The sequence below is a fragment of the Equus asinus genome, chromosome 22 (genome assembly GCF_041296235.1).
Source record: "Equus asinus isolate D_3611 breed Donkey chromosome 22, EquAss-T2T_v2, whole genome shotgun sequence".
Taxonomy (NCBI): Eukaryota; Metazoa; Chordata; class Mammalia; order Perissodactyla; family Equidae; genus Equus; species Equus asinus.
The window spans coordinates 36,568,610-36,623,834 of NC_091811.1; the positions used below are offsets into that span (position 1 = coordinate 36,568,610).

The following is a 55,225-nucleotide window of genomic DNA, read 5'->3' on the forward strand; positions in this document are numbered from 1 at the left end:
TAATCTAGTAACTTTCCTTCCAAGTCTGTGAAGTCATCTCCTTTATGCGTCTCTTTCAACAGAAACAGTAAACTCTTAGCAGGAAAAAAAAGTAACATTATCCAATTATCCAATATGGATAAATATAAATTTACACCAATTACCGGAAAACTGTGCTTTTCAATGGGCAACACACACAAAATAATTTAAAATACAATACGAAATAAACAAAAACATTCTTTTCTGGAAAAGCCCATATATGCTACAGATTAACAGACAAGATTTTATACTGAATATTGTCAATCTCACTTAAATTCTGATAAAATTTGAAAAAACTTTCTAAAAGTTGTCAGTCATTAAATGAATAATATCTTTTTCCTAAAGGAATACGCCAATATTTTACATTTCAGATATTTTAAGTTTTATTTGGCAAAGAGAAGCCTAAGAATTTTTTAAAAAACATTTCCAGAGGGAACACCCTTTACCATAAAATAAATTTGTGTGATTTGGGATGGCAAATCTCAAATGCATATTTTTGACATATGTGCCAATTTTACAATTAATACAAAAAAGATAGTTAGTTGAAATATTTTAAAAATGTAAAAACCAGTCCATGCAACATAACTATACAATCTTGCTGTAAAAGTACTTATATCAAATTCCACCCAAAATATTTATGCAATATACTAAATTTAGTTGCTCAAGTCACTCTTCACTGCCGGCTGGCTTTTCCATTTTCTGTTGTCTCCATTCTGAAAAACAGGAGGAAAAAATTAATTGGTAAAATAAAACATTATTAACTATCCATATTTTTTCTCCTTATCTAACTTTCACACGAAATTAAAATCTAATACATTCATAGAACAGAAGAATGACAGCATTTTAGAAAGAGACTAGAGTTAGAGTTCCTCTGGTTAGTCAGACTTCCTTGTTTTGCAGATGAGTAAAAATGAGGCCCAGAGAGATTAAGTGACTATCCCAAGGTTTCATTTCAAAGGCCACTGTTTTTTACTATACCTTTCCAAGCATAACTCAGGAAAAAAATTCTACCATTTAGTCAAAGATTTACTTCCTTTTCCACTAAAGAAATTCCTTTACCAATATATTTTTAAGATTTCTTCTAAAAGTGAGATTAAAATAATCAGACTTGAGATTTATTCAATTAAAATCAAGATTCTTAATAACATATTACTTAATAGGAAAATATTTCCCTCCTGTTATTTTATATAGATTCAGTGTGGTAGACTAAATTTTCTTTATGGTTTTTCCCTCTATGATGTTTACTGAGCATTGGAAAAAAATATTCTACAGAGTAAATACTTTCAAGGTTACAATCAATATAATCAGGTCATTTAAAATTGCCAAGAAACAAAGAAGTTATCTTTTTTCTCTTTATAGGTAACACGTATCAGTTCACAACATTAGTAATAAAAAACTGCTGAACACAACTAATAAGCAGTGTTTATTATTTTAAAGATTTATTATAATGCGGCAATTAACACCATCAATGTCTACAATAAATAATACAAACCCATTTTCCTCTTTAAGATGTTGATATAACTCAGCTCTGTTATTAACAGAGTTCAAACGTCCAGCAAACTCCTGATGTTTTCTGGAATTGGCAGTATTGATTCTATTACTCCAAAAAGATAATAAGGACACTGGCCCTGGTGTTATGTTAGAAAGAAGGGAAAAAAGAAAGAATAATTCATTCAACATCTACAAATTTAACAAATTTACCTTTAATTCTATTTGTTCATTTTATACAAATAAAGCAGTAGCATCTTCCTCTTATTCTAAAATTTATGTGTTCAGGGGTCCCCATGACCACCTACTAGTTTGGTGATTTTCTGGAAGGACTCAAATGACTAAACATAAAGTTACATTCATGGCTAAGAATCACTACAACACGGTAAGGATACACAGCTAGATCAGTAAGCGGGAAAAGACACATTAGGCAAAGACTGGAGGAATCCATGTGCAGGCTTTCCACGTTCTCTCCCTGCAGTGATGGTTCACACAGACTGCAGACTCCCTCTAGCAGCAAAAATGCAGCTATGTGCGTACAACATTTCTGCCAAGAAAGCCCATTTGAAACTCAAGAGTCCAGGGTTTTTATTGGAGGCAGCTTACATTGGCATTCTCTGCCAAACTACAACTACCAAAATTCCAGACTCCCAGAAGGAAAGCAGGTGTACAGTTCAGATGTAAGGCAAAATAACTTCATCACTTAGGGAATGCTTTAAAAGCCAAATTTCCAGATGCCAGCCAAGGGCCAAACTTGCAAGCAGGCTCTTCTAATGACAACAGCCTAGGGCCTGTGATGTTAACTCCTTTCTGTATAACATGAAAAGGCAAAAAATAGAATTGCCAAAACCATTTTGAAAAGTAGAAAAAGTTAGAAAACCCTCACTATCTGATTTTAAGACTCTACTTTTAGTGATCATGACAGTATGTATTGGCAAAAGGACAGACACATAGACCAATGGAACATAAAAGAAAACAAAGAAATAGATTCCCATATATAAAATCAATTGATTTCTGATAAAGGTACAAAGGCAATTCAATAAAGAAAAGATAGTCTTTTCAACAAATGCTGCTGCAACAATTAAGACGTTATGTGCAAAAATATAAACGTTGACCCATACCTTGCAACTTATTAAAAAAAAACCCAAAATGGATCATGGCCTAAACATAAAATCTAAAATTATAGAACTCTGAAAAGAATACACAGGAATAAATCTTTGTGACTTTGGGTAATGCAAAGATTTCTTATATATAACACCAAAAGCATAATCATAAAAGAAAAAAATTGCTACACTGGACTTTACCAAAATCACAAACTTCTGCTTTATGAAAGTCACTATTAGGAGGACAAGCCACAGACTGGGAGAAAATAGCTGCAAATCACATGGTCAACAAAGGACTTGTATCCAGAACAAAAAATTCTCAAAATTCAACAATAAAAAAACAAACGGCCCAATTGAAAAATGACCAAAATATCTGAATAAACCCTTCCATCAAAGAAGACATACAGATGGCAAGTGAGCAAATGAAAAATGGCTCACCATCATTAGTCATGAGAGAAATAGAAACTAAAATCACAGTGAAATACTACCACATACCCATTAGAAGAGGGGAAAAAAAAAATCCTGATGATAGCAAGTGCTGTTGAGGATTCAGACCAACCAGAACTCTCATTAATTGCTGGTGGGATGCACAATGGTACAGCCTCTTTGGAAAAATGAGCTGGTAGCTTCTAATAAAGTTACTCATATGCAATGGAATAGACAAACTACTGATAAACACACAACACAGACGACTCTCAAATGCCTTATGCTAGTGAAATAAGCCAACCTCAAAAGGCAGCACACTTTCTCATTTCACTTACACGGCATTCTGAAAAACGCAGTTATAGAGAGAGAAAACACACCAATGGTTATAATGGATTGGGGATGGGAGGAGTGTAGGATGATGACAAAGGGGCAGGACAAGAGAATCTTTTGGGATGATGGAACTGTTCTATACCTTGATTGTGGTGGTGGTTGTTACATAACTGTATATTGTTTAAACTCACAGAACTACACGACAAAATTACTGCATATAAATTTTTTTAAATAAATTAATAAAAGTGTTTTCTTTTCATTATTATAAAACTAATACATGTTCATTAGATAAAATTTAGAAAACAACAAAACATATAGAGGAAATAAAGTCACAATATACTGCTCTAACAACTATAAATATTTTGGTCTTTCATCAATGCCAATCTGTATCAATAAAATGACATTTTGGTTTTTCTGTTACTGCATCACACAAAGAGAGCTGAATAGATTTTCACGAAATCTAGATGGCATGTTTGTAGTAGCCCAACTTTACAGGCAGCCGGCACAAAATTCAGTTTGGAGAGTTCTGGGAAGTCATTTTCCAAAGCAGATGAAACTGAGGTAATAATAAAAGGCCCATATAAGTTTCTGATCAGAAGAGACATGCGACTCAGGTTGTAAAATAGAATGGAAGAAAAAAAATTTCAAGTACCAGCCTTGAATGGAAAGTTACAAGGGCAAACTTATTTGAAATCAAGTTGCTTCTCATACGGGCCACTCTGTGACGTGTTTCCAGTGTGAAAAGCATCAGGGATCTATTTAATTTAATTACAGTATTTCATCCAATGACAAGCCACAATGTATGTATAAAACTTTTTTTAAAACAAAATGGAGATCATTATATATATGGTTTTATAGACTGCTTTTTTTTTCACCTATTATATATTCATTCATTCAACAAATAATAAGTGAACTTCTACTGTGGGCCAGGGGCAGTGCTGGGTGGTAGCGATATAACAGCATATTTTAAAAAGCTCCTGCCTTTAAAGTGATTCAGACTAACAGCAGAGGCAAGATGTCAATAAGTGATGTCAATGCAGTACTCTCAGTGCTCCCACAGTGGTGATACTGGGATGCAGTGGAAGCAGAAGCAGCAGCACCTAACTTAACTGTGAAGGGAAGTCTTCCCTGAAAACGGAGTTGCTGAAGCCAAAGTCTGAATGACACACACTAGCAAGAGGGAAGAGTGGGCATTTGTGACAATAATTACTCTTGGGCTGTACAAATTCCACCCTAGGGACATACCATCATTTAGTCATTTTCTTACTAATAAGTGGTTTGGTAGCATTGAACTTTTTGCCACTGTAAATAATTTTTAGAGTTCTTTTTTCCAAGCAATGCTGAAGCACTGTTTAGATTAAACCTAAGTTTCTCATCCTAATCAACAGTGGCATATTTCGGCAGGTGAAAAACAGGATAATTTATCAACATTTATTTATTTTCCAGGTACCCTGGCAAATGCCTGAAAAGCAAATATGATAAGATGGTCCTGATCTCTGATTTCAAAGGAATCAGTGAACGGGAGAATATTAACATGCATCACAATATATAGACAACAGCAGAAGTACATAAAAAACAAACAAGCCTACCTTCTCCCTAGGATGAGCTGCCAATAATCATAATCTGGCCAGCTCTGGTCTTATTGCCTTAGGAGAGGCAGAGCGGCAAGAAATCAGACAGTTCTTTGTCACATCATTTCCCATTTATCCTAAAAGGACTAACTCTAGTTTACCTTCAAGATAACTAAAGCCTACATGATTTCAGGAGCTACTTAACTCAATCATATCTCCAATGCCTAGAATTGCTTCAAGAGGAAATTAAGCTTTTCAGCCTATAAATAAGAGACAAAAGGCTTTACAATGAAAGTATTGTTTATAATCCCTCTCCTGAAACTCATTCATACCACATCTTAATTTATGAGTAAATGGGTGACATTTGATCCTTCCCTGAGCTCAGAAAGAGTTTAGGGAAAAGAGTGCATCCTCAATAACCTAGGACGCAGCACACTGTCAGGAACATAAACAGATGCAAGTTTACATAATTAAAATTTCCTAAAATACAGAATTTACAGTCAAAGTGCTTATTTTCCAAGAGGCTTCATTAATGAAGGTATGACACTACTTTTTCTTTAATGCTGACAAATATATTTACTCCTTCTATTTTCCAAGGCTGTAAACAGAGAATCTCCTTAACGACATCCCGAAATGTTAGTACCTCTTCCTCATACACACAGCATCAAATGACTGAACGAAACAGAACTAAACCAGAAAACTTCACAAACAGGGCTACCACAGTTCCACCTCACCTTTCGACTTCTCTACTGGTGGAGTGTCATCCATTTCAACCAGAGGCTTTTTGTTCGGGGGTTCTGGGGAATCAGGCGAATCTTTTATAATCTCAGCTTCAGCTAACTCTTCTTTTCCACGTTCTAAGATTCCTTTTAATCTTTTAGAGAGACAAATAAAATTTGAAGTTTACATTTTTAGAAATATAAATGGTTCACCAATTAAACTGGACTTTGCGTATCAGTCTTAATAAAAGATAGCTGCTCTCACCAAGTAAACCTCGGAACTAATCCGAAGCTAAACCTCAACCTAAAACCAGGTGAGAGAGCAGAATGAACCAAACCCGTTTCCCTTTTCCCTCATCATAATGTAATAATTCAGTACTGTAGTTAGCTGTAAAACATGGAAAAAATAAAGGAAAATTTAAGCTAAAATTAAAAAGGTCAGAAATGTGATCTTTGGAAGAAACTTCATAATTTTAAAGACATGGACAAAATACCATTTCAAATTACAAATAAGATTAAGCAATCTACTACCATTTGTTCCCTAGTTTATAAATGTACTACGGAAATGTAGTTATATTCCACAAGTTAACTCTGAGCTTATTTTGAGTTTCATCAGGGAACAGACACACTTTCAAAATATACAGGGATATACTTAAAGATTAGTGGGCTCTGAATGAGAATACTTTTTTCTCTCTCTTCTTAAAGTAAACCAATTCTGTTTTAGAAGCTCAGTAGCCCTAAAGAAGTGAACTTCTAAGGTCAAAGAGAATAAAAGTGTTCTACTTATTTACGAATGAAATGATATGATTTCTAGAATTAGCTTCAAAATTTTCCCATAGGGGAGGTAGACGGGGGCGGTGGTGAAGGGATTAGATGCAGATATATGAAATGAGATTCAACTGCCATGAATTGATAACTGTTGAAAGTAGATGATTGGTAAGTATTTGTTCTACTGTTGTATATGTTTGAAATTTTCCATAGTAATCTGTTTTGTTTTTAAGGGACTTACTACATTGCCATTGTAATATTTACCTGGCTCTTTGCCTGATTTCTGGCAAGGAGGTAGAAGAAAAAGCCAGTTGATATGTCATGATACATTTATTTATAGGCCTTTACTACTTTTTGTTTTCTCAAATTTAATCTTGACATCACTATATAAACCACAAACTAAGGAAAAAGAGGGTACTATTGAGGAAGTTTTTCAGAATTAGGACTATGCTTTTCCTCTGTGTTCCCAAGGACACCCTGTGCCTATTTTTACAATAGCATCCTCCACACTTTGCTGTAATCATAGACTTCCTGGCCTATCACCACCACAACACTATGTTCTTCCAGAGCAGGGATCTCATGCCAAATGCCTTCACAGGCATTCAACAAATATTTACTAAACACAGATATAAAAACTATCTTTCTGATATTTATAACACATAAAGCAAACACTGACATCAAACATCATGTGTCATGATTTTCGAAAGTTAATTAGAAAAAAATGAAACACTAACAGTAAAAAAGTCATAACCTCATTAAACCCAAGCTCTTTAAGATTTTAAGAGTGATAAAATCACAGTTAGAAAATGAAATAAACAGCCATTAAATGAACTAATATTAAATGTGGTTTGAATGTTCGAAAGCACTACATGCAGAATGTGACATGCCAAAAGGAACCAAGGTACTACAATATTATCAACAAGTCACCTCTCTGAATCTTGCCAGGATTTCTCCTGTTCATAATCTTTCACTGTTTTCTCTGACTTGTCCTCTTTGTCCTCCCTCTTTCTGCCTCGTTTCTTTCGTTCTTCTTCTTCTGGAGGTTTGCTCCTACATGCCATCAGGCATTCCAAGACTCTTTGATGTTTCTCCGAGTTGTTGATATGGGCTCTGACAAGGGTTTCTAATTCATTCCACATGATACGATATTGTTCATCTCTGAAGTAAAGATTTAAAATAATGTTCTTAGAAATACTCTTTAAATTAAATCAAAGTGCCACTTGCTATCAGTAAATAAAAGGAAATAATTAAACATGGACTTTTTTCTTCCTCCATAGTTCATGTTACAACTGTAAGTTATAATGTATCCAATTCTGCTATTCTATATTCTTCATCATTTCATCTCAATCATATGTATGTATATATACATACCCCCAAACACATAATTTACATATGGAATAAATTAGCATAAAAAACAATATGTATCAAATAAATATGATATATAGAGAAAGTAAGGAAAAAACTACCTTTTAGGGCCTTTTCCTCTTGTACCAACTGTGGAAATAGGTAGGGGATCATTTTTTCTTTCCATATCAACTAAGTTGTATATCGTTTTTTGACAGTTTAGCACATCTTCTTCTGTCAAAGATTCTTTCACAATAACACTGGCTAATGGGACTACCTATTAGATTGTTTTTGAAAAAGAAAAATAAAATCTGTCTTGAAAAAAATATCAAAGCATCTTGGCAGAACTTCAACTGATTTGAAACATGACCTTGGCAAGATAATCTAACCATTATTAATATTAATAAGATAACCATTACTTCAATTTTCTATTACTAATTCTTTAACTGTAGCAAATTCATATATTTCATTCTTTGCTTGAGAAATGGTATCTATAAAGAATATATAACTAATCTAGCAGAAAGACAAACTATTTAACACTTACCGCTTGCATGTTAAAAATAGTGGTTTGTGAAATAATCATAGGCCAGTAGCGGGTGTGTTTTTCTAACTGATCTTTTGCTCGTTCCAAAGGGATCTCAAGACTTCCATCGATTTTATATCTGGGGTCTAGAAAAGGAGTTAATCTGTTTTCCCTCATAAATTCACCAAAATCCTAATGATAACCAAATAAGATAAAATTAGAAACTATTTTCTAATGTTTCAGTACGGATTACATGTAATAGTCTATTTCCCTGATGTCTTCTGTCCTGTGACATGTAACAAAGCATGTTCTCTAAAAAACTCCCCCTAATTTTTTTTTAACATGAAACCTATCAGCTTTTATACAATGGAGATGAAGAAAGCTTCAAATATAAAGGCATTCATGCTTCTTTCCACTTTTCTAAAAACCAAGGAAGCTCATTTTTCGTCATTTCTATAACAACTTTTTTATCATATACAGATAAAAGAATGAGTTAATCACATTACAATACCAATTTGCTTATTAAAACTACTTTGATATAACATCAAAACTTTAACAGTGGTTATCTTTGAATAATGGAATCATAGTTAAGTTATAGTCTCTGTTTTTTTTAAAGATATCTATATTCTCTAAATTTTCTACAATGAATACTTATTAGCTTTCTCCTTATTAAAAAAAGATCTAAAAACAAAAAAAAGGCTAACCAAAAATAATTACCTACAATAATAACACTCTGTGGTTGACAAAGTATATTCATGTACATCTATTACATTAAATTTTTGCAACCACCTCAAAAAAGTAGACAGACATGAAATATGTCATGAAATATCAAATATAAAAGAGAGGAGGGGAAATGAAAAGTTAAAATCAGAACAAGAGAATTTCTACCAAAAATAGACACAGTTTCCTTGTATGCACCTCTCAATAATACAACAATTCATAGTGTTATTTCAAGGTAGCGTCAATCCAAACACTCAAATGTTTATGTTTGCCATGAAGTTACTAGAAATAAAGTTCCACCGAAAATATTAATTCAAATTGATTTCCATTCTTTCTTATAATTCCAGGGTGTCAATGCTATCCAGATACTTCTCAGTATACAATGAATACATAAAGAAGACTACTAAATGATAAACAGCTCTTTTGAGCAAGTATTGCAAGAAATTCACCTAACTAAAATAATAAATAATTAACTTCTCCAAGTCTCTTTTTGTCACAGATCTTAGCATATAACAGGCACTCAAAAACTACTTGCTGAATGATATCAGACTCAAAACATAAAACATATAGATATCAGGGTCTTACTGTAATCCGGTAGTCCGTAACTCTTCCTCCACATCCTTCACTAATTGAAGGGGGATCTTCTAGAATGGATCGAGAACTGCTAAGGACGTGCAAAAAAATCTCTCCTCCATGGCTACTAAGCATATGACTAATGACTTTGGAACCTGACTTTCGTGGTTGTTCCAATAAAACAGAACGACCTGTCAAAGGCAAGATTATGCTATCAGTAATGAAATTCAAATGGGCTCTTATTTTTCCCCTTTAAGACGTATGATAGATTTTGCATTTTATAGTTGATCATCATACTTTAACCAGCATTGCTAATTTGGATATCTGTGTTTCAAGTCTAAAAGGCTGAATTGTAGCCTTATTTTCTCTTGGTTACTCCAAGCTTACATAGTTACACAGACAGTTTTCCAAAACAAGTATAGTGATCGCTGGTAGAATGTTGAGCTATATATTGTTCATTCAATTACAAGTTCATATGAAATTTTTCTCCTAAACATCAAGAAGTAAAGTGAGACAACTGTTGGATAACTCTCAGGTTATCAAAGCTCAAAACATTTGGGGGAGAAAGCACAGTCTCAATCCACTTCCACAATACCTCCTTATCAGCACTATCGTTAACTACTTTCACTGTCATATGACTCAATGTTGTTTCACCTGGACTTTACATAGTCTGATAATGAAATTATGCTTAACATAACAATGAAACTAACCTCATGATAAAAGCAGGCTGACTCTTTACATCAGTGGTTCCAAAACCTACTTGATCATAAGAGTTACCAGAGGAGCTTTTAGAATTTAGATTTCATACATTGAATCTAATAATTTGTTTTTTTAAAAAGATTTTCACATAAAGAAACCACAGATTTAAAGTCATAAGTGTAACTAACTTGAAAAGATATATGCACCCCCATGTTCATTTCAGCATTATTTACCATACCCAAGATATGGAAACAACCTAAGTGTGCATCGATGAATAAATGGATAAAGAAAACGTGGTATATATCGACAACGGAACATTATTCAGCCATAAAAAAGAAATGAAATCTTGCCATTTGTGACAACATGGATGGACCCTGAGGGCATTATGCTAAGTGAAATAAGTCAGACAGAGAAAGATAATACCATATGATCTTACTTATATGTGAAATCTAAAAAAACCCAAAAAACAAAAAACACCAACCTCATAGATACAGAGAACAGACTGGTGGTTGCCAGAGGTATGGGATGGGGGCGGGCAAAATGGGTGAAGGAAGTTAAAAGGTACAAACTTCCAGTTATAAAATAAATAAGTCATCAGATGTAATGTACAGCACAGCAACTATAGTTAATAATACTGTATTGAATATTTGAAAGTTGCAAGAGAGTAGATCTTAAAAGTTCTCATCACAAAAAAAAAAATTCTGTAACTGTATGGTGTTAGATGTTAACTAGACTTATTGTGGTGACCAATTCACAATATATACAAATACCGAATCATTATGCTGCAAACCTGAAATTAATGTAATGTCAATTATATCTCAATAAAAAATTCCATATGTGTACAAATCATATAATATTGAAAATATAACATTTATTATGATAAAGGCATAGTGTTCAAAGAGAAATAAGTTCACATATACTTTGTAATGTAAAATTCAATAGGTCAAGATAAGTGGTATATATTATTCCATCTTCCCAAAAAGTCAATTTAGACTATAAAGGTCACATTTTTAAAACAGAAAGACTTAAAAATACATTAAATAAAACTTATTAGATACACTAGTCTGAAAGGCATAAAGTCATCTTACTTTTAAGCATTAGTAAAACTGTTAAAGGGTATTTACAATTATGTAACTTTAAAACAGTTTTGGGAAATAAATGGTTAGATTGTACTGAATAAAACAGCATTCTGGCATTCAGATTTTCACATATTCTCACTAATGATTTCACTTGTAATAATCTCCGTTAAAACAATTAAATGATGAAAGTTACCATTGAGAAGAAAATTAGTAAGGCAGGAGGAAGGTCTGCTATTTACATCTACAGGTGAAATTCGGTAAGCGCCAGTGCAATAGTGTAACTCTGAAATAGAAGAAAACACTGATTTGAAAGAATATAAAGGAATATTTCCACAATCAAAAGAGAAAAAAAAAACTTGTTCCTTGAGCCTTTAAAATAATGAAAAACAAAAATTCAAAGAGAAACAAATGAAAGATCTCTACATAATACTTTAAGAACTTTTGATTTGTTCTTTTCTCTTTCAATTATTTTTAAATACCTACCAATATTATTCGTCCTTGGTGTGCACCACTTTAATGTTATTGTCTCCTTAAATGAGCCTTCCCTACTGCTGCCGCCTAAGTGGGTGTCACCTTTAAAAACAAGTCAGAGAAACAGTGACATTACTAAATATATCACAAACTTCCAACCGTCTACTCAAGATTTCCAAAAGAATTTAAGCTCTATAACAGAAAACACCTCCAGGAGAACATCTTTTTTATCAAGTCTTCTAAAAAACTTTCAAAGAGAGTTTGGATATTAGCTATGATTAAAAGAAATACTTAATTTTCCTCCCAATTTCTCATTAACTAGGTTAATCCTTTCAGTCACTGCACTGAAAGTCAATAGCAAAAATTTTTTAAATTTCAAGAATCTACAACTGCTCCCCTCTGACACCATTAAATAAAAAAAAATGGTTAATTACTCAAAGAAAGCTTCAGGAATCTAAAAGGCACAACTAATTATACTGAATCCTAATAAATTTATTAGAAGAAACATAAAACAAGGGACAAACTAAATATATAAGATCTAAGAGTGAGCATTTTTTGCCTTAATGGAGTCTACAGTCATCAGATGATAATAAAATAACAACAAACAAATGCAAAACTATAAAGCTGACAAAGCTTTGAAGGAAATGAATACAGTGCTATGAACAGCTATATGAAGAGATGACCTATTCCAAGACAACAGGGAAGGCTTCTTTGAGAAATGAAAACTAGTCTGAGTTTGAAGAGGATAAGCAGAAATTAACCAAAGAAGTGAAGGAAGAGTATTCAGACAAAGGAAAGAGCAGATGCCAAGATCCTGTGGCAGGAGGGCATGAAGAGTTTCAGGTCTGTGTGGCTGAAACACAGAGAGGAGAGGAATACGTTGTGAGATGAGAATGGAAAGGAGGAGGGGCAAAACAAGGCAGAGCCTGGTAAGACATTTAAACAGTTTTGTCTTTATCCTAAGGGCAGCAGAAAAGCATTAGAGGGTTTTAAGTTAAGGGGAACAGGGTCAGGACTAGCATTCTCAAAGCTATTCTAGCTGGCAGGTCAGGAGTGGATACAGACAGATCATTTAGGAGGCTACCATGGGATAACAGGTAAGAAAATAATAGGCTAAATTAGGGAGAAGGTAATGGTGGTACAGATGTGGATGTAAGTGAGAGATACTTAGTAGATAAAAATCAAGAAAATGTGACGATAGGGGCCGGCCCCATGGCCAAGTGGTTAAGTTCGTGCGCTTTGCTTTGGCAGCCCGGGGTTTCGCTGATTCGGATCCTGGGCGCGGACACGGCACCGCTCGTCAGGCCATGCTGAGGTGGCGTCCCACATGCCACAGCTAGAATATACAACTATATATTGGGGGGATTTGGGAGTAAAAGCAGAAAAAAAAAAAAGAAGATTGGCAACAGTTGTTAGTTCAGGTGCCAATCTTTAAAAAAGAAAAAAAAATGCGACAATGGTTTAGATATGAGGAATGAGAAAGAGGTCTCAAAGATGACTCTGAAGTTCCTGTCTTACATAACTGGGTAGATAACAGGGTCATGCACCAAGAGAGGGAACATGAAAAGACAAGTTCAGGGGCAAAGTCTCTAAGTTGTTTTGGGTATGCTGAGTTTTAGGTGCTTGGGAGACATCTAATAGATTTAATTAGGCAGTAGAATATAGAGATCTGGAACTTAGAGAAGATATCTGGGCTGAAGAGGAAGGCTACTCACAAAATCCAGCTCTAATGTCACCTCCTCTGCAAAGCTTCCCTATGCAACCCACTGGGTTCCCACCGCACTGTTCCTGTTGCTACCACAGCATTTTCACAGTGTCCATGTGTCATACATAAACCAGAGATCAAACTAACAACTATTTTAGAAAAATATTTTGTGTTACAAAGATATTTTTCAACATTTTCTCAAAGTCTAAAAAATAAATATTTTAAAAGTTGATATTACCTCACAGGTTTTTAGTAATTTCCACATACTGTATTTTCAAAAATAAACTCTATTCTTTTGTAAAACATTAATATATCCATTATCTTAACAGTTTTTCTGTTAGAAATTCATATTAGCTTAATTCCAAGATTCCTTACACATGTAACAAATGTTATGCGTGGCTCATGGTATTAACACTTTAGAAAAGAGCATATAACATGATCAAAGTCAACCACGTAATTCTCTGTTAGCATCAATTTACATAGAAAACATTCTAAAGAACTTAACCACATGTTAAAACTCAAAGGCAATTTCATTGAATTTTAGGAATGGAGGGAATATTATGGTTCATCTAATCCAGCATCCTTAATTTATAAGTGTGCCAAGTCTAGAAACACAGTGCTCACTAGCTGGTGGCAACGCTTTAGCTCAAACTCTTTAATTCCTGACTCCAGAGTCTCTTCCCCTGAACCACGCTGATACAATTCCAGAAATCATGGTTTTGGAGATGAAATCTCCTCATTCAAGTAAGTTTTAGAGGAAAAAACCTAACCTTTAAAACAACTGATTTTTATTCAGGCAAGGTATAAGTCTATCACTCTTTCAAGTCAGTTCCTCTTCTTCTCCCTTTCCCCAAGGTGGTTTGCCTGCAAAAGGGAAACTATGACATGACTGTATATGACATGACCGCAATGATTATCACTCTCAATACTTATTCCATTAGCCTAATCTTTCCCAAAGTAAATTCTACAGAACACTCTAGTTCCATGGCCATTAACTGGTGATACTGTCAGATAAGTTTGGAAAGGGCTGAACTAAATTCAATCAGATTTATTTACTGACAACCTTCTCAAAGTTGTTAGTATGCTTTCATATGTTGGATCTTACAAAAGAATACTTTCCAATGTCTTTTACTTACCACTTTTCAGAAAATCTACGTGTGCATCTTTGTGATGAAGTAACTCCACATCATAATTGGCAGATGTGTTAGCATGTTGTTCTTCCTTAAAGCAAAATTTAAAATAACTTGGATTTATTTTCAAAATAATAGATCACATACACTCAACAATAAGTAGCTATAATAATGGGACAGTTTGCTCAGTAATTGATCTATTTAAAGATGCAATAGTTTTCCACAACAATATGACCTCTAGTAAAAAACTACTGGCTATATACAGGTAATAAAGTAGTTAATGATTTTTCTTATATTATGTCAGAATTAACATAGATGATTAACCTAGAAATTTTACAAATTATTTTTACTCTGAATGCATTATCTTTCCAATATTTTATATACACAAATATAATTGAAATAGTTTATATAAACTGAAAGTGAAATAGTTGTTTAAAGGAGGAAACAGCATCTTTAAATACCCACAGTACATTAGCAAACACCAATTACATAAAATAACAAATACAGACTCATAAACAAGTTTAGTAACTTGTTTTCACCAATAGTAAACAGGAACTTCAATATGATGTAGTTACCAAAAAAAGACAAAAATTGAAAAAGAGAGTCACACCAGTAGCACACAAATATGGTCAAATTTAAAAAGCAACGTATCAGTCATCCTCAGAGTATTTTTCATATAACTCATGAAATGACACATATTAAAGTATATCTATTATGCTATTTTATTTGTTAATTGCTTCAGCATCCAAACCATTCTATTAGGTAAGGCTACAATTTTTCTGAAAGAGCCAGCTAATGGTATAAGGAAGAAATCAATAATGAAAAGATTCTATTTCTCATGCAACTTAGTGTTCATCATATGGTGGCAAAAAAATGAAATTGGACCTATAAGAAAGTCAATTTGAATTTTTAGATATAGTAGCTACTTTATATTTGTAAACATAATAAATAAAATTAAATTCAATTCCACTCAATGAAAATTCATTTAAAACTTACTGTGAGCCAAATATCATGCGAATCCTAAACAACTTAATGTTAATATAATGAAAATGAACAAGTAACAATCAATTCCTAAGAAAATTCATTAGTAAAATCAGAAGACTCACACGGATGGTTTTTAGCTAGAGTATTAAATTTATTTATAACTATGAGCCATTTTTCCCTAGTTAGACCTATTAGCTACAAGCACCTTTATACTGGGTGGGAAAGAATAAAAATAATAGAAAATAAAATATCCACCAGAATACACAAAGTAAGTAAAATCTAATAACACAATTGTCAGGAAAAGAATCACAGAAAAAGTAATCATTTAAGATAGAGATTATATTTTGATGAAAATAACGAGAACATAATTAAAACCAAAAAAGCTGATATAGAGTATTCTTATTAGAAAGAAAAATACAGCATTTTGTTCTGTGATCCTTTCTTGTTGCTTTTCAGTATTTACTGACCTGGTCAAAGACACTGAATGTGGGCTAGCAAAACAGAAAATATGATATGGGGAAAAAAAGTTAAGGTTCAATTAAAATAAATAATACATGTCAAATATTTAAAAAGAAAAGCAGAACTTTGAAAATAACAGGGAAAAACGCCTACCTTCATTGGAATATTTGTAATAGTAGTTGAAGCCAAGTCGAAATGCTGCTGTACTAAAATATTTAATTTGGTAGCAAGATGCCGTCCTGCACGAACACTATGAACTTCGCTGGTCAAAACAGGCGACAACTACAGAAAAGTATTAAAAAAAATAACCCACAAAACATTAATACTTTGTAACCTGGGGTTAAATATTTTACTTTAACAAATAAAAATTAAGTGTTTTTACTTTTTAGAATTTGGAAAAATAAAAAGGTCCATAAGTTAACCATGATCACTATTTTAGCAATAAATTTTCATGCATTCATTCATTCAACAGACAGGTAGTAAGCAGAACTTACTATATTATATGCCAGAAACTGTGTGAACTACTGGAGGATACAGCAGTGAACAAAGGCCCTGTCCTCTTGAAACCTGGAGTGGAGTAGTCTTTGATTTAAATATATATTTTACTTTATAATCTTTTACTTCTATTTATCTATATGCAAAACGGATTTGAAGTGGCCCAGAGAAATACTGTAGAAAAAAATAACTCATTTTATGGAGAGGACAAACCCTTGCAGATAAAACTACTCATTCATTATAGGGGCCAGCCTGGTAGCAAAGTGGTTAAGTTCGCATGCTCCACTTCGATGGCCCAGGGTTTGTGGGTTCAGATCACGGGTGTGGACCTATATACTGCTCATCAACCAGTGCTGTGGCAGCATCCTACATATAAAAGAGACGAAGATTGGCACAGATGTTAGCTCAGCAACAATCTTCCTCAAGCAAAAAGAGAAAGATTGGCAAAACATGTCAGCTCAGGGCCAATCTCTCACGAAAAAAACACAACAAACAAAAAACTACTTCTTATAAAGAATGTGGAAATCACCACAAACATTATATTTTGTCACCAATAAATGCGATAAGGCAGCCAAAAGTAATTTATAACAAGGTAACACACAATTTTACTCATTCCAGGGTAAAAATATTTATTGTAAATAAATTTTTTAGTTATCACAAAGTAAAGCCAACATTGCCACATTATCAAAAGAGGTAGAAAAGAGTTAACAAAAAATGGGCTTACGCTGGAAACCACGCAAGACTCAATGAGATAATGACTTAAAAATACCACATAACTATAAAATATTCATAAACTAAGGTAATAACTTCACGTTTATATTAAATAAAGCTAAATGAAAAATGAGAGCATAAGAACATATATGTTTAACATAATTATATAAATACATATATCTACATTTCTAATCACAGACCAATGATGGAGAACATTATGTGATATAAATCCTTTCAACAATCAACAGACTCGTCTTTTCCTTTAAAATTGTTCACATTTATTTAAAAAGTAAAACCAAGGCTGGAAATTAGGTTTTTTCCCGCTCTGGAAGGGTGAAATTAATTTCTTTGTTATTGGAATATATTTTTGTTAAAGAGTGTATTGCTCTTCTAATGAGAAAAAAAGATTTTTACAGAATAAAAAGTCATTACAGCAGCTGAAATCTATTACAGTAATTGAAATTTTCGGAACAATACAAATTATGCATGGTTTTGCAACACATTTAATTAAAATAAATGTCAGCAGGAAAGTAAACAGAAAACACTAAATAAATCTACAATTATAACCTAAAGAACCAATCTGGTGTTTCGCCATACAGGTTGTTTTGAAAGTTCTAAGTATTGTCTTGGCAGAAAATGTTGGTAATATCATCATTTTAATGCTAACCATTCATAAGCATTTACTATTAATAACTAACAATGATCTTTTCTTCCATTACTTCTGTACTTACCTCTTTTTTAGGACGATCAGATACAAGGCTGTCTTCACCAACTGGGTAGGTGTGGATCAAGACCAGCTCACACTTCTGAATCTGCATGAGACTTAAAGAGAAACTTTTCACTTAGAATATAACATATACTATGTAAAGAATCCAGGCAGGTGAACTACTAGAAATTTAGTATACTAAAGCACTGTATTGCTATTATACTCAGATACTACTTTTAACACAAAAGCTAGATATTTAGAAAGACCGTATAATTGCTGTACTTGCATGAACATTTAATAAATAATTTATATGAATTTAATTCAAACGCAAAAATGATAATTTTCTGTGTGTTTGAAGGCCAAAGGAAATTTTTTTTTTAAACAAGGCCTTTAATAATCTGAATGAGATGGCTGAACACATATATCCTAGCCTTTTGTGTGTGTGTGTGAGGAAGACTGGCCCTGAGCTAACATTCATACCAATCTTCCTCTGTTTCATGTGGGATGCCGCCACAGCACGGCTTGATGGGCGGTGCTAGGTCTGCACCTGAGATCTGAACCTGCAAACCCTGGGCCACTGAAGCAGAGTGCACGAACTCAACGACTATGCCACTGAGCTGGCCCCAGGGACAATTCTTATAATTAGGTATAATTTTCAGTAGGTAATTGCCACAGAGAAAACGAATATATTGTGTCTCAGCTTCCCTTTTACTAATGTTTTTTAAGGACAAAATCAGGCAATACAAACCATTACCTATAATTAGTTATTTCAAAGAATACAGGATTTGTAATGCTAAAACGTTTCCCCAACTCTTTATTTTGAAATTTCCAAACTGACAGAAAAGTTGAAAGAAAAGTACGATTCAATGAACACCCAAAAATCCTTAACCTAGATTCACTGTTAGCTATATCTGATTTCTCCATACATACCTAAATAGATGTATACTTTTTTTCACTAAGTCATTTGAGAATAAGTTGCAGAGGAAATGATACCTCATTCCTAAATACTTCAGCATGCTTCTCCTAGTGGCGATATCCTACTCATTAACAACAATACCAGTACTCCACCTAAGAACATTAATAACAGCTCAACCTACTATAGACTCCACATTGCAACTGCCCCATACACGTCTTTAATAGCTTTTTTCTTTTTAAAAAATTCCTACAATGCAATTAGTTGCTATGTTTTGATTTAGTACATGCTGAATAATGCCACCAAAAATTTACTCATTTTACAAATTTGCAACAGAGTAGGACAGTAAGCCAACAAAACAAATACACATTATAAATTTATATATTATTTTATCCTTCTGATCATCTTTCCTGTGAAAAAAAGGAAAATTTTAAAGTGAAAGGAAAAAGTTTAATTTGTAGGGCCAGTAGAGAATTCAAGGAAATGCTAGTGATTACTACTCAAATTACTGGAATAATTATAATGAAATACATAGGACTATAAAATGGAATATTTATTTCATTTATGGATTATACTCACTGATCTGAATTAGCAGCAAGCTTGTTATGCTCGTGAATTGTTTCCTGGACACAGTCCTCAAGCATTCGCACATGGCTATCACTATGGCATACGGAAGATGGAACAAACTTAGAATAAACAGTAAGAGAAAAAAATAAACCCCCCATTCAGCTGTAGTAGCTTGTTACAGGCACTTAAAGTTACTTCAGCAAGGACTGTCTTTAGTGTCCTCGTTCATAATACCAAACAACCAGATGAAAAACTAGTGAAAAAAAAGTCAAATTCACCTATGTGGTGACAATCTAAAGAGTTTTCACTGAGATGAGTCTTTATTTTAGAATTGGATAAACACAGCTTCAATATTAGAGGGGCCACTTGCAATATGCTTAAATGCTAACATGCTGTTTCTGCTTTTTTAAATAAAAACCACAATAGGACATTAAAATTCCCTCAGTGAAAGAATTACTTTGATTAATGTCTCACCTTTTTGCATTAGTAATGCAAATTATTCGTCCTCTATTTCCAACGCGTTCTGCATTCTCCATTAGCAGAGTACGAGCCTCATGTTGGTATTCTGTAATTTTACACAGGGTTTCCACTGCTGCAACGAGGCCATGCAGAATACTGCAGCATTCTGGATCTGCCCGTGGATTAGGAGGCCCAACAGCAGCCAATGCTGCCATTAGCTAAGTAAAAGGGAAAACAATTACGTTGACAAGAGCGTGCACAAGTCAGATGAAAGCATCACAAGAAAGAAAACTAAAGACTAATGTATCTTTTATGGACACAAATATCCTCAACAGAATACTAGCAAACCAAATCCAGCAACGTATAAAAGAATTATACAACATGACCAAGTGGGACTTATCCCAGGAATGCAAAGTTGATTAAAAAATCAATTAATGTAAATATTGTATGAAGAGAATAAAAAAAACCCCACATGATCATCACCATAAACACATATAAAGCATTTGACAAAATCTGAGATCCTTTCATAATAAAACACCCAACAACCTAGAAATAGAAGGGAACTTCCCCAAGCAGATAAAAGGCATCTATGAAAAACCAACAGATAACATCATACTTAATGGTGAAGACTGGATGTGTTCCCTCTAAGATCAGAAACAGAAGAAGGATGCCCACGCTCACCACTTCTATTCGACACTGTACTGGAAGTTCTAGCCAGAGCAATTAGGACAAAAAAAGAAGTAAAAGGAATCTAGGTTGGAAAGGAAGAAGTAAAGCCATCTCTACATTGCAGACAACATGATCTTGCATGTAGAAAATCCTAAGAAATTCATTAAAAAACTGAGAGGGGCTGGCCCCATGGCATAGTGGTTAAGGTCAGCATGCTCCACTTTGGTGGCCTGGCTTCATGGGTTGGGATCCTGGGTGTGGACCTACACCACTCATCAGCCACGCTGTGGCTCCAACCCATATACAAACAGAAGATGACTGGCACAGATGTTAACTCAGGGGTAATCTTTCTCAAGCGAAAAAATAAAAAAGAAGGATATTGGCAACAGATGTTAATGCAGGGTGAATCTTCCTCAGGAAAAAAAAAATTAGAAATAATAAACAATTTCGCAAGGTTGCAGGATACACAATCAATACACAAAAACCAATCATACTGCTATACACTTGGAATGAACAAACCAAAAATGAAATTAAGAAAACAATTTCATTTACAACAGCACCAAAAAGAATAATATACTTAGGAATAAATTTAACAAAAGAAATACCATTCTTACACTCTGAGAACTACAAAATATTGTTGAAAGAAATTAAAGATATAAATGAATGGAAAACATCCCATGTTATGGTTCGGAAGACTTACTATCGTTAAAATGGCAATATTCCTCAAGTTGAACTACAGATTAAGCATGATACATCAGAACCCCAGCTGACTTCTTTGAAGAAATTGACAAGCTGATTCTAAGATTCATATGGAATTGCAAGGAACCCAGAATAGCCAAAACAATCTTGAAAAGAACAAGGTAAGAGGGCTTTACTTTGTGTCTGCATAAGGATACTCTCGAAGAACCTGTCAAAAACTAACAGTGGTAGAGATAAACAGTGATGTGCTGGTAAACCAGCTCTCCAAAGGGGGAAAAAAGCTCTAATTTGTAGTTTGCCACTATCAATGCTTAAACACTCCCACTACGGCCGATTTCAAGCACTGACAGTGAAGTTGGCAGGAGATGCACACAGTCGGCTCTTGCAAGTTGCTATGAGCAGGCTCCAGCACCCCACTAACTGGTACAGGGGATGCGTGGGAAGCTTCAAAGTTTACCTTTTACTTACACACACACACACGCATGTGTGTACGTATGTATATATGTAAGTTTTATTTTTAAGTTACATGGGTATTACTTATTCACAAAAAGTAATCAAAAAAGAAAGATTACTGTGTATAAATGACTATGATAAAGTCCCTGGTACACAGGAGAAGCTTAATAAAAAGTAGCTTTTTAGGGGAGGAGTGTTGTGGTCCTGGAGAAAGCAGAAGAAAGAACATGTAACTTTTGGAGTCAGACAAATATAGACTGAAATTGGGCTCTGCCTATAACACCGTGTGACCTGATCAATCTCTCCTGGCCCTTTTCCTCTAATCTAAAAGTGAAAACAATAATAGAACCCGGCCCACACCAGTCTGATACTTTCAAACTTCAGTTAACTTAGCCAACAAAAACAAGACCCAAACTCCTGAAGTCTGACAATTTTTCTGTAAGGAAATTTAAGATGTATAGGACAGAGTTATGTGCTACAATGGAAAGAACCCTGGACCCAGGTACATAAGTCGAACAACCTCTGACCACTACGGGCCTCAGTTTCTGCACTTGCACAATGAAGGAGTTGAAGCAGAAGATGTCTACTATCCTTCCAGCCCAAACATTCTTCAACCAATCTACTTAACTGTTACTCATGGTTATTCACAATAATTTGGGAAAGGAGTGACATGGATAACTAAAGTTAAACATTAAATGGGTTAACATAGACAAAATTATACCTAATTTATACAAAATGCCAATCATTTTACATCATTTCAAACACCAGTGATTTGCTAGATAGTTGCCTTCACCACTGGAGTTTCCCCTTCTGTTCACGATCTAAAAGTAATGAGTGCGACATAATGTGCCTTCACCTTCAGAGAGCAGAGGGAAGTGGTAATTCTCTTATCATCAGTATACTTTCTATTATCAAATGCATACTTTTTACTGCACTGCAGAGGTGCAGTAAAGAAAATCTATACAAATTTGCACTTAGTTTTTTTCATACACAACTAGAGAGACTTCAGGCTTCTTTCACAGCACCTCTTGAAAGAAATAAAGCAGAATACATGCCATTTCAAAAAGACATTACAGAGGGAATATATGGAATGCTTAATATGATTTTTTCAAATAATGAAAGAAGAAAGAACATTCTGGAGTGATATAAATGCAAAGCCAAGCCAATAAAAGCCTACTCCTTGAGTTATCCAAAAGAATGAAAGGTTAGATATGTTTACATATTATAAAATTAATCACGACATTTTAAGACTAAACACTGTGATAAACACATTTTCTTTAGAAGTGTTCTATTTAAAATACGCTTGAATGGGATTATTTCCACTGAAGGGCATCCATTAACAGAAAAATTTTAACATGAAATAATTCAAATAATGTAGTATTTCACTAATGCCTGTCTTTCATGTTCATATTCATCAGTGAAGAACCTAGTAGACTGAGATCTTCTATCTAACTAAACCAAGGCAAAGAACATAACCTGCCACAGTCAGTATCCTTAGATAAATAATGTTCAAAAAGCATAAACTTGGATTGAGCATGGGTTTATTTCTACTCCCTCCTAAAATTCCACTAAAACTGTAGTAAAGAAATTTAATTTTAAAAAGCATAAACCAAAGGGGGAAAAACCCATAAATGCATAAAGATGAAGAGAATAGAGGAGGTGACAACAGCAAAAAAAAGATGTCAAAAGAATGTATTAAAATGGATGGTGGAATGGTAATGGGCTTGGTTGGATGAAGAAAGCTGAAATCTAAGTGCCTACAGGGAGGAAAAAGGCAAGATGATATGTGCTTCAGCATCTGGAAGTTCAGGAACTGGAGGGATCATGTACCACACAAAGCAGGGATGAGGCAAGACCCTGAAAACTATGAATGACTTGAAGTCAGTATAAAGAGCAACTGGATTCCCAGACCTTACTCATACCCTACCCATGTAAGTGACTACCCCTCCTCAATGCCCCCAGATACAGAATCACATTCATCGGAGGAAGTGAGCTAGAAAGGTACCAAGCATGGATACCACAGAGCATAGTACAGTGTAAGGGTACGATAATGGACCAGTGCTGCCCAACAGAACTTTCTGTGATGATGGAAATGTTCTACGTGTGCGCTATCCAATACAGTAGCCATTATGCACATGTGGCCTACTGATCGTCTGAAACATGGCTAACGCTACAGAGAAAGTGAATCTTTTTAATTGTATTTAATTTTAATTAATTTAAATTTAAATAGTAGCTATTTAATAGCTAACAGGAGCTACATATGGCTAGTAGCTACTACATTGGACAGCATAGTACTAGACTAAAACCAGAAAGATTGAGTCAAAGTCTGCCTACTGGATGGGGGAACCTACCCTCTCCCCTGGCTCCCAGAAGGCTGACAACCAAGTTTACAGCATCCAGGTAGAAGAGTGGAAGATCTTCTCTGGAGACCATGAACAGCACCAGAGAGATGATCTGTCCATTCTGACATCTGAAGGCCCCCCAGTGAAAACAATTAGATTAAACCACAGTGAAGCCCAGTCAGCACTAGCTATTCCACAACAAGGAGATCCTCTAATCTGCTGTTTAGCGCCTTGCTTTTAATAAAGTTGCATGGCTAAATATCAATGGCATTTAAGAAAAGCCTCAACATGAAAAGAATTCTGAGAACACCGCCCTCTGGTGTACTGGTTAAGTTCACACACCCTGCTTCTGGTGGCCCGGAGTTTGATGGTTCGAATCTTGGGTGCGGACCTACGTACCGCTTATCAAGCCATGCTGTGGCAGGCGTCCCACATATAAAATAGAGGAAGATGGGCACAGATGTTAGCTCAGGGCCAATCTTCCTCAGCAAAAAGAGGAGGATTGGTGGCAGATGTTAGCTCAGGACTAATCCTCCTCAAAAAAAAAAGAAAGAAAAAAAACTTCAAATAAACTATTATTAATACCTTCAGATTAAAAATTACACCCATAAAACAAGAAAATGATATGACAAAATGGACATAATTCGAGCATAAGTAAGAGTTCTTGGAAATTAAAAATATGATCAAATAATAAATTGTATATAAGGATTAAAAGAAAATAGGTAAAAGGCTTAGAAAGTAGAACAACAAGAGGACCAGTGAGGGGCCGGCCTGGTGGCACGGTGGTTAAGTTCGCATGTTCTGCTTTGTTGGCCCAGGGTTCGCCGGTTCGGATCCCGGGTGCGGACATGGCACTGCTTGGAAAGCCATGCTGTGGTAGGCGTCCCACATATAAAGTAGAGGAAGATGGGCACGGATGTGAGCTCAGGGCTGGTCCTCCTCAGCAAAAAGAGGAGGATTGGCAGCAGATGTTAGCTCAGGGCTAATCTTCCTCAAAAAAAAAAAGAGGACCAATGAGAAAAAGAATAAGGAATTTAATTCAGTAGGTCCAACATCCCACTAAACGGGATTCCAGTAAGAAGCAGAACACAGAGATAAGAACATTACCAAAGAAACAATACAGGGAAATCTTCCTGAAAAATACAAGGCCTAGCTCAACCAACACCAAGGGACATCATGGAGAAATTTCAGACCATAAAGGGGGAAAGAAAAGATTCAAAAAGGTTTCAGAGAGAAATTATGAGGAAAAACTATATTAGACTTCTCAACAACACTAGAAGCTATAAAACAGTGGAAGAGCGTCCTCAGAATTTTGAGGAAAAAGTCGTTTCCAACTCGAAATTTCTATATCCCAGGTATTAATAAAGTGTAACGTAAGTTACAAGAATTCTGGAGGTAATACTCTACCAAAACAAGAGATTCCACAGAGAAAAAGAGGAAAAAAACTGGGATCTGAAAAATAGGGAGAGGTGAGGATGACAGCAGTGCGCTGGGCCCAGAAGCAGCCAGTTCAAAGGGAACAGAAGACTGTGCTCCGAGAAGTTTTGTAAGGAAAAAAAAAAAATCAAACTACTAAATTTCTACTACATTCATGATTAAAATATTGAGAAGTTTTGTAGACACATGAGGAAAAGCAGCAACAGATAACACAGAAAACTATACAAATTAAGAAAAAAAGGAAACGATAAACTCTAGGAATAAACAAAAAGTTGTACAAGAAAGGAAATAAAATATAAGTCAAATTGTTACGCTGTACACCTTAAAACTTATACAGTGCTGTATGTCAATTATATTTCAATAAAACCTTAAAAAAAAAGAAAGGAAATAATCACATATACTACTTGGCTTAGCAGTGAGTAACACTTTATACAGACCTTATAATGCAAACACAGAATTTTGAATTAACCAAAAATTCCCATATAACAACACTGAGAAAATGAGGGAAGGGAAGAAGGAATATAAAAGGTAAATCCTCATTGACAATGATGATAAGTAAAGTTTAAATTGAGAACTCTATAAATAGCAGTAAAAACATGTTATTTAGAAACACAGAAGTAAATACTAGGTGACCCAAAAAGTTGAAAGTCTGCTTCTAGGAAGTGGGGAAAGACTGGAATGGAGATAGCTCTTTTTCTTTTAGTATCAGTTGGTGTTTTAAAACTACGTACAAATACTATATTGATAAAAAAAAACTTAACTATTTTTTAAGAAAGTATTACCACATTCAGATAATTTTTTAAAATGGCCACAGCTCAAAACCTAACCATACCTCCTGCAAATTTTGGTCTTCTTGAGTCCAAGAATTTAAAACATGTGCTCCGGAGTCACTCACAATGAAATTCACCTAATAGATTTTAAAGAAATAATTAGTATTCAACTCTAATTCCACTCAATCACATCATATTTAAAATAATATGCAGTCTCCAGCACTGATTTGAAGATTGACTCATTCATTCACTCATTTCATAGTTAGAGAATGCCTATTACATGCCAGCCATTATTCCTGGCACTAGGGATATGGGAACATAGCGATGAATAAAACAGTTCTGTTACTCACAATGTGGGGAAAGCCAGGGGTGGGGGATAGGGGGAAAACAGAGGGCAGTGCAGGGAAAATACAAATAAATAAGTGAACAAGATAACTTCAGAGAGTGATAAATGCTTTGAAAAAGAAGTTGGTTAGCTACTTTAGGTTGAGAGGTCAAAGAAGGGCTCTCTACAGAAGTGGCACCTGAGGGGAACCCAAAATGGCTCAAAGAAACCAGCCATGGACAGAGCTGTGTGTAGAGAATTCCAGGTACAGCAAACAGCAACTGTAAAGGCCTCTAAGTGTGAACCCTCAAAAGAGTGAAGGGCAGGGCAGGCAGAGGGGCAGGAGACAAACTCAGAGAAACAGGCAGCAGCCATACCACATAATCATTGAGAGCCAAAATGATTGATTTGGACTTCATTCTAAATTTTAAAGTAAAATTCAAACAAAAAAATACTACCAAGTAAGATGACATGCACAGCAAGGATATATCAGAAAATATATCAAATGATGACTATGTTCCCTTTTGGGAGGAGGGTGAGATTATTTCTTTCCCCTGGACTACATGATCTAATCCATGATCTTTTTTCATAATATCTACGAAATACTAGTTTTGCTTCCCCAGCAAGCTTAATTAAGTAGCCTTCCTTCCTAAGGCCTATCTGACAGGGACATATTTTACTAGCCACCTTATTTACATTCTCTCACTGAAATCTTACAATCACCATAGGAAGTAGGTGTTACGCTTACACGGGAGGAAACTGAGGCTTTGAGAGATAAAGCAGTATGATCAAGGTCACACTGCTGGTAGCTTATGATGCCAAGATTTGAACCAAAGCCTGTGCCCTATATCACTACATTATCCTTCCTCTCATATACTTTCTTTTAACCCAACATAATGCACAATTTACAAAGGAACTAAATTTTAATCTGGAACACATCTTTACGTATAACATTAGACTATGTTCAGCCTTACTGTTACTGCCCTGCCTGTGCCAGTCTAAGAATTGGTTAGGTTCCAGTCTAGGCTGCTCCAAATGAGAGACAAAGCAAATTATCCACTTGTGGCTAACCAAATGAATTTCTCAAAATAAACCAGTTGAGATTCTGAAACCTGAAGATAATTTGCATTCTTGAAATTTCTATCAATCTTCAATTTCTCTTCTTATTGACAAAAACAATTTCTGCTTAGCATTCTTAAGAGCAGTTCTTTCTGATATGGCCAAATCCTGCAGCAGTACAGCACACATTCAGTAAAACCATAAGCACTCAGCCTGCTTAGGTTCAAATTCTGGTTCTGCCTCTAACTATGTGACTCAGGACAAGTTTCTTCTCTTTACCTCAGTCTCTGCATCTCCAACAGGGCAATAATAAATAAGGCTGATAGTCAGATGCTACAAACCAGTACATTCTGACAAACTGCTTAGAGCCGACAACCCTTCTGCTTAGGCTGGCAGCAGTTTTCAACGGTCAGTGCCTGTTGCATCTGGTTATTATATACTTTGAATTTTATCCCAGTAAATCATAGTCGCTACCTCATAGGACTTTTGTGAGAATTAAAAGAGTTAATAAATATGAAGCACTTTGGAACAGGCCTGGCACATATAAATGCTCCATAATTGTTAGTTGTTGTTATTGTTGCTGGCCCTAACTAAATACATATAACATATTAATCCCAAAAGAGAAGTCTATATACCATATTTTTAAAATAGCAAAGAGTTGCAAGTCAAATCTATAGTAAATTCATATATAAAAAATATAACAGGCAGTTAAGTACATCCCCCAAATCATGATTTTGCTTATACTTCGTACTCACCAGCTTTCTGAAAGGAAATATATCATACATTATTCTACAATATTCCATGGAAGATTCTACTGAGCAAGTCCACAATGATTTAGATATAGGGGCCAAAGGGATGATTCCTTGGGTTCTATTCTTCACCAGCATATCAAACTCGACATGCTGTCTGCATGATTCTGCCATGTAAGGGCAGTGATCCACAACGAATACTGTTTTATGAGATTCCGAAAAAATCTTCATTTTGTTTTACCCTGTAAGGGATAAAATATATTAGCCAAATGTCTTATACATAATATTTTAATATCTTAAATTATTTCTAATTAATGTATCTTTTTTCACAAGAAGATTTGGTAGGGAACATGAATAACGAGTATTCAAAGAAATTTATCCAACAAAGAGCAAGATTTAATGAGGTCATCACCAGAAAGTAACTATCAATTCAAGGGATGAGCTACACCATATTAAACTGTCACTCCACCAACCACAGGCAAAATTACAGTCCACACATATTTTTTTGTTTTTTGAATGAACTGAAAATTGTCAGAAGAAAATATTTTTCCAAATAACTGTACTTGATTGGCTTACATAATAACAAATATAATAAACGACAAATACTCTTCAAATAAACTTTTGATGATCCTTTCTAATTGACATCAAACACATATAAACCCCCAAACTAACCCAAGTCAGATTTGGGCTTCCCTCCAAAAAGTCTCAAGACTTCTGAAAAAAAGGGGAGTGGGGAGGAAGGGAGAATTAACAGGAAAGAGGAGTGACAGCAAAAGTAAGGCCCAGAACAGAAGAAATATCTCCTAAGACAGCTACGTATCAGATCTTCCCATCAGGATAAGGACTTGAAATTCACACTCTCCCCCTTCCTTAGCTTCTGAAACACCATAGTAATTTATCACGTACAATAGAAAAACTTAGTTGCTACCGGCACACTGTTGGGGAGGAGCAACTTTTAAAACTTTTTCTTATAGAAACTCCCTTGCTTCGCTAATAAAATCTTATCCAGAATAGACAATCCACATTCAAAAAGCACATGGTAAGCAGAGCAAAAGTGTTCATCAAAACGAACTGAATTTTTACGATCCAGCTATTTTCTTCTCCTGTTTTCAAACGCATTTCCCCTTCATGCAAAACTCTTGAGAAAACTAGACACACTGCTGGAGGGTGAGGGGTGGAAAGTACAAGGTGAGTGGATACGGAAGACCTCAAGATCGAGGTTCGCTTACTTTCGTGCCTGGTCCTGCAGTGAAAACGAACAGAGGCTATGGACCACAGCCACTCTGGAAAAGGCTGGCTGGGTGGGAAGGGTCAGCGCACAATCAGGAATGTCTGGTACCAAAGACAGGGGACTATGCTTTCCCCGCTCATCTCCTAGCACACCGGTCCTTCCCAAGCTTCCTAAATGTAGGAGCGCGCGCGCGTGCGCATGAACAGAAACACCCACACACTCAGACTTGCGCGTGCGCAAAGACTCTTCGACAGCCCCGCCAAGCTGCCCTTCCCCCTCCGTGGGCTAGACGCCCAGGTCGCTAAACAGGAAGAGGGCGGAACCAAGGGAAAAAATGCCTCCGACCATCAAGATTATTCTCCCCGTTGATTTTCCCAATCACTCATTGGGAAGATTGATCCGGGCAACCTAAGAGCCTTCCCAACAGCGAAGTACCAACCATAGCACCAGCTAAACCAGCCACGGCCAGTGACGCGCCAGACCCTCCCACCCGATCTCCCCTTCTCGGTTTCTCCACCCTGGGCCAGTTTCCCTAGAGAAACTCGCGAGACTTTGCGAGAGGCCAAGCAAAAGCCTGAGCGTAGATTAACGGGGAGGGACGAGGAAGGGACCCCGCCCCCACCTCTTGCGCATGTCTGCGGGAAGGCGCAAGTAGATCTCTCGGCTCTGCCCCCCCACGGTAACGCGAGGAAGGAAATCTCGCGAGGTTGGAGCGCCCTGAGAGGGCTGGTCGGAGGCTGTCAGCGGAGGTTTACCGCGGGCCAGTGATGGGGCTGCGCTCCGCCGACCCCAGGGCTGCCTCCCCGCTACCTCTGCCGGCTTGTGCGCCTGCTCGCTGAAAGAAGCTGAAGAGGCGAGAGGAGGCTCTTCCCTTGGGTGCATAGGTCCTCGTTGGCAGAGGCTTTGAGTCCTCATCGTCACAGCTGACGGCTGCGAGGGATTGAGACCAGAGTAAGTGGAATACATCCAGGGACAGGAGCGGGCGTGGCGGGTGGGCAGCTTCCTTGCTCTGGGCCGCTCGGGTGCCCTGCACCTCTTGAACTCCCGGCCGCCGGCCCTGGCCGCTTCCCCGCTCCTGGGAGCGGTACTTCCTCTCCCCGGCCCCGGCGCTGAGCTCCTCTTTCCGGGACCGAGATGCGCAAAGTTTAATGAGAAGCCTTGGCCCTCACCCTGTGGACACACCCTCTATGTCTGTTTTCTTTCTGCCTCACCCACCTGGGAGCTCACCCTTGAGGGGAGGGAAGAGGGACCCCTTTCGGTTTTCAGTTTACTTCTTTGCAGCATATGACAGGGATAACCATTCCCTCTTTCTTGCAACTGCCCTCCAAGGAATACTACTCTTTTCCTGGTTTTCTTCCTGCCTGCTGTACCCCATCTCTGATGATGGTACCAGTATCCCTCCAGCTGTCTAAACTGGAAACCTCCGCCCTTGATTCTGCTTTTCCACTCGCGCTGCACTGTTATTTCTTCTTTCACCGGAATTTCTGCACTTGTTCTCCCCAACTAGTTTTCCCACCATCATCCTTCCATAGAGTTAACATTTTGAAATACAAATCCCTTTATATCACTCCTTGCCGTAAACTTTTTCGATAACCGTATTGCTGACAGAATCCAGTCCTAATTGTTAAGCATGTCATACAGGCCTTTTATCGTCTGCCCCAGTCCATTCTACCTTTTTAGTTTCATCTTGCTTTTCCTCCAAATACCTTAATATCCAACCGTACCAGAATATTGGCTGTTTCCCCAAACGTGTCATGCATTTTCACAACTCTGTGCCTTTGTATGTTCTGTACCATCTGTCTAGAATGCATACTCTTTTTTTTTTCCTACCTATCAAGACCCAGTTCATAGATCATCGTCTTCTCAGACTCCCTCAGGTGACATTGATAATACCACTGTGCTCCCAAAGCACTTGAAACAGTTTTTCTGCAGTATTTATTAGGTTATATTATTTGTTCACGTGTCTGTCCCTTGTGCCTATTTGAGCTTGAGTCTGGAATCATGTCTTCCTCATCTTTGTAACAAAAGCTGGTCCAATGCTTGGCATATAGCAGGCATTGTTTATGTATACATATGTACACGTATTTATAATGTAATCATTCTAAAGATCCACCGTAGGAGTCCTTAGTTACCTTGAAATTTTAGAATTTTAGAGCCCGAAGGAACCTTGTATATGAGCTAAAAGGCCCCTGACCTGTTTTGAATATGAGGAACCCTGTACCCCTACCACACAAGTAATTGTGCTTTTAGTATTTGCTGATTGAGATGATGAATAATGGCAAAAAACTATGCTTTTAAATGATTTTGTATTTTATTATACCCGTATCTGTTTATATTCAAAAAATAATGGGATATATATGTGGGAGAAATATTTTAGATGACAGACCATGTTTGCTGTGTGTACATCCATGCAGCTCTTGTGATGATTCCTTGTCCCACAGGTTAGAAATAACTGGTTTAGATTAGGTTAAGTTCTTCTTGAATCATCATACCTATTTGAACATATATGTATAAGCAGCTTATATTTAGCCACAATTCCAAGGTAATGTGTTAAAAAAAAATTCTTCTGTGTCCTTATTTTCAAATTCTGTTCCTTCCAACTTTAAAAATTCATCTTCTTCCTAAAGCTACTTCATAAAACTCCAAATATGTATTCATTCCATCGTTTTCAAGGATAGTGAGAATTTTCTGTGCTTTCAAACATAGTGATATGTCTGTATAAGGTCCTTATTTTTGTATGTAAATTACATGCATTCTTTCTCGATCTCTTTAGATTATAAGTTTCTAAGAAAGCCATAGCTGTGCCTTATTTTGCTATTTCCATATGTGTCTCTCAATATTACCTACTAATTTACGTGAGAGGCACCTGCCTGAACAATCCAATAAAATTTTTTAACTAAACTAGATTGTTATTTATAGATACTTCTATGGTAAATCAGTAGTCAGAATATTTCTGTGTAGGTCCAGCTATAGGATAGTCGATTTATAGATAAAGGAGAAGGAAGAGTGACTTGAATTTCTTTAAATTTTTCTTAACCAAAATCTAAAACTAAACAGCTGGCAGTTGCTGTCTTGGGTGGGTGGTAGTTTCTCTTTTTCAGTAGCAGAATGTTCTGAACCCTCTGCCAGGAGTCTGGTTGCAAATGTCTTTGGGTGGGAAAGTAGGCGAGAATGTGGCTAATGCAGGAGAAACTGCTTTAGAAAAATTTCACCTGGAAATTGGGCCTACCTAGAGAAAATAACATAAGTGCACTCTGACTAGTTAAGACAAGCACTATAAAAATAGACAAATAAATTGGGAATACTCCTTTTTTTTTACCAGTCTGTTTTTAAATTTTAAAACTTGTTAGAGAGTTTGGAAAACAATCTTCCTCCCACTCCACTTACCAGCCAAAAAAGGGAGCAAAGCACAATGGTTTTCAAAAAAGGTGGCATAGTAAATGCATATTATAAAATACTTTAAACTTTTCTGTGGTTTCATATACAGGAAATGAACATGCAAATTCTTAGAAACTTTGTGTCATTTTTTCTGAAGTGCCACTAAAATTATGCTTTGAATTACCTGATGTTTATAATTCCTTTCTCTGAATTAGGTATATTGTTATAGTTACAAAACAAATTTTAAATATAGTTCACTTTGATAGTAGTATTTCATTATGCAATCTAAAGAATGTTTTTTAAAGTGGATGTTAATTGTAATTTCAGAAAAACGTATGAGTAAACATTTATTGGTCTTGTAATTAACTCTGATACCTAATTAAAGTGGATGCCAGGCTTTTATTAGTTATAAGGAAAAATACTTGGAGTTTTGTTATTTTTTTCATCTATTCTTCATTTACACTCCCGTTTATTTTCTATTGCTGGCTTGAAAGGTAATTTTTACAGTATCCTGGCAGTCCCATTGGTGAAGTAGGGTCAGGGAATTTGCTTTGTTTTTCCACCCAGGGAAGCTGAGATGGTTTTTACATAGGTGAAAGCAAACAGGGCCGTGGGGATTCACCGTGGCTCCTGAGAGAGTGCTAGACTGGGGATCAGAAATTCCATTTCTGGTATTAGCTTGGCTCCTTCCTTGCTGTTTGGTGCTGTCATTCAGCTTCTTATATTTGGAATTCCTAAGTCTATTTCCTCATTGATAAAATGGGAATAACACTTGTCCTGTTGACCAAAAGACAATATAAGATAGTATTCCTCAGGTTCAAAAAGATACCAACAGTTTGAATTAATTAAAATGGTTACCTAGCAGTTTGATTTTACTCTAGAGAGCTCTGGAGGTCCATTTGGTTTGGATTAGGTTGGAGAGAAGGCGAAGAGTAGGTGAAACAATTTTGAAGAAGAAAAAGGTATCTTGCCATATCTTACAACTCTAACGGTTGAGGCAGTGTGTTATTGATGTAGAGAGAGATAGATAAACAGACCCAGAGAATAGAGAGCTCAGAAACATATCCACAGATTTATTGAAACAAAATACAACAGATGTGGCATTAAAATTCAGTGGAGGTATTCCAGTCACAAAAAAGAAATAATTATGTGACATGATAGAGGTGCTAATTATCACTGCAATGGTAATCATATTACATATATGAATGTATCAAATCAACATATCCTACACAACTTACATAATGTTATATGTCAAATATATTTCAATAAAAGAAATTCAGTGGGGGAAGAGTGTACTATCCGATAAATGGGACGGGGGCAACTAGTTGTTCCCATATGAAAAAGAAAATGCAAGTAGATACCTTCCTTATACCATACCTGCAAATAAACACCAGAGGAGTTAAAGACAAAGGCAAAACCTTGGGAACAGAGAGTGATTTTTTTTTTTAAGTTTTAAAATTAACATAAAATTGTCCTTTTTGGAGTACAGTTCTGTTCATTTTAGTAGGTATGCGGGGTCATGTAACCACCATCACAATCAGGATGCACAACTGTCTGTCATCCACAATACTCCCTTCTGCCACACCCTCTTCTCACCCCTGACTCCTGACAATTACTGATCTCTTACCCATCACTATAGATTTGTCCTTTGGGCAGTGCCAGGTAAATGGAAACAGTATGTAACCTTTTGAGATATCTTCTTTTTCTCAGCATAATACTTGTGAGATTCGTCTATGTTGTTGCCTGTATCAGTATATCATTGCTGAGTAGTGTTCCCTGGTATGGACTGTATGTACTACAGTTTGTTTATCTACTCATTTCTGTACAGTAAATACCCAGGAGTGGTATTGCTGGGTCATATGGTAGCTGTTTGTTTACCTTTGTAAGAAACTGCCAAACCGTTTTCCAAAAGAGCCATATCATTTGGCATTCTCACTAGAACTGTATGAGAGTTCCAGTTGCTCTGCATCCTTGTCAGCACTTGGTATGTCAGTACTTTTTATTCTAGCCGTTTTAGTAGGGGTGTAGTGGATCTTATCATGGTTTTTAATTGCATTTCTTTAATGGCTAATGATGTTGAGCATATTTTCATGTGCTTATTTGTCATCCATATATCTTTTTGCTTAAGTATTAAAGTCTTTTGCTCATTTTAAAAAGTGGATCATTTACTGTTAGTTTTGAGAGTTTTTTATGTATTCTAGATACAAGTCTTTTGTCAGATATGTGATTTGCAAATAGTTTCTCCTAGTCTGTAGTTTGTCTTTTCAGACTATGTTAATGGTGTGTTTCCAGAGCAAAGGTTGGTGAAATCTACTTTATTAAATTTTTCTTTTATGAAGCAAGCTTTTGGTATCATGTCTAAAAAATCTTTGCCTAAGCTCAGGTCAGAAAGATTTTCCCTGCTTTTCATTTTACATTTAGATCTATGGTCCATTTTGAGTTAATTTTTATATAAAGTCTAAGAATTATTTCGGGGTTAAATTTTTGGTATATAGATGTCCAGTCTTGCAACAGTTGAAAAGACTATCCTTTCTCCTTTGACATTCCTTTGCACCTTTTTCATAAATCAATTGGCCATGTTTCTGTGGGCTTATTTCTGCACTCTATTCTCTTCTGTAAGTTCTCCGCCAGAACCATGCTTTCTTGATTGCTGTAACTCTATAGTAAGTCTTAAAATTTGGTAGTGTGATTTCTCCAACTTTGTTTTCAAATTTCTTTTGGCTATTCTAGTTTCTTTGCATTTTTGTAGAAGTTTTAGAATTAGCTTATCAGTTTCTACCAAAAAAATCTTGCCGTGATTTTGATTGGAAATTGCACTGAATCTGTAGATCAGTTGTAGACAACTGACATCCCTACTATGTTGAGTCTTCCAGTCTGTGAGCACAGTATGTCTCTCTGTTTATTTAGGCCCTCTTTGATTTCTTTCCTTAGCATTTTGCAGTTATCAGTGTACATATCCCACATATATTTTGTTAGGTTTATGCCTAAAAACTTCATTTTTTTGAACTATTGTAAATGGTTTTTTTTTTAACATTTCGGTTTCTAATTGCTCCTTGTTAATATATAGAAAAACTATTGATTTTTTTGTGTATTAATCTTGTATCCTGTGACATTGCTAAAGTTATTAGTAATAGGAGTTCTTTTTTTGAATTCTTTGGGATTTTCTACATAGACAACATGTTAGCTGTGAATAAGGGCAGTTTTATTTCTTCTTTTCTAATCTATATGTCTTTTATTTCCTTTCCTTGCCTTATTGCAGCAGTATGATGTTGAATGGGAGGGGCGATTGGGGACATTCTTGTCTTGTTCTTGATTTTAGAGGGAAAACATTTAGTCTTTCACTCTTAAATATGGTGTTTGCTATATTTTTTTGGAACTGTCCTTTCTCAATTTGAGGAAATCCTCTTCTATTTCTAGTTTGCAGAGAATTTTTTTAAAGATTTTATTTTTTTCCTTTTTCTCCCCACAGTCCCCTGGTACGTAGTTGTGTATTCTTCGTTGTGGGTCCTTCTAGTTGTGGCATGTGGGACGCTGCCTCAGCGTGGTCTGATGAGCAGTGCCATGTCCGCACCCAGGATTCGAACCAACGAAACACTGGGCCGCCTGCAGTGGAGCGTGCGAACTTAACCACTCGGCCACGGGGCCAGCCCCTGCAGAGAATTTTTAATATGAAAGGATGTTGTGTTTTTTCAATGCACTGATTGGAATGATCAAGTGTGTGTGTTTTTTTTTTATGGTGGATTACATTGATCTGAGTATTGAGACAGACTTGAATTCTGGGATAAACTCTACTTGGTCATGGTATATTATTCTTTTTATACATTGCTGAATTTGAGTTGCTAGTATCTTCTTGAAGATTTTTGCATTTATATTCATGAGGGATATTGGTCTGTGGTTTTCCCTTTTTTTTTTTTTTGAGGAAGATTAGCCCTGAGCTAACTACTGCCAATCCTCCTCTTTTTGCTGAGGAAGACTGGCCCAGAGCTAACATCCATGCCCATCTTCCTCTACTTTATGCGTGGGATGCCTACCACAGCATGGCTTTTGCCAAGTGGTGCCATGTCCACACCCGAGATCCGAACCTGCAAACCCCTGGCTGCCAAGAAGCAGAACGTGCGAACTTGACCACTGCGCCACTGGGCCGGCCCCTCTTTTTTTTGGAGTGTGTTTGTGTGGCGTTGGTATCAGAGTGATGCTGACATCATTTTATGAGTTTGGAAGTATTTTCTCAAGGGGGCTGCGTAAGATTGATGGTATTTCTTATGTTTGGTAGAATTTACTGTTGAGTTGAGATGTTTTGCAAAAGATTTTTAACTACAAATTCAATAGTTATAACTATTTCTTCAATAGTTAGGACTGGAGCTGGCCCCATGGCCAAGTGGTTAAGTTCACACTCCACTTTTGCAGCCTGGGGTTCATTAGTTTGGATCCTGGGTGCAGACCTGTCACTGCTCATCAAGCCCTGCTGAGGCCACATCCCACATAAAGGAACTAGAAGAACCTATAACTAGGATATACAACTTTGTACTGAGGGGGGCTTAGGGGAATAGATGTTAGCTCAGGGCCAATCTTCCTCACCAAAAAAAAAAGAAAGAAAAAAAAAATTAGGACTGTTATAGAATAGTTACACAAGTTTAATAATTATAGTCTCCCTTGGTGCAGCATCTTGGACAGGTTTTGGATAGTTGTCCTTTTGTGTTTTAGCCAATATGGGACGTTGGTTCCTTTAATGGCCCTTTTGCTTATCATATTTTCAGGTACCATTATCTAAACCTCTTAAATCTTAGAAGACAAATCCTTTGGTGGTTTTATCTACAGAGCCAGAAATTGTCTTAATTTCCAAATTGTTTAATTCTTAAATCTCTCTGGAAATATCTAGTCACATGTTGCATATTTTCTAAATTGACAGTTTTACATTTTAATTTATTTTAATTAAATCCTTGTATTCACATTTGAATCTATTTTTAATAACAGGACAATATACCCTTTGCTTCATCTGTTGTGTATAACTAAGAATACTGTTTGAATGTTTTCTGACGTCTATTTTTTTATCTTTATTTAGTTTACAATTTTGAATCTTTGTTCAATATAACCTTAAATGAAAGCCTACTGAAACTGCCTGATGTGTTATATTTTCTTTTTTTTATTATTGCTTTTACACGGTTGGGTTATTTAAATCCTCTCTTTTCTACTTTGCTGCATTTTTCTGTATCTGAGAGGCCAATAATTAATTGAACTGGTTGGTGCAGATCTGTAGTCCAGTGTCATAGTATCTAACAAAATCCTGCATTCTGTAGCAGATTTCTGCCTTCCTAAAGTTGATGAAAATTATAGCCCTTAATTACAGCCCTTAACTTGGATCTATTCCAGAGCTTTAATTTAACTTCTATAGACCTGGCTTCTGGCCTTGTAATTTTACAGTGTGATTTTATCTTTTGAGAAAACCCTGAAGAAAGGGTGGCTCATATAAAAGGTAAAGTAAAACTTAGTAGAAAGAAAAAATCAAGGACGGTAAGTTTCAGAAGGTTAAAGGTTTTGAGAGAGATTATTTTAAAATTAAAATTTTGTTTTGAGATCTCAGCATACCAGTTGAAGTTAACCATTGACTGTTTCATGTATTGTCTTCTAATTTTTTGAGCTCCTCTTAAAAATATTATTTATTGATTTTAACATGTGAAAAGTTTCCCATAATGGTCAGTGTTGTTCTCAGTCAGAATTTGTTGTGCCATTTACTAAGGATCAATAGGATGTGTTTGTGAACAGTGTCTGAGGTCACCTAACCAAGCAGAGGCTAGAAAGGATCTTATAGTCAGAGACCGACAATCATTGACCATAGGATACAGACTAGTAAAGTGGCCTTTTTCACAAATGACAGATAGAGAATGCCCTCTTGAAGGGCGCAATTTCTATACAATATAAAATTACTCATTGGATGTGTACTTTTTTTTGCCACCATACATTCAAGGTGTTTACATTCTGATTATGTCCACAAATCGTTTATATGTGTTCCGGTTTTCTTGAATATTATAATTTCACTCTCAAGCTTGTGCCATCCTAACAGAAGCAAAATCACAGGTGTTCTTAGATGGTTTTTCTCCCCAGACAGTGAACAATCCTGTAACAAATGCAGCCTAAGAAGTGTATCTGTGTTAACATGAAACTAAAATAAGGTGATATGCTGGCTTTGTTTCCGGTCTTGACTTTTATTTTAATTCTGGGTATTCCTTTAGAAATGAGTTGCACAATTGAGAAGGCGCTTGCTGATGCTAAAGCTCTCGTGGAAAGATTGCGAGATCACGACGATGCTGCGGAATCTCTGATTGAGCAAACCACGGCTCTCAACAAGCGAGTAGAAGCCATGAAGCAGGTCTGGTTTTTTTCTTTCTTGCTGATTCCATTTTTTAAAAAAGCAGTCATTGACATTTGTGTATTGCTTGAATCATAAACTTCTGCTTAATTATTTTTTTTAATGTTCTCTAAAATTTAAAAGTAGCTTTACTTGAAGTTAGAAAACTTCAGTTTTTCTTTAAATTAGAATATAGTTTTGTCATGTTCATGTGACATCTATATGTATATATTTTCTAAAACCTGTAGACTTGATCACTTGTTTTTCTGACAGCAAAGCACATTTGAGTTTAGAAAGTATATTAATTTATTAGGTATAGATACATTTGACAACGACCAGATAATATCTTTTACTAGTATTGACACATATTGTGCTGTGTCTCTTATTTTTATAATGTGGAAATGTTTATATTTTTCTCTATACAAGTATTTAAGTGATGTCATTTAACAACAAAATAGTTTTTGGAAATGATGCAAGGTAATATCTGGTTTATACCTTGTGCAGTTACTGCATTTGTACTTGATACGTTATTTTTCATTTAACAATGCCAATTAAAGAAGAAATGAAAAGTTATCCTTATTATTATCCTTCTTGTTATCCTTATGATTGTATAAGAACAATCCACTGGGCCATTGAGTTTAGCTACCATTTTAAGCCCTCTTGTGATAAAAATTTTCAACTCTGAGAGAATTATAAAATCTCTAATATGATGGAAATCAGTGGACAAGAATGTATTTTCATAGCCTACTGTTGTGAAACTCATCCATTTTGTTAAAGGCAGCAACCCTGGGATACTACTTTTAACAAAGCTGCTGGAAATAACGGAGCAAGTTTACTTATTTTGTTTTGCAACTCTGTTGCCCTAAATAGATGACACACCTCCCTACCTGTCTAGCTTGACTCATGCATTCCAGTGAACATATATCTGCTCGGAAGTTGTGAAAAAAGGAGTTTGAGGGGCTGGCTGGTGGGCGTAGTGGTTACATTCATGTGCTCTGCTTCTGCGGCCTGGGGTCCGCAGGTTCGGATCCCAGGTGCAGACCCAGCACTGCTCGTCAAGCCGTGATGTAGGGGCGTCCCACATAAACTAGAGGAAGATTGGCACAGATGTTAGCTCAGCAACAGTCTTCCTCAAGCAAAAAGAGGAAGATTGGCAACAGATGTTAGCTCAGGGCCAGTGTTCCTCACACACCAAAAAAAGAGGTTTGACAACCAGAGTTAACCAGAATGTTATAATGAATACGTTACTAAGTGGCTCATCAAAATGCCGTGAAAATAAAGGAGAGCAATTTTAAAGGTAGGTTCTCATTTACTGAAAAAAATCAATTTTACATTTCTTTTGCACATGTTCTTTTATTATTATTGTTATTATTATTATTAGAGATATGATTCACATACTGTAAAGTTTACCCTTTTGAAGGGTACAGTTCATTGGATTTTAGTTTATTCACAGGTTGTGCAACCATAGTCACTATCTAATTCCAGAACATACTCGTTACCCCAAAGCCTGTATCCATTAGCAGCCTCTCCCTAGCTCTCCCTTCCCCCACTTCCTGCCAACCACTAATCTTTCTATCTCTATGGATTTTCCTGTTTTGGACACTTTGTATGAATAGAATCATGCAATACATGGCTTTTTGTGACTGACTTCTTAATGTAATGTTTCCAGGTTTGTTCATGTTGTAGCATGTATCAGTACTTAATTCCTTTTTATTGCTGAATGATATTCCAGTGTAATGATGCAGCACATTGTGCCTCTCCATTCATCAGGTGTTGGACATTTGGAATGTTTCTATTTTTTGGCTATTATAGATAATACGGCTGTGAATACTTGTGTACAGATTTCTGTGTGGACATGTGTTTTCACTTATCTTGGGTATGTACCTGAGAGTGGAATGGATGGGTCATATAATAACTGTGTTTAACTTTTTGATGATCTGCCAGACTGTTTTCTGAGGCAGCTACACCCATCAACAGTACATGATGGTTACAATTTCTCCACATCCTCTCCAACACTTGTTATTGTCCTTTTGATTAAGGTCATCCTAGTGGTTGTGAACTGGTGTCTCATTGTTGTATTGAATTGTATTTCCCTGATGACTCATGACGTTAAGTATCTTTTCATGTGCTTATTGGCCATTTGTATATCTTCTTTAGAGAAATATCTCTTCAAATCCTTTGCCCATTTTTTTCTACAGCTTTACTGAGATATAATTGACATATAACATTGTATAAGTTTAAGGTGTACAATGTGATAATTTGATACACATATATATTGTGAAATAATTACCACAATAAAATCAGTTAACACCTCCATTAACTCACATAATTTACCTTTGTGTGTGTGTGTGTAAGGAAAATATATAAGATTTACTGTCTTGGCAACTTTCAAGCATATTATATAGTATCATTAACTCTGGTCACCACACTATACATTAGAGCCCCAGAACTTACTTATCTTGTTTGCCCATTTTTTAATTTTTTTTTTCCTATTATTGTTGAGTTGCAAGAGTTCTTTATATATTCTGGATACTAGACCCTTATCAGATATATATATCTCAGATATATATTTTCAAATATTTTCTCCCCACATGTTCTTTTTTAATCTTTCTATTAGTATCAGGAAGAAATTCAAGAACTTAATGAAGTTGCAAGACATCGGCCGCGGTCCACATTAGTCATGGGAATCCAGCAAGAAAACAGACAAATCAGAGAATTGCAACAAGAAAATAAAGGCAAGATATATTATCACTATGTATAGCAAATCAGAAGAGAACCTTAATCTGCAGTTGTACTGTCAACTTGGGACCAATTAATATTTTCAAAAATGGGAAAATGGCCAACTAAATTTGCATTTTGACATTAGTCTTATTTCTAGTCCATAAGCCTATATCATATTTATTGCTCTTTGTCCTGTCCTATATATGAATGTCTACCTTGCTTGGAGTCATCTTAGATTGTCACCTTCAATATGTAGTTTGCACCATTGTTGTTACCTATTAAATAACTCAGTTTCTCTGCAGTCCCACTGTTTTGGCCCCCAGCTTAGGTGTTCATAGTTTCTTGCCTGAAATGTCCTAATTGGTCTCCCTAGTTCCAGTCTCTTTTCCCCCTCCAATCCATCTTCAACACAGGCATTAGACTGAGTTTTCAACAGTGTATCTGATCATGTTATTCTTTGGCTTGAGAACCTTCACTGTATGCTTATTTTCTTATCCAACCACCATCCACTTTCATGCCTCCCTGCTTAGAATGCCTCAACTCGAGGAACACAAGTTCATCTCAATACTGTGCTTCTGTGAAGCCTTCATTAATTTCTCCCCACACACTTCTCATATATGTTTGAGTCGAGTTCCACTCTGCACTTACCATGTTGTATTAAGTTATTCATGTATTTGTTTTCTTCACTAGACTCTGAGTTTCATTGTCTTTTGGTATTCCTAATATAAAGCATCATCTGATGCTTATTGTTGTTCAGTAAATGTTGAAATTATTCTCAAAAAATGAGTTTAAAATGGTCGTTTAAAAAAATAACGAAGGACTCCATTTGGTATCTTTTGCTTCTATATGGTTAGGTTTTTATACATCATGTTTTCTTTTTAAAATACCCTCTTTGTAAGTTGCTTTTTTTGATAAATGTAATGTAGAAGAGAATATTTTATATATCTTTAACTCAAATTTGAATAAAATACACTGTTATTCCTGATAGAATTACGTACATCCCTGGAAGAACATCAGTCTGCCTTGGAACTTATAATGAGCAAGTATCGCGAGCAAATGTTTAGATTGCTAATGGCTAGCAAAAAAGATGATCCGGGTATAATCCTGAAGTTAAAAGAGCAGCACTCCAAGGTAATCCATTCCATAAATATAATTTGAAATGGAAAAGGACAATTGGTTAACTTGTGTTCAGGTTATTTTTTAAAATCACAGGTATCTAACATGACACTGAATACTTCATCTTTTTGACATTTTCTGCTTTTTCTTATTTTTTTCATTTCTTGTTACATATTGTTTTGTTTGATTTATTCTTCTAACTCCCATTGTTCCCTAGTAGCTTTAATACATATTCAAAAATAAACTTTATTTGGAAAATAAAGGTAAGTCTATTCAATTCAAAATTATTTTTATAAGGTTATCTGCTTTTAAGAAATACTTCCTCTAATAGATTTGTGTATTGACATCTGTAACAAAAACAAAAATTGAAATGCTGAAAACTTTTTTAAAAATCTGAAAGCAACTAATGGTAGATTTGTCTTTCTTAAGACTTTCTTTTCTGAAGACTGTTTATTTTTCTTAAGACTATTTTCATCCAGACTATAAGTAATCCTGATTACAATGAAAAACCATGGCATGAAGGAGAGGAAAAGAACCAATATATTGAAATTTTGTCTCCCTCCCCCCAAGTCGTGTATCAGTTAACATCATTTTTAGAGACAGGGCTGAATGGTTAGACATCAGTGTTTTTCCTTCTGTTCATCTTACTTGTTGTCATCCCTGTGTCTCTCCCCTTTGTTTATGTCTCTGTGTTTGCTATAAAGACAAGTAAAATAATCTTTTCCCATTTACATTTTATTTTAAACTGAATTTTAACTGCTGATGTGAAATAAAAATATTAGAGTAGATTGTGATTACTAGGTCACTATCTGTATTGGATAATGGTGAGCTAACTATTATTAGTTATAACTAGTATTATTTAAGAACTATTGATTGTTGTAAGACATTTTTATCTTTCTCAATTATTGAAACACATTTTAGATTCTTTAAAATATTGCTTCCATGTTGGTGCCTGTATGTATTGTTAAATTATTATTAATTCTATTAAAATTAAATACCTAGTAAATAGATCTTTGTGTGACAACTTTACATATTAAGGAAGTTAGTAATAGATATGTCTGTGTCAAATAGTAAAATAATTAATTAAAATGAGTTTAATGTTATCTAATTATGCTATTCATTTCCTAACCAAAAGGAAAATCTTGGATATTTAAATGGTAATCTTTTGAATATAAAATGTATCTATTGTTAATGAGATTGATCATTATAAAAACATTTAAATTTAAATGTATAGCTTAAAATTTTTTTTAAGGTACAAAGATGAATTGACTTAAAATTATTGGTCAAATAAATGTAATCTTGAGAAATTCCAAATGGCCCTATGTTTAATAACCTAAGAAATAAATTTTTTAAGATCTAAAGAGAAGAATAGTCTGACAAAAAAGTGTTTAGAATAAGATACTGCAGGTTTCTAGTCCCATCTGGTAGCATCTACGACAGAAGCAAATGTTTTCTAAAACGCATTAAATTTTACAATTCACCAGAGCTATTTTATTAATTAGCAAAGTTAAACATTTCTTATGATAGCTGTAAACCATCCTTTTTCATTATGTAGATTGAATTATTCATCTAAGTGCTGATCCTTGCCTTTCATAAAATGACTGTTCAGTTACTTGTTATTAATTCTAACTAATACATAGTAATGTTTGTGATTTTGATTTTTCCCAAAAAGGAGACACTTCGACTCAATTAAATGAACATTTATTAACCCCTGCACTAGCTTAGTTATTATTAAAAAGATGAATGAACGAGTAAGTTCCATTGTTCTACCATAGGAGCTTACAGTGTAATGGGAGATACAGATACAAACATAACTATCTAACATAAGGAAGGATGTGATGAATCCTAAAATAGAGATATGAATTATTACTGGAACACTAGAGGACGCAAGATTAGTTCTCATGAGGAGAATTTGAGAAGGTGTCAAGGAAAGGAAGAAATCCATCTAAATCTAGCCTTGAATTAATTACTGAGATGGGGGCACTAAGCAGAAGTAAGTGAGCAGAGAAACTTGTATAATAAAGGCACAGAAATAGGAGATTCCGGGACGTGTTTAGGTACCAGTGCTCTGATATGCCTAAACACAAAAATAATTTTATTATAACACATTTTGGGGTAACAGATGGAGTTACACGTGACAGCATTTTGGAGTAAGAGACCTTTTTGAGACTAATATAGAATTTTGCCCTCACCTTGAAGTTTTTGAGCACACATTTAAAAATCAGTAAAATGTTTGAGAAGAACTCATTTTCACCCAAATATTCATTTTTACATTATTTTTGAACAGCTGCCTTTTTGGAAATCTTAAAAAAACAAACATTTCAAACAGTTGGCTAACACGCATGAACTAACACTCATTCAGTTTTTAAATTACGGATAATATCCGTATTAACATTATAATGACTCTGTACTACAGATTGACATGGTACATCGTAACAGCTCCGAAGGATTCTTCCTTGATGCATCTCGACACATCCTTGAAGCACCTCAACATGGACTGGAGAGGAGGCACTTGGAAGGAAATCAGAATGTACACTAAATAATACAGTCAACTATTGGGGCGTGGATGGAAGTGGTGGGGGGCTGCATTTAAAAAGTTCTTTTACATTGAATTTTCCTGCCGGATTAAATCAGCAAATAAATGAAATTTCTTTAAGAAATGCTGTGCTTTTGATAGCTGTGCAAAAATGTTCAGCGTGGAAACTTTAAATCTCTCATTAATTTTCTGTGTACTGTGTCATACACAGCCTGTTAGACAAATGCAGGCTTTCCAGGTTGTTCAGGCTAGCTTTTCATTTTGTTGCTCTTGTTAGCTGTTGCTGCAAAATTTTAGTAAGCTTTAAACAGTTATTCTCTTTCTGGACATCAAAAGTGTTTTCTTGGCAGTAATTTTCATCTGATTTCATAAAAATTTTGTTGAATCAGACTATTAAGTGAACTGTTGTAATTCAGATTTTTAATAGTTTGTAGTCCTTTAGTTTGAGTCCACAATAAAATAATGCCTTCCTTTGGGTGTTGTGATTAAGTATAGTAGTACACTCTCCATTGTGTCTTAACTTTCTTTTTTCTTTTTTTCTTTAACTTAATTGTGACAGGTCTTTATTGAGCAAAGTTGAAATAAACCTAAACAAAAGTTAGACATGAAAGGCATTTCAAGACAGTTCAAGGATTACGGTGCTGACTCTTCTTGCCTTTAAGACAGTTTTGAAAGCACAGGTCTTGGCCTCTCATGCCCATTAAAAGATCTGTGCTAGTTCCCTAAAGATTTTATTGTAATAAGTGAACCATCCATGAACTGGGCTTATAAAGATACTGTTCTGTTTGAAGTATTGGGGTTTTTTTCTCGTGATGATTTTATGAGAACAGACTCTACCCTGAAAGGATGAGTGGTATTTTGTTTTCTTCCATTTTAAGAGTAAAGAATTGTTAGCTTCCTGTGTAGTCTTTTAACCTAGGTCAGTGCCATAGGACACCACATCATAAACTGCGAAAGCTGTTAGTATTCAGATTCTTGATTCATTACCCATATTCAGTTTGCTGCTGCAGTTATCTGTACTTAACTTGCTTTTAAACATTATGCTTCCTTTACAGTGGGAGGGATTTTAAGCTTTTTTTTTTTTAACTATGGCAGAATATGACAGATGTTTGTCTTGTTACCATTCTTGATACTGTAATCTAATCCTGAGCTGTCCAATAGAACTTTCTGAAATGGGGGAAATGTTCTTTATCTGTTGCTGTTCAATATGGAAGCCACCAGCCACATGGGGCTACTGAGCACTTTGAAGTCTCGCTAGTGTAACTAGAGGACTAAATTGTTAATTTTTTTAGATGTGTTTGATTTTAATTAATTTAAATTTAAATAGCACCATATTGAACAGAGTAGATTAGTGCTTCATTTTGCCTTCTTTCTGCATATTAGCATTGTATAGGTTTCCCCGTTAAAGTAATGTAATTATTTTTGTTGGTTAAGAAGACAGTAAATGTGTGGTTTGCTAAAGATATTCCTATTTGTTCTCCATATTTCTTCTATAGTTTACTGGTTTTGGGGGTTCCTTTTCAAATCCTTTTTGCAAATACAGTATATACAACTATTTAAGAGACAATGTTTATTTGGGGAGCTATTAACTTTTATGTTTAAGTGTTGGCCTTATAATAAAATAACCTTCAATTGCCAGTGAACAATGGTTTATAGAAGCTGTTCATTGAAAAAATGATTATTCTCAAGTTTCTGTTGATTTTAAACTTTTGTCTGTCTCTTTTACTTGACTGTAAGCTCCTTGAAATCAGGGAACACGTCTTAACAGGCTTCATAGTCCTATTGCCTAGCACAGTGCCTGGCATATCATAGGTGTGCAAAAAAGAATAAGAGAATGAGATTAGAAGAAATTTATGCTACTTGCTGCACGAAACAAATGTGGATGTCTGTTTTATACTGAAGTTATATTGTGAACAGTTTGCAAAGAAAGCAATTTAATATTTTAATACTCAAAAGTAGAACTCTGTTCATTTCACTGAATAGTGCTGAACACTAAATAATAAGCAAATATAAGTGAGATACAGTTCCTGCTCTCAAGGAGGATTATAATCTAGAAAAGTTTCTAAATTGGATTGAGATCAATTTTTAGGCATGGATAATAGCAGAAAAGATTTGTAAATCATGAAGGCTTCAGGGGAAAACAGATTGAATGTGTCAACAATTTTTATCTTTGCCATTACTTTGATCAATAGTGTATGTAGGTGCAAAAAAGAAAAAGTTGCTGATCATTTGTGGTGAGAGCAATGTGAAGTATGAGTACTCTTTTTGCTAATGGGTTTAGTTGTATGGTGCTGCTTATCCTTAATTCTAGTCCTAACAGAAATCTGATTTCAAAAGCACATTCATGGTCAGTCAACTTTCTTGTAATTGTCTGTTTGATGTATTACATTCATGTTAAATGGCAATGTAAGAATATTACATTCATGTTAAGTGGCAATGCAGATTTTATAAAAAGGAGAGGATCCAAAAATAAAAATAATAAAGTATTTCACTGATTTGCAACTTCCGTTTCTTTTTTTCAGGAATTACAAGCACATGTTGACCAGATAACTGAAATGGCAGCAGTAATGAGGAAAGCCATTGAAATTGATGAGCAACACGGTTGCAAGGAGCAGGAACGAATATTTCAACTTGAAGTAAGTTTTAAATTGCAAATGTAGGTGAAAACTGTCCATACAAAGATTTCTACCAGAAAATATATCCCATTTTTAAATATATATGTACTTTTCTGGGATACTGGTAATGTTCTTTTTTTCACCTGGTTACTGGTTATATGGGTGTATAATGCAAGACCGTTTATCCAGTAATGCAGGGGCCTAGGATCAGTAGTAACTTATACCAGTATTTGAGAAAATCCATTTTTTGATTCTTTGTTGCTTCTGTTATTAGGTGAATATACTTCTTCATTTTAGTAATTTAAAAAATGTCTTCATTTTATTAGAGATCACGATGAAGGGAAAAATTTTTAGTCCACAAATAATATTCTTTGGGCACTTATATTTTTCTGGGGAATATAAAATCTTTTGTGTCATCTGTCCTTGATTTTGTGGTAGTGTAAAGCACAAGTCATTTGAATAATTCGAATCAGTAGAATAAACTTTTATACTTTAAAAGCTTCATTTTGAAATCATGGTGAAGAAATTGGATATAGAGGGCCAAAAATGATTTCTCTCTCTAAGAGCAAACTTTGTCAGTATAGGGCCAGATAGTAAATCTTTTAGGCTTGCAAACCAGATAGTCTCTGTTGCAAATACTCGACTCTGCCATTGTAACACAAAAGGAGCCATACACACAAGAAAGATTGGGCTTAACTATGTTCCAGTAAAATTTAATTTACAATAACAGGCCTCAAGCCAGGCCATAGTTTGCTGACCCCTGCTTTATACCGTTGAAAGTTAGAAAGTAAGACCGAAGACAGAGTGGTAAAGAATAAATTATGAAAGTTATTTTTAAATGTCTGCAAATTTCTTGATCTAGAAAGAAAAGGGAAAGTTGTTTACCATTGGTAGATTTGACCATTTACTTTCCGTCTTGAAAAATATCACAGTCTACTCAGCCAGCCCTGCTGCTGTCAAATTCTAGTGAGGGAAGCAAACCAGATGGCTTGTCCTGCATTCCATGCCATTGTGGAAAGTAATAAAAGTACTCAAGTGCTAAGAGGTTCTAGTCCCAGGGCATTATTCACAGGCTTTCTGAGTTTATATAAATATAAGGCTGGATGTTATTTTCTTCATCATGCTGTGATTGTAAAATAAGGCAATTTCTGAGGTTCCGTCTACAGTTATAGCTGCATGAATGAGTAGGCTTTGCTGTGGTGGAAGACGCTGAATAACACGATTCCTAGCCCTTTAAAAAAGTGTTCCCTGGGTTCAAGTTGTCAGCTTCAACTACATGTCATTTAGTACATTTCTGCCAATGATAGAGCTTGCTTTTTATTTGTCAAACCTTTATATGTTTGGCTTTTCTTAACTTATGTTTGTACTCTTATAGCTACCGTGGTGACTGCATCTTTGTTTTTGTTTGCCTTCTTGCAGCAAGAAAACAAAGGCTTGAGAGAGATCCTTCAAATAACTCGAGAGTCATTTTTGAACCTTAGGAAAGATGATGTGTCAGAAAGCACATCTTTGTCAGCATTAGTGACCAATAGTGACCTGAGCCTACGGAAGAGCTGAAGAGCTTCTGAGTCTGTGAGCTGCTTACAAGGCTCCAAACGGGCCCTGGGACTGGCCTACGAAAGGGAATGGATTAACAGAAAAATCAATCTCAAGCTACCCTTTGTTTTATGTTTTTTCTATAATATGTACAGTGCACTGGCAATGACATTTTTAAGAGACAGCAGCGAAAAAAATGCATAGTTAATGGTCATAGACTCTATTCCGAAATCTAATTGAAAAGTAGAAATTAAGCCTTTGTTAATTGGTGAGCAAATGACAGATCATCACAGTGACGGCTGAACATAGCGGGAGCTTTCAGCAGTGCTCTTTGTATCTGGATGATACTTTGATAAACACATTCCCAGTAAAAGCTGGGAATTCATAAAAGTATCCCAATTTTCAGATACACATTTTGCCATGGTTTTGTGAACGGAAGATGGTCATACTAAACTTTATCCTCCCTCTCCTGTGTCAGAGCTAACAAATAGCTTACGTACCGTGAGACTTCGGCTTTGATGGTTGCCTGTCTGCCTTTGTTAATTTAAACTGTTGTCAAAGAAAATTCAGTTTGAAGGCTCTAGGAATGTTTTATGTATACCATAAACAAAAGAGGTAATTTAATTTGGCTAATTTACCATAATTAATACTCAGCTAACAATTGTCCATGACTTGTTTAAGTATATGAAATATCATTTCAGGAATGAAAGAGAAGGAATACTACTTTCTAAGAAAGAAGATCTTATAAGAGACATATTCAGTAGGTTAAACTACTCTTGAAAGAATAAGTTTTGGTTCTAAATCAATAATGAAGATGAGATTTTTTTCTTCTCTGGTTGATCTTTAAGGATATTAGGTAGCTCATTTATTTAGCTAACAGAGTTGAAATGTTTGATATAGCAAGCTAGGTATGGTAATTTCAAAGTAAATTGGGAATTCCTCTGCCTCATAGAACTCTTTTTTTAAAGTAATTACTCTAAAGAGATACAGAAAAATTAAAATTTCAAATTAAATTAAAATTTCAAAAAAAATAATTTTTATGAATCTGTTCTTAAGCTCCATCTGGTCCTCAAACCTATGATTCTTCTTATAACCTTTCAGTCAAAAGAGGGGAAAAATCTATGGATTTACAAGTATTTGTTTGATTTTTTTACAAAATATATATCCAGTATGTAAATTTTTAAAAGCCACCAGAAATAGAAATGTGCTTTAACGTCAATTGAAATCTAAATTTTTCTTATTTTGTGGTGATTATAGAATAAAAGGATAAAATAAGAGCATCAAATATGATTAAATATGTTATACTCATTTATATTAAATACATATTAAAATTAGCACAATAGAAAATTCTACTTTTGAGTATATAATTTGTTAAAGAAATATTCACATGGTAATTTTTATGTATAATTTCTTATATTGGTAAAATTCTAAACTACTTTTCACTTCAGAATTTTTCTACCTTAAGTTTTGGGTAAATGGGGTTGATGGGGCTAATTGAATAGAAAAAGGGCTAATGGCCCTAACATTAGATTTCTTTTCTCATTCAGAGGCCTTAATTGATATTTTATAAATAAATGACAGTTTTTATTTTTAAACTTTTCTATTGATTTTTGGGAAAGTAGCCCTTAATTTGATGGCACATTGATTTATATAGTTTCCATCCCAAATTAGAATTAAAGAAAATAAGCTACACAGTTGAGATTTAGTCGGAGGCAGTTCATTGAGGCAGCTCTATTATAAGACATTACTTGATAAATAATTATTTTTGTAAACAAATAAGTTGAGTTAATTTATTCTTGGTCTTCTTACTTGGATATAATTTTAAGATCTTGGTGTTTAAAGACGTTTACTTTGTTATATAGCAACAGTTTTCCATCCCATACTTTTTTTTTTAAAGCAGAACCTTAAATTTACGTCTGAGAGTATGTACTGCATAGGGGCCTATTTTATCAATAAAGACGAGTGATTAAAATTGATATGTCTCCAATTTAATTTGAAAACAATACTTACATTTATTGTTACATACAGTTTATTTTTAGGGCTTTTTCTCTCTGCTTATCACAATACTAGTACTTAGCAACAACTTCTATCTATATTTCTTAGGAATTGGCTAGCAACTCATTGCTGACTCTGCAAACCTTTTTATCACCTGTAGTGGGTTTAATGGTGTCTCTGTAAAGTTATGCCCACATGCTAACCTGGTGTACCTGTGAATGTGACCATATTTTCGAATAGAGTCTTTGCAGATTTAAGGATCTCAGGATAAGATCATCTTGGACTTAGGATGGGCCCTAAATCCAATAACTGTTGTCCTTATAAGAGTGAAGGAGATTTGAAACACAGAGAGGCACAAGGAGAAAGCCATGTGAAGACAGAGGCAGAGAATTACACAAGCCAAGGAATCCTGTGGATGGTGAGGGGCCGCCAGAAGCCAGGAGAGAGGTGTGGAATGAATTCTTCTTCAGGGCCTCCAGAAATCAACCCAGCTCGATTTCAGTCTTCTGGCCTTGACTTTCAGAACTGTGAGAGAATACATTTCTGTTAAGCCCCCAGCCTGTGGTAGTGTGTTATAGCAGCCCTGACAAATGAATATGCCATCCATTATTTATCATCTATCCACTCAATTTTTTAATTTTTAATTTTTATTTTTTTTAAAGATTTTATTTTTTTCCTTTTTCTCCCCAAAGCCCCCCGGTACATAGTTGTATATTCTTCGTTGTGGGTCCTTCTATTTGTGGCATGTGGGACGCCGCCTCAGCGTGGCTTGATGAGCAGTGCCATGTCCGTGCCCAGGATTTGAACCAACGAAACACTGGGCCGCCTGCAGCGGAGCGCGCAAACTCAACCACTCGGCCACGGGGCCAGCCCCCACTCAATTTTTTATTTTATATAGGGAATACAATTCTAAAAAAAAAATTACATACATCACAGATAAAATGTTTTCTGTTCAAATTGATATTCTTTAATATCAAGGTGACTTACAAAATTTTATATTGCTAAATTGCCTCAATGATGAATGGAAGATCATAGATCTAAACTTAATTTTTGGTACCTACTACCTTTTTTGACTGTCAGGATAAAACAAGGGTACATTTTTTAGTGAAATATGGATGAAGAATAATTTCGAATTGGAATTTGAGGGGAGACTTTTTTGTTACCTCATTAGCTGCCTCTCAGTCTCCTTTGTTCCTTTCTTTCTGCTTGAGAGCCACAGGACTCAGTCCTTATTCCTGTTCTATATCTGTACTCACTTCCTTGATGATCTCACCAATCTCGTGAGTTTAAATACCACCTGTACGCAGATGACTTTCAAATTTACAGCTTTCACTCGACGTCTCTTAACTCCAGACTCATCCAACAGTGACTATCCAAGGGATATGTCAAAGTTAGGATGTCCAAGCTGAACTCCCCATCTTACTCTCAGATCTCTCCATGTTCTTCCCCATCTCAGGTGACAACTCTATCCTTCCAGCTGCTCAGGCCAAAAACCTTGGTGGCATCTTTGACTCCACTTCCTCATATATCTTGCACCCAGTTTATTGGCAAATCCTGTCAACTCTCCCTTCTAAATAAATCAGAATCTTACGATTTCTCACCATCTCCACTACTTCCCCTGGTTAAAGCCACATTATAATAGTTCTAGAGTGAACAGATTGAGTTCGAACTAAATCTTAAAATAGGGAAACTGTAAATTAAATTTAGGTAATTTAATCTAAATTATGGATGTTTACTCAGTGTAGTTTATTATATACTATGGCTTGAAGATTCTAGCAATGGGAAGAAAAATATGTACCTAAATTTGCCTAATAAAAAGCTTAATATAAGAGAAAACCCACTGTTTTGGAGTAACCAAAGCCTGCAGAAAATTCACTATGTTGAAGTCAATATCAGTAGGTAGAATTGGACCCAGAATAAAAATATACTGATCTCAAAACACAGGATATACTTCTTGAGTATCACACACTGATAGGAAGGCTATATTGGGCTTTCTATAAAACTAACAAAGAAAGCTGTTTAGAATCTGTTCCCTATGATGTAATCTACACAAAATTTGAAGTATATTATGATGTACATCTGAAAATAAATAAATACATAAATAAATACAAAAGAATCTGTTCCTTATGAGCTTGTGCCTATCATGGTTGTACTTAACCCCAAGCCTCAGCACACTGCTTTTGTTTGCACATACAGTTGAAGATGAATAGAGTTAGCCTTTGGCTACTTTAAAATGAGGATTTGTCACCTTTGTCTCAGATTTCAGCACCACTCAGTGGTCAAGAGCTCAGTCCTATCAAATAGAAGCCTAATGTGAGGGGTCGGCCGGGTGGCACAGTGGTTAAGTGTGAATGTTCCACTTCAGCGGCCTGGGGTTCAGGGGTTCGGATCCCAAGTGCGGACATGGCACCGCTTGGCAAGCCATGCTGTGGCGGGCGTCCCACATATAAAGTGGAGGAAGATGGGCACGGATGTTAGCTCAGGGCCAGGCTTCCTCAGCAAAAAGAGGAGGATGGGCAGCAGATGTTACCTCAGGGCTAATATTCCTCAAAAAAACCCAAAAAAGTCTAATGTGAGATCAAGTGAATGAATTTCTCAAATGTTAACTTCTCCTAGAATACATTTGTTTTAAGACCTATCTCAATGACGATAAGGTTTTTGTACCTAAGTTCATGTAGACTCTAGACATATACAGAATACAAAAGGTTAAAAATATCACTGTCTTTATTCAGTAGAAAGAAAATGACTGGTATATATCATTGAAGGAATTAGGAAGGAAGAGCTGGTCTGGAAGAAAAGTTGATAGTTCTACTTTTGGAATGGAAGATCGTTCTCTGCTGAAAACCTTTCAGGCATGAACAAGATGAGAGGTTTTTTTCAGAGAGAAGCAGGCTTCAATCCTGTCCCTGAAGTTAGTCTTCCAGAACCCTAGGCTCAGCCCTAATAAAACATATATTTTAGTCGTTTTAAGGAATTTTGATACATGGATGGTCTCCTCCAAATGAGATAGTTGGTTTATTTAAAAAAGGAGTTGAGGTCTAGTTCAATTGCTGAAAACAGCCCATGGAGAACTGGGGAGCAAAGGCACACTTAGTATGTCTCACTAGCTTTTTCCAGTTGCATTCATTTTCTATTCCTCTACCCCCTTCCTCAGAACTCCCAGATATAGGCATCCATGCTCTTCCCGGTCTGCCCACCGTGAGTTCAGGCTGGTCAGAGCACATTCAAACTAGTCTGAGCAATAGAGAATCCATTGGCAGGAGGAGCCATGGACCTCATGTGAGACA

The 55,225-nt window shown here is 35.5% G+C and overlaps 2 protein-coding genes across 6 annotated transcripts; one reads left to right on the forward strand and one right to left on the reverse strand.

The window, feature by feature from the left end:
• Positions 1-376: 376 nt before the first annotated feature.
• On the reverse strand, positions 377-30,239 carry INTS13 (integrator complex subunit 13). Of its 4 annotated transcripts, none has more exons than XM_014846861.3 (17): positions 29,694-30,239; positions 28,471-28,706; positions 26,394-26,468; positions 19,977-20,179; positions 19,515-19,595; positions 18,048-18,138; positions 16,264-16,392; positions 14,674-14,758; positions 11,845-11,934; positions 11,555-11,644; positions 9,596-9,774; positions 8,312-8,482; positions 7,890-8,044; positions 7,351-7,581; positions 5,671-5,810; positions 1,511-1,646; positions 377-731 (listed from the first exon to the last, which is right to left on the reverse strand). In XM_014846861.3, the coding sequence occupies exons 2-17, from the start codon at positions 28,693-28,695 to the stop codon at positions 692-694; spliced, it is 2,121 nt and encodes a 706-aa protein (XP_014702347.1). In that variant the 5' UTR covers positions 28,696-28,706; positions 29,694-30,239; the 3' UTR covers positions 377-691. The 4 variants fall into 4 exon arrangements, with proteins under 4 accessions (XP_014702347.1, XP_014702346.1, XP_070350696.1 ...); XM_014846860.3 differs by having other exon boundaries at positions 11,555-11,662; positions 29,694-30,229; XM_070494595.1 differs by having other exon boundaries at positions 30,135-30,207.
• Positions 30,240-30,365: 126 nt separating this feature from the next.
• FGFR1OP2 (FGFR1 oncogene partner 2) lies at positions 30,366-51,919 on the forward strand. Of its 2 annotated transcripts, XM_014846863.3 has the most exons (7): positions 30,366-30,646; positions 39,304-39,440; positions 42,037-42,154; positions 43,129-43,271; positions 45,673-45,786; positions 48,315-48,428; positions 49,827-51,919. In XM_014846863.3, the coding sequence occupies exons 2-7, from the start codon at positions 39,306-39,308 to the stop codon at positions 49,962-49,964; spliced, it is 762 nt and encodes a 253-aa protein (XP_014702349.1). In that variant the 5' UTR covers positions 30,366-30,646; positions 39,304-39,305; the 3' UTR covers positions 49,965-51,919. The 2 variants fall into 2 exon arrangements, with proteins under 2 accessions (XP_014702349.1, XP_014702350.1); XM_014846864.3 differs by lacking the exon at positions 45,673-45,786.
• The last annotated feature ends 3,306 nt before the right edge of the window (positions 51,920-55,225 follow it).

What these genes read in the sequence shown, in the direction of transcription:
- INTS13 (XM_014846860.3), bottom strand. Translation starts at nt 28,695, where the DNA reads ATGAAGATTTTTTCGGAATCTCATAAAACAGTATTCGTTGTGGATCAC. An exon ending in CTGATCGTCCTAAAAAAGAG is followed by an intron (nt 16,393 to 18,047) that starts GTAAGTACAGAA and finishes ACTTTTCTGTAG; the next exon opens with TTGTCGCCTGTTTTGACCAG. An exon ending in TTACAAATATTCCAATGAAG is followed by an intron (nt 14,759 to 16,263) that starts GTAGGCGTTTTT and finishes TTTTGCTTTAAG; the next exon opens with GAAGAACAACATGCTAACAC.
- FGFR1OP2 (XM_014846863.3), top strand. Translation starts at nt 39,306, where the DNA reads ATGAGTTGCACAATTGAGAAGGCGCTTGCTGATGCTAAAGCTCTCGTG. An exon ending in ATTGCAACAAGAAAATAAAG is followed by an intron (nt 42,155 to 43,128) that starts GCAAGATATATT and finishes TATTCCTGATAG; the next exon opens with AATTACGTACATCCCTGGAA. An exon ending in TAAAAGAGCAGCACTCCAAG is followed by an intron (nt 43,272 to 45,672) that starts GTAATCCATTCC and finishes TCTGTACTACAG; the next exon opens with ATTGACATGGTACATCGTAA.